This window comes from Drosophila subpulchrella, unplaced genomic scaffold, assembly GCF_014743375.2.
Source record: "Drosophila subpulchrella strain 33 F10 #4 breed RU33 unplaced genomic scaffold, RU_Dsub_v1.1 Primary Assembly Seq86, whole genome shotgun sequence".
Lineage (NCBI taxonomy): Eukaryota > Metazoa > Arthropoda > Insecta > Diptera > Drosophilidae > Drosophila > Drosophila subpulchrella.
This window is the reverse complement of record NW_023665720.1, coordinates 308,349-380,437: the sequence shown is the minus strand read 5'-3', so window position 1 is coordinate 380,437 and position 72,089 is coordinate 308,349. Positions and strand designations below refer to the sequence as shown.

At 47.9% G+C, this 72,089-nt stretch overlaps 3 protein-coding genes across 3 annotated transcripts; all 3 read left to right on the top strand.

Moving 5' to 3' along the window:
• Positions 1-43,612: 43,612 nt before the first annotated feature.
• LOC119562716 lies at positions 43,613-44,491 on the top strand. The gene has a single exon (XM_037875906.1). It carries the CDS (start codon positions 43,613-43,615, stop codon positions 44,489-44,491), a length of 879 nt encoding a protein of 292 aa, XP_037731834.1.
• Positions 44,492-48,222: 3,731 nt separating this feature from the next.
• Positions 48,223-49,101, top strand: LOC119562715. Its single transcript, XM_037875905.1, has one exon. It carries the CDS (start codon positions 48,223-48,225, stop codon positions 49,099-49,101), a length of 879 nt encoding a protein of 292 aa, XP_037731833.1.
• A 12,708-nt stretch (positions 49,102-61,809) lies between these two features.
• LOC119562714 lies at positions 61,810-62,688 on the top strand. The gene has a single exon (XM_037875904.1). It carries the CDS (start codon positions 61,810-61,812, stop codon positions 62,686-62,688), a length of 879 nt encoding a protein of 292 aa, XP_037731832.1.
• The last annotated feature ends 9,401 nt before the right edge of the window (positions 62,689-72,089 follow it).

Sequence of the window (72,089 nt, the reverse complement as noted above, 5' to 3'; positions counted from 1 at the left end):
AAAATTTAAGTTTCCAAGTCGAGGAAAAAAGTTTTAAAAGAAATTTAAAAGTTGATTTACACAAATTCGTCCTTTTCAATTAATACTGAATGGGTTAAGAAATGTATTGTATTATTCAAACGGCATTTAAATGACCTTTCCATTGATGCCTATAGTTTACAAAAAGTAAATTCAAGTTATGAGTAAACTTAACTTTTGTTTTGTCAAAATACATATGCCGACCAGTGTATTATCATATACTATTGGGAATATCATATTTCGTATTTTTAAACGTAATAACTATAACTGCAAGGGTATACAAACTTCGGCATGCCGAAGTTAACTTCCTTTCTTGTTTAACATATAAACTTCAACGCTTGGAAATAACATTTTTTAATTAGTTCTGAATTTCCGATTTAATTTTATACTATATCATATAGCTGCTATTAGAACGATCGGTGTTTTGTTTTGTTTGAATCGGTGAATTCAGTGTTTACTTAAGCGGCTGTACTCTTAAAAAGGACCGACCTCCAATCCCAATCTATGATCCATGTTTCTTAAGGTCCCTTTTACGAACAATTATAATTGGGAAAACACAGAATCTTTGATCATGGGTTGGAAATGAGGAAACTGAAGAGCGCCAAGTACTAGAGAGTATTGGGCGAGCTCTTAAATTCTGAGAGAGCGCGAAGTAAGACCAGTCCAGCCAGAATCTCCTTATTCAGATAATGATGTTGGAGGGAGTTTCCAAACGAGGCGCCGCACCAAAAACAGATGCTGTGCACGGTGCACTGGGAGCGTAGCGAGAAATAAAGAGAGAGTTGTTTAATCCGCTGCCTAATGGAAGGCAGCCAAAGGTGAAATTTGCCCTCGTGCAAATGCCAGTTGTTGTTGTTATTGCACCGCCTCTGCCCCTGTGCAGATGGCGGAGCTTGACCCAAAAATTAAAACCACGGAGTCAATGATATTTACTTCACGAAGTTCTGTGTGAGACTGTATTCTGCTTTTGGTTATACATTTGGTTGGGCTGTGCATAACAAGAAAGCTTATGACTTACCGTTTTCATTGTGGATCATAATGCTTTACAATAGAGGGTAATCTTTTAGCATACAATTTCAACTAAAATAAAGAGGCAAGCGTGAACATACTCCGCCCATTGGAAGGACGGTCGTTCTTTCAAGATACAGGTGAGATAGGCAGGGGCGCAACCTTACGAATTGGACGACGAATGACTCCTTTTGCCGTCTTAATATCGACGACTCGGACTCTTCCGTCCGCTCCAGAGCAAGAATTGGTAATTGGTATTTGGTAGGTGAAGCGATGTCTTCATGGATCATGACCAGCTGCCCCGGGACTATGTTCGCCTTTGGAGAAAGCCACTTGCTGCGGGCCTGCAAGGTGTGCAGGTAATCTCGTCGCCAAAGCTCCCAGAATTGTTGCTTGATGTGGGTGACCCGTTGCCAACGTGTCCAGTGCGATAGGTTGCATTCCTCTAAACTTGGCTCTGGAAGTGCCTTTAAAGACGTTCCGACCAAAAATGCGATGGAGTGAGGGCTTCTCTATCGTTTGGATCTTCTGAAAGAGGCGCGAGGGGTCGTGAGTTGATAACCGCTTCAGCATCAACTGCGACAGTTTGGAGTTCCTCGTACGTCAGATGTGAGTAACCAGTGTTTTTTACCAATAAAAGCTTCATGGACTTTAACGCCGCCTCCAACAAGCCGCCAAAATGTGGTGCGCGGGGTGGAATGAAGCTAAATTCTACGCCATTGTCCTTCAACGCTTGCTGGCTGAAGAGTTACATTTTAAATTCCTCTAATTGAGTGCGGGTTCCAACGAAGTTGGTTGCGTTGTCGCAGAATATCCGATTTGGCAAACTTCTCCGCCCGATGAAGCGCTTTAAACAGAGAACAAAGGTATTAGTTGACATATCAGATACTAGTTCTACATGTACTGCTTTGGTGGCAAAGCAAACGAAGACGGCCAAATATGTTTTGTATGGAGCCTTTCCGCGAATGCGATAGAACGTCAGAAATGGACCACACAATTCGACTCCAGATACAGCAAAGGGTTTTGTGAGTGACAACTGGTCAGCAGGAAGTGACCCCATGTTCTGGTCCAGCAAATAAAGCTTGTAATGATAGCAGTGGACACAGTTGCGCACCACTTTAGGTTTTTCCTTGCAGGGATCTTGTTAAACGCCCGCAAAACGTAAGCTGTGACTCGAAGAACTCGATGATACAAAGAGATTCGATTCAGAATTTGATCAAGGATGTTTTCTTTAGATTCGGTGCATTTGAATGATGAAATTTTTCTTATTTCCAAATCTGCATCTATGGTTTCGATTTTGTCCAACGACTGCGGCCAAAGATGTTCTTCCAACTTAAGAAAGGTTGGCCCTGTAAACCAACTTGTATTTTGAAGTTCGATGACCTTGCATCCACGAGATATTATGTCAGCCGGGTTTTCTTTTCCTGGCACATGACGCCAAGAAATGTTCGATGATTGAGTTTGAATTCCTGAGATCCGATTGGCTACAAAGCAATTTAATTGGGAAGAGTGCATAGTGAGCCAGTGTAATACGATTTTGGAGTCTGTCCAGAAAACAACCTTTTCTATGTTGCTGAACTTATGTTTTATTTTGTTCCACGTATCACAAAGAATTGATGCAGCACAGAGCTCTAATCGTGGAAGAGGAAGGACTTTAATTGGGGCAACCTTTGACTTTGCTATGAGTAAATGCGATTCTACTGATCCATTTTGAATTGAGCGCAGATATATACAACAGCCGTATGCACGCTGTGAAGCATCTGCGAATCCATGTATTTCGCAGTCATGTTTCGGGGAAAGTCCTACATGTCAGGGTATGGCGATTTGGCTTAAATTGTGCAAGTCAGGATAAATAGGTTGCCAACGATCTATTAATTGTTGAGGCAGTATTTCGTCCCAATCCAAATGACTCATCCACAGCTCCTGCTAAAATTTTGCATCTTATAACCACTGGTCCTAACAAGCCAAGTATGTCATACAAGCGTGAAATAGTTGAGAGAATGTTCCTTTTCGTCATAGCGTTAGTTTTTGGCAAATCGAACCGAAAGCAAAATTTATCCACCTGGGGCCTCCACGACATTCCTAAGGTTTTTGTTATATCTTTGCTGTCTAGCTTGAATCGATGTTCTTTAATATTATCATCCAACTTGCTTAAGTTCCATTTGGCTAACTCCAATCCGGCACAGGATAAATAGATTGCCAACGATCTATTAATTGTTGAGGCAGTATTTCGTCCCAATCCAAATGACTCATCCACAGCTCCTGCTAAAATTTTGCATCTTATAACCACTGGTCCTAACAAGCCAAGTATGTCATACAAGCGTGAAATAGTTGAGAGAATGTTCCTTTTCGTCATAGCGTTAGTTTTTGGCAAATCGAACCGAAAGCAAAATTCATCCACCTGGGGCCTCCACGACATTCCTAAGGTTTTTGTGATATCTTTGCTGTCTAGCTTGAATCGATGTTCTTTAATATTATCATCCAACTTGCTTAAGTTCCATTTGGCTAACTCCAATCCGGCACAAGATTCCAGTAACTTGATCAATCTTCATTTTTAAATCCCCAATGCAGTCAGCTTCTGTAAGGAGGTCATCGACATACATGTCTTTAGATATAATTTCAGATCCTATAGAAAATTCTTTCCTATATTTCTCTATGCAAACTTCTGATGATAACGAGAAACGTTGCACAAGCAAGCTCATATGTGACAGTATTCAACTGATATAATTTCAACGGGTCAGAAATATTGTGCCTATTGTGCGGTCTTGGGGATCTACAATGAATTGCCGATACATTTTTGTTATATCAGCTGTTAGATCATGCCTATACAACCTAAATGAAAGCAGGGTTAAGATAAGGACCTGCTGAACTGTCGGTCCAACCATTAAAATGGTACTTAATGATAATCCTGTCGACGACTTCGCAGATGCGTCAAATACTACACGCAACTTTGTTGTTGAGCTGTCTGGACGCAGTACAGCTTGATGCGGGATTACATAGTAAGGTTGATTTGAGTCAAAACTATCTACAGGTTGCATTTGCCCCAGATCAATATATTCTTGCATGAAATCAGAATACATATTTTTTGATCGGGTAAACGTTTTAAACGACGCTTTATGTGCCAAAATCGTTGCTTGGCAATATCCACTAAACTTCCCAATCGTTGGGTATATTTCGAAAAGGGAAGCCGAACTTGAACTCGCCCATTCTCGAGCAAAGCAGAGTTTTTGCAGAATTGGCGATCACATTCTTCCTCTTCAGTTGTGTACTGGTTATACTAGATTCGTCGGAAAGTGTGTAACAGGCAGAAGAAAGCGTTTCCGACCCCATAAAGTATATATATTCTTGATCAGGATCACTAGCCGAGTCGATCTATATATGCTTATATTTTTTATGATTTTTTGAAGGTGACAATGTCGGAAAAAATTTGTATGAAAAAGAGAAAAATATGGCTCAAATGCATGTTTTTAAGCATTTTCAAAAAATCATAAAAAATATAAGAAAAATGATTTTTGAAAAATTCTTTTTGCAGTTACTATTATTTTTGTTTGAAGAATCTTTTTGCATCACAAAATTTAAGTTTCCAAGTCGAGGAAAAAAAATTTTTAAAGGAAATTTAAAAGTTGATTTACACAAATTTGTCCTTTTCAATTAATACTGAATGGGTTAAGAAATGTATTGTATTATTCAAACGGCATTTAAATGACCTTTCCATTGATGCCTATAGTTTACAAGAAGTAAATTCAAGTTATGAGTATACTTAACTTTTGTTTTGTCAAAATACATATGCCGACCAGTGTATTATCATATAATATTGGGAATATCATATTTCGTATTTTTAAACGTAATAATTATAACTGCAAGGGTATACAAACTTCGGCATGCCGAAGTTAACTTCCTTTCTTGTTTAACATATAAACTTCAACGCTTGGAAATAACATTTTTTAATTAGTTCTGAATTTCCGATTTAATTTTATCAAAATCGGACGACTATATCATATAGCTGCTATTAGAACGATCGGAAAATTGGTGGGAAAATAATATGAAACAAATTATAGCTTCGGTTTTCTTGACATATTATCTTATAATATTAGGAATATCATTTATCAAACCCCAAAAATGTCAAGTCAAATGGGTTTCAAGTAGGTTAGTTGGGTTTAAGGTTTGACAAGTCAGGTTACTTATGCAGGGCCCTAGTATATACATTGGGGCGGATCTATTTTTATGGGCCGCAAGGTGCCAAATCGGGGAACGTCATCTTTAAAGAATTGTATAGGATCTAAAATGGCGTTTGACAAACGTTTTTTAAAAATTATAAAATAGCTCCGATGTTTAACTTGTTTTCTAAATGAGATTTATTCGTTGATTTTTACTGCTTTTTTTTTTAGCAAATGAGTACTTTGCTTTTTGAGTGCCATCCCCAAATGGAGTCATTACTTAAAAAAAAAATTCTTTGATTAATTTACTAAAATCGTTCATCGCCGACTCTATGCGGTTTTTCCTTTGTTTTCAGTAATTTTAGTTTTAATTGAAGGTCTAATTTGAAGTCGAACCGTTTTGATGAGCTTTACTAAGAATGCCCAAAAGTATGCCGCACACTGCTACCCAACTGGCAGCTTAATCTAATCAGCTTAAGGCGCCAAAATAAGATTTTAGTTTGCCTAACATCTAAAATCTACGTTTTTCATTCATTCCCGCTTCTTTTATTTCTGAAACCAAACAAACGAATGTACACTGTTCGGCATATGTATTTTGACAAAACAAAAGTTAAATATACTCATAATTTGAATTTACTTCTTGTAAACTTTTGGCATCAATGGAAAGGTAATTTAAATGCCGTTTGAATGATACAATACATTTCTTAACCCATTCAGTATTTATTGAAAAGGACGAATTTGTGTAAATCTACTTTTACATTTTTTTAAATTTTTTTCCTCGACTTGAAAACTTAAATTTTTTGTTGCAAAAAGTTTCTTTAAACAAAAATAATAGTAACTGCAAAAAGAATTTTTTAAAAATAATTTTGTTTATATTTTTTATGATTTTTTGAAAATTTTTAAAAACATGAATTTGAGACATATTTTTCTTTTTTTCATACAAATTTTTTCCGACATTTTCACCTTTAAAAAATTATAAAAAATATAAATAAATATAAAAATGTTCACAATTTCTGTCATTCGATTATCTATACCATATAAAAATTTCAATAAATTTTGCCTTTTGTTCGTTAAAAACTTCAATCTTTTAAGAGAAAAACGCAAAAACCAGAATGCTTCTAACTATCCTAGGGAAGAAATTACAGATTTTTGGCCAACAAATTAATTTTCTGGCCCAGTGTGCAACGGGGAAGGATTCCTTCAAAAACACATACGAATTTTGCTACGCTTCAACCTCCCAAAAGTTTCCATTTCGTTTTTATCCTTATATAATTGGGAATTAAATAATAATAATAATGGTCTGTTTTCTAGCTCATGTATGATGGGCAAATGCTGTCCTGCGATGTAATTGATCAATAGCGTGCTATATTATTTGAATTCAGTGTTTACTTAAGCGGCTGTACTCTTAAAAAGGACCGACCTCCAATCCCAATCTATGATCCATGTTTCTTAAGGTCCCTTTTACGAACAATTATAATTGGGAAAACACAGAATCTTTGATCATGGGTTGGAAATGAGGAAACTGAAGAGCGCCAAGTACTAGAGAGTATTGGGCGAGCTCTTAAATTCTGAAAGAGCGCGAAGTAAGACCAGTCCAGCCAGAATCTCCTTATTCAGATAATGATGTTGGAGGGAGTTTCCAAACGAGGCGCCGCACCAAAAACAGATGCTGTGCACGGTGCACTGGGAGCGTGGCGATAAATGAAGAGAGTGTTGTTTAATCCGCTGCCTAATGGAAGGCAGCCAAAGGTGAAATTTGCCCTCGTGCAAATGCCAGTTGTTGTTGTTATTGCACCGCCTCTGCCCCTGTGCAGATGGCGGAGCTTGACCCAAAAATTAAAACCACGGAGTCAATGATATTTACTTCACGAAGTTCTGTGTGAGACTGTATTCTGCTTTTGGTTATACATTTGGTTGGGCTGTGCATAACAAGAAAGCTTATGATTTACCGTTTTCATTGTGGATCATAATGCTTTACAATAGAGGGTAATCTTTTAGCATACAATTTCAACTTAAATAAAGAGGCAAGCGTGAACATACTCCGCCCGTTGAAAGGACGGTCGTTCTTTCAAGATACAGGTGAGATAGGCAGGGGCGCAACCTTACGAATTGGACGACGAATGACTCCTTTTGCCGTCTTAATATCGACGACTCGGACTCTTCCGTCCGCTCCAGAGCAAGTATTGGTAATTGGTATTTGGTAGGTGAAGCGATGTCTTCATGGATCATGACCAGCTGCCCGGGACTATGTTCGCCTTTGGAGAAAGCCACTTGCTGCGGGCCTGCAAGGTGTGCAGGTAATCTCGTCGCCAAAGCTCCCAGAATTGTTGCTTGATGTGGGTGACCCGTTGCCAACGTGTCCAGTGCGATAGGTTGCATTCCTCTAAACTTGGCTCTGGAAGTGCCTTTAAAGACGTTCCGACCAAAAATGCGATGGAGTGAGGGCTTCTCTATCGTTTGGATCTTCTGAAAGGGGCGCGAGGGGTCGTGAGTTGACAACCGCTTCAGCATCAACTGCGACAGTTTGGAGTTCCTCGTACGTCAGATGTGAGTAACCAGTGTTTTTTACCAATAAAAGCTTCATGGACTTTAACGCCGCCTCCCACAAGCCGCCAAAATGTGGTGCGCGGGGTGGAATGAAGCTAAATTCTACGCCATTGGATGAGGTGAACATTTGTCAGTCCTTCAACGCTTGCTGGCTAAAGAGTTGCATTTTGAATTCCTCTAATCGAGTGCGGGTTCCAACGAAGTTGGTTGCATTGTCGCAGAATATCCGATTTGGCAAACTTCTCCGCCCGATGAAGCGCTTTAAACAGAGAATAAAGGTATTAGTTGACATATCAGATACTAGTTCTACATGTACTGCTTTGGTGGCAAAGCAAACGAAGACGGCCAAATATGTTTTGTATGGAGCCTTTCCGCGAATGCGATAGAACGTCAGAAATGGACCACACAATTTGACTCCAGATACAGCAAAGGGTTTTGTGAGTGACAACTGGTCAGCAGGAAGTGACCCCATGTTCTGGTCCAGCAAATAAAGCTTGTAATGATAGCAGTGGACACAGTTGCGCACCACTTTAGGTTTTTCCTTGCAGGGATCTTGTTAAACGCCCGCAAAACGTAAGCTGTGACTCGAAGAACTCGATGATACAAAGAGATTCGATTCAGAATTTGATCAAGGATGTTTTCTTTAGATTCGGTGCATTTGAATGATGAAATTTTTCTTATTTCCAAATCTGCATCTATGGTTTCGATTTTGTCCAACGACTGCGGCCAAAGATGTTCTTCCAACTTAAGAAAGGTTGGCCCTGTAAACCAACTTGTATTTTGAAGTTCGATGACCTTGCATCCACGAGATATTATGTCAGCCGGGTTTTCTTTTCCTGGCACATGACGCCTAGAAATGTTCGATGATTGAGTTTGAATTCCTGAGATCCGATTGGCTACAAAGCAATTTAATTGGGAAGAGTGCATAGTGAGCCAGTGTAATACGATTTTGGAGTCTGTCCAGAAAACAACCTTGTGTATGTTGCTGAACTTATGTTTTATTTTGTTCCACGTATCACAAAGAATTGATGCAGCACAGAGCTCTAATCGTGGAAGAGGAAGGACTTTAATTGGGGCAACCTTTGACTTTGCTATGAGTAAATGCGATTCTACTGATTTATTTTGAATTGAGCGCAGATATATACAACAGCCGTATGCACGCTGTAAAGCATCTGCGAATCCATGTATTTCGCAGTCATGTTTCGGGGAAAGTCCTACATATCAGGGTATGGCGATTTGGCTTAATTGTGCAAGTCAGGATAAATAGATTGCCAACGATCTATTAATTGTTGAGGCAGTATTTCGTCCCAAACCAAATGACTCATCCACAGCTCCTGCACAAAAATTTTGCATCTTATAACCACTGGTCCTAACAAGCCAAGTATGTTATACAAGCGTGAAATAGTCGAGAGAATGTTCCTTTTCGTCATAGCGTTAGTTTTTGGCAAATCGAACCGAAAGCAAAATTCATCCACCTGGGGCCTCCACGATATTCCTAAGGTTTCTGTGATATCTTTGCTGTCTAGCTTGAATCGATGTTCTTTAATATTATCATCCAACTTGCACAGGACAAGATTCCAGTAACTTGATCAATCTTCAATTTTAAATCCTCAATGCAGTCAGCTTCTGTAAGGAGGTCATCGACATACATCTCTTTAGATGTAATTTCAGATCCTATAGAAAATTCTTTCCTATATTTCTCTGCTATGAAATGCAAACTTCTGATGATAACGAGAAACGTTGCACAAGCAAGCTCATATGTGACAGTATTCAACTGATATAATTTCAACGGGTCAGAAATATTGTGCCTCCACCAAGTCAACTGAAACTTGCGGTCTTGGGGATCTACAATGAATTGCCGATACATTTTTGTTATATCAGCTGTTAGATCATGCCTATACAACCTAAATGAAAGCAGGGTTAAGATAAGGACCTGCTGAACTGTCGGTCCAACCATTAAAATGGTATTTAATGATACTCCTGTCGACGACTTCGCAGATGCGTCAAATACTACACGCAACTTTGTTGTTGAGCTGTCTGGACGCAGTACAGCTTGATGCGGGATTACATAGTAAGGTTGATTTGAGTCAAAACTATCTACAGGTTGCATTTGCCCCAGATCAATATATTCTTGCATGAAATCAGAATAAATTTTTTTTTGATCGGGTAAACGTTTTAAACGACGCTTTATGTGCCAAAATCGTTGCTTGGCACTATCCACTAAACTTCCCAATCGTTGGGTAGATTTCGAAAAGGGAAGCCGAACTTGAACTCGCCCATTCTCGAGCAAAGCAGAGTTTTTGCAGAATTGGCGATCACATTCTTCCTCTTCAGTTGTGTACTGGTTTTGAGATGATTCTGGAAACGATTCGATTTCCCAAAACCTTTTTATACCCGTTACTCGTAGAGTAAAAGGGTATACTAGATTCGTCGGAAAGTGTGTAACAGGCAGAAGAAAGCGTTTCCGACCCCATAAAGTATATATATTCTTGATCAGGAACACTAGCCGAGTCGATCTAGCCATGTCCGTCTGTCCGGATGAACGCTGAGATCTTGAAAACTATGAGAGCTAGGCTGTTGAGACTTGGCGTGCAGATTCCTGAACTTCTTACGCAGCGCAAGTTTGTTTCAGTAGAGTGCCACTCTTACGTCCACAAACCGCTCCAAACTGTGGCTCCTACAGTTTTGATGCTAGAATAAAAATTTAAACTGAAATGTATTGTTCTCATCTATACCTATCGATTAATAAAAAAAAGTTTGCCACGCTCACTTTTACGCCCACAAACTACAAAAAATCGTAAATATGAACGTGGATACCTCGGAAACTATCAAAGATAGAGAATTGGGATCTCAGATTTAGATTCCGTAGCCTTGTGCGCAGCGCAAGTTTGTTGCGCGAATATGCCACGCCCACTCTAACGCCCACAAACAGCCCAAACCTGTGGCGCCCACAATTTTCATGCTAGATACAAAATTTTAACTGAACTGTATTGGTCTCGTCAATACCTATCGATTGACCCAAAAAAAAATTTGCCACGCCCACCCTAACGCCTATAACGCTTAACTCTGTCTACCGCCGGTAGGTGGCGCATTTCAATCTCGCTTTGCTGCTAGCTTATCTCCAGTTCCATGAGAACTGTAGTTTTGCTCTAACATCTCCTATACCAGAAACTTCAAAATGTTGACGCTTTCGCTGAAGTTGTAATTTGTTGGCCAAAGTATCTGTGATAAAGTAAATTTCCGAGCCAGAATCAAGCAAGGCCCTTGGCGGGTGGAACATTCCGTACTTATCCTGGATAAGAACTATAGCGGTTGGGATAAGAGCTCGATTTGATTTACGAGAAAGACATGCGACTACCTGTGTGGAGCAACGAGGTTGCTCGTTTGTCTGTTCTACATTTGACTGAGAAGTTTCTTGTGTTTCACTTCTGCGATGTAACGAAGAATGGTGCAACCCGCGACAAGTCCGACAGCGAAATTTTGAAGGACAGTCAGCTGCGATGTGGCCCTTATGAAGACAGTTAAAAATTAGCGCTTCCTGTTTGACCCAAGCATGTCGCTTCTCATGTGGAAGTGCAACGAACGAAGGGCACGATCCTAGATTGTGATCTGCAGAATCGCATTTTATACAACTGCCTCTAGGCGTTAGGAATGCCTTTTTGTGGGGTGATTTAGTTTTTCTGAACGCTTATCATACTGCTGGCCTGGCGCTGCATTCTAGAAACTGACAATGCCTACCTAATATGTTGTAGAAATTATCCCAAACTGCTCATAGTTCTGACCTCGATCATAAGCATGTTTTGAATCTGAATCAACCTTTTGCAAAACGAGCGGAATTAAAATGGCTTCGAATGCATTTTGTTTGGTGCCAAGAGAGAGTAGTGAACCACGCAATGCTGCCACTGTGTCTAAAATTTCTCGAAGGGATGAAGAATAAGATTTTTCTCATTTGAGAAATGGCAAAAAGGCTAGATACATGTTCGAGTAAGATCAACACTTTTTTATCGTATCGTTCCTTAAGGCGCTCCAATGCCTTTTTGTAATTTTCTTCTGATACTTGAAATTCAGCCACTACACTCAATGCAGGACCAGAAAGACATCCGAGTAGATACGTAAACTTATCAATATCAGAAGGTAAGACATCATCATGAACCATATGATTGGAGGCTGTAATAAAACGGTAGTACTGGCCATATTTTCCGTCAAATTTTGGTAGTTTTAGAGAAGGTAATCGATTATGGGCACCGGCCCCTAAGCAGGTGGAATTTATCAAGACGGAGTCCTCAGGGCCATTGCGTTTGCTAACATTTGCACGTTTTAAAAGCGTAGATTTTGTTGCTATAAAATCTGCCTCAAACTGATCGCAAGAGTCTTTTTCGAAGTCTATTTCTTCAATTTGCTGTTGAACTTTACACAATTGCCTAAAGTGCGATTCCAAAAGGGCCAAGTGACATTCTGCCGATGCAGCATCCATTGCTGTGTCTGCAACCGCTCTATCTTTCTTTCTTTTGCGCCTAAGTGCAGTTAGCTGTTCTTCTACAGATGGTTTGGTCATGTTTGCAAAGAGATGAACGATCAGACAATCTGTAAGGAAAATGCGTTTGAGAAGCTTTGACAGTTTTAGAATAACTGCGAAACCTTTTGATGTTAAACTGGGGTACAGCAAGCCTGCGTGTTCTGAGAAGCTTTTACGGCATAGGGTAAATAAAGCACACCTCTATATCTAGATATAACCAGACTTTTCCTTTTTATACCCGTTACTCGTAGACTAGATTCGTCGGAAAGTATGTAACAGGCAGAAGGAAGCGTTTCCGACCCCATAAAATATATATATTCTTGATCAGGATCACTAGCCGAGTCGATCTAGCCATGTCCGTCTGTCCGTCTGCCTGTCCGAATGAACGCTGAGATCTCGGAAACTAGATCTCAGAACTAGAGCTAGGCTATTGAGACTTGGCGTGCAGATTCCTGAGCATTTTACGCAGCGCAAGTTTGTTTCAGTAGAGTGCCACGCCCACTCTAACGCCCACAAACCGCCCAAAACTGTGGCTCCTACAGTTTTGATGCTAGAGTAAAAATTTAAACTGAAATGAGTTGTTCTCATCAATTTCTATCGATTGACATATCGATTGCCACGCCCACTTTAACGCCCACAAACCGCCCACAAACTTCAAAAAATCGTAAGTATGAATGCGGATATCTCGGAAACTATCAAAGATAGAGAATTGGGATCTCAGATTTAGATTCCGTAGCCTTGTACGCAGCGCAAGTTTGTTATTCAAATATGCCACGCCCACTCTAACGCCCAAAAACCGCCCAAACCTGTAGCGCCCACAATTTTCATGCTAGATAAAAAATTTTAACTGAAATGTATTGGCCTCGTCATTTCAATCTCGCTTTGCTGCTAGCTTATCTCCAGTTCCATGAGAACTGTAGTTTTGCTCTAACATATCCTATATCAGAAACTTCAAAATGTTGACGCTTTCGCTGAAGTTGTAATTTGTTGGCCAAAGTATCTGTGATAAAGTAAATTTCCGAGCCAGAATCAAGCAAGGCCCTTGGCGGGTGGAACATTCCGTACTTATCCTGGATAAGAACTATAGCGGTTGGGATAAGAGCTCGATTTGATTTACGAGAAAGACATGCGACTACCTGTGTGGAGCAACGAGGTTGCTCGTTTGTCTGTTCTACATTTGACTGAGAAGTTTCTTGTGTTTCACTTCTGCGATGTAACGAAGAATGGTGCAACCCGCGACAAGTCCGACAGCGAAATTTTGAAGGACAGTCAGCTGCGATGTGGCCCTTATGAAGACAGTTAAAAATTAGCGCTTCCTGTTTGACCCAAGCATGTCGCTTCTCATGTGGAAGTGCAACGAACGAAGGGCACGATCCTAGATTGTGATCTGCAGAATCGCATTTTATACAACTGCCTCTAGGCGTTAGGAATGCCTTTTTGTGGGGTGATTTAGTTTTTCTGAACGCTTATCATACTGCTGGCCTGGCGCTGCATTCTAGAAACTGACAATGCCTACCTAATATGTTGTAGAAATTATCCCAAACTGCTCATAGTTCTGACCTCGATCATAAGCATGTTTTGAATCTGAATCAACCTTTTGCAAAACGAGCGGAATTAAAATGGCTTCGAATGCATTTTGTTTGGTGCCAAGAGAGAGTAGTGAACCACGCAATGCTGCCACTGTGTCTAAAATTTCTCGAAGGGATGAAGAATAAGATTTTTCTCATTTGAGAAATGGCAAAAAGGCTAGATACATGTTCGAGTAAGATCAACACTTTTTTATCGTATCGTTCCTTAAGGCGCTCCAATGCCTTTTTGTAATTTTCTTCTGATACTTGAAATTCAGCCACTACACTCAATGCAGGACCAGAAAGACATCCGAGTAGATACGTAAACTTATCAATATCAGAAGGTAAGACATCATCATGAACCATATGATTGAAGGCTGTAATAAAACGGTAGTACTGGCCATATTTTCCGTCAAATTTTGGTAGTTTTAGAGAAGGTAATCGATTATGGGCACCGGCCCCTAAGCAGGTGGAATTTATCAAGACGGAGTCCTCAGGGCCATTGCGTTTGCTAACATTTGCACGTTTTAAAAGCGTAGATTTTGTTGCTATAAAATCTGCCTCAAACTGATCGCAAGAGTCTTTTTCGAAGTCTATTTCTTCAATTTGCTGTTGAACTTTACACAATTGCCTAAAGTGCGATTCCAAAAGGGCCAAGTGACATTCTGCCGATGCAGCATCCATTGCTGTGTCTGCAACCGCTCTATCTTTCTTTCTTTTGCGCCTAAGTGCAGTTAGCTGTTCTTCTACAGATGGTTTGGTCATGTTTGCAAAGAGATGAACGATCAGACAATCTGTAAGGAAAATGCGTTTGAGAAGCTTTGACAGTTTTAGAATAACTGCGAAACCTTTTGATGTTAAACTGGGGTACAGCAAGCCTGCGTGTTCTGAGAAGCTTTTACGGCATAGGGTAAATAAAGCACACCTCTATATCTAGATATAACCAGACTTTTCCTTTTTATACCCGTTACTCGTAGACTAGATTCGTCGGAAAGTATGTAACAGGCAGAAGGAAGCGTTTCCGACCCTATAAAATATATATATTCTTGATCAGGATCACTAGCCGAGTCGATCTAGCCATGTCCGTCTGTCCGTCTGCCTGTCCGAATGAACGCTGAGATCTCGGAAACTAGATCTCAGAACTAGAGCTAGGCTATTGAGACTTGGCGTGCAGATTCCTGAGCATTTTACGCAGCGCAAGTTTGTTTCAGTAGAGTGCCACGCCCACTCTAACGCCCACAAACCGCCCAAAACTGTGGCTCCTACAGTTTTGATGCTAGAGTAAAAATTTAAACTGAAATGAGTTGTTCTCATCAATTTCTATCGATTGACATATCGATTGCCACGCCCACTTTAACGCCCACAAACCGCCCACAAACTTCAAAAAATCGTAAGTATGAATGCGGATATCTCGGAAACTATCAAAGATAGAGAATTGGGATCTCAGATTTAGATTCCGTAGCCTTGTACGCAGCGCAAGTTTGTTATTCAAATATGCCACGCCCACTCTAACGCCCAAAAACCGCCCAAACCTGTAGCGCCCACAATTTTCATGCTAGATAAAAAATTTTAACTGAAATGTATTGGCCTCGTCATTTCAATCTCGCTTTGCTGCTAGCTTATCTCCAGTTCCATGAGAACTGTAGTTTTGCTCTAACATATCCTATATCAGAAACTTCAAAATGTTGACGCTTTCGCTGAAGTTGTAATTTGTTGGCCAAAGTATCTGTGATAAAGTAAATTTCCGAGCCAGAATCAAGCAAGGCCCTTGGCGGGTGGAACATTCCGTACTTATCCTGGATAAGAACTATAGCGGTTGGGACATGCGACTACCTGTGTGGAGCAACGAGGTTGCTCGTTTGTCTGTTCTACATTTGACTGAGAAGTTTCTTGTGTTTCACTTCTGCGATGTAACGAAGAATGGTGCAACCCGCGACAAGTCCGACAGCGAAATTTTGAAGGACAGTCAGCTGCGATGTGGCCCTTATGAAGACAGTTAAAAATTAGCGCTTCCTGTTTGACCCAAGCATGTCGCTTCTCATGTGGAAGTGCAACGAACGAAGGGCACGATCCTAAATTGTGATCTGCAGAATCGCATTTTATACAACTGCCTCTATCCGTTAGGAATGCCTTTTTGTGGGGTGATTTAGTTTTTCTGAACGCTTATCATACTGCTTGAACTCCTGGCCTGGCGCTGCATTCTAGAAACTGACAATGCCTACCTAATATGTTGTAGAAATTATCCCAAACTGCTCATAGTTCTGACCTCGATCATAAGCATGTTTTGAATCTGAATCAACCTTTTGCAAAACGAGCGGAATTAAAATGGCTTCGAATGCATTTTGTTTGGTGCCAAGAGAGAGTAGTGAACCACGCAATGCTGCCACTGTGTCTAAAATTTCTCGAAGGGATGAAGAATAAGATTTTTCTCATTTGAGAAATGGCAAAAAGGCTAGATACATGTTCGAGTAAGATCAACACTTTTTTATCGTATCGTTCCTTAAGGCGCTCCAATGCCTTTTTGTAATTTTCTTCTGATACTTGAAATTCAGCCACTACACTCAATGCAGGACCAGAAAGACATCCGAGTAGATACGTAAACTTATCAATATCAGAAGGTAAGACATCATCATGAACCATATGATTGAAGGCTGTAATAAAACGGTAGTACTGGCCATATTTTCCGTCAAATTTTGGTAGTTTTAGAGAAGGTAATCGATTATGGGCACCGGCCCCTAAGCAGGTGGAATTTATCAAGACGGAGTCCTCAGGGCCATTGCGTTTGCTAACATTTGCACGTTTTAAAAGCGTAGATTTTGTTGCTATAAAATCTGCCTCAAACTGATCGCAAGAGTCTTTTTCGAAGTCTATTTCTTCAATTTGCTGTTGAACTTTACACAATTGCCTAAAGTGCGATTCCAAAAGGGCCAAGTGACATTCTGCCGATGCAGCATCCATTGCTGTGTCTGCAACCGCTCTATCTTTCTTTCTTTTGCGCCTAAGTGCAGTTAGCTGTTCTTCTACAGATGGTTTGGTCATGTTTGCAAAGAGATGAACGATCAGACAATCTGTAAGGAAAATGCGTTTGAGAAGCTTTGACAGTTTTAGAGTAACTGCGAAACCTTTTGATGTTAAACTGGGGTACAGCAAGCCTGCGTGTTCTGAGAAGCTTTTACGGCATAGGGTAAATAAAGCACACCTCTATATCTAGATATAACCAGACTTTTCCTTTTTATACCCGTTACTCGTAGACTAGATTCGTCGGAAAGTATGTAACAGGCAGAAGGAAGCGTTTCCGACCCCATAAAATATATATATTCTTGATCAGGATCACTAGCCGAGTCGATCTAGCCATGTCCGTCTGTCCGTCTGCCTGTCCGAATGAACGCTGAGATCTCGGAAACTAGATCTCAGAACTAGAGCTAGGCTATTGAGACTTGGCGTGCAGATTCCTGAGCATTTTACGCAGCGCAAGTTTGTTTCAGTAGAGTGCCACGCCCACTCTAACGCCCACAAACCGCCCAAAACTGTGGCTCCTACAGTTTTGATGCTAGAGTAAAAATTTAAACTGAAATGAGTTGTTCTCATCAATTTCTATCGATTGACATATCGATTGCCACGCCCACTTTAACGCCCACAAACCGCCCACAAACTTCAAAAAATCGTAAGTATGAATGCGGATATCTCGGAAACTATCAAAGATAGAGAATTGGGATCTCAGATTTAGATTCCGTAGCCTTGTACGCAGCGCAAGTTTGTTATTCAAATATGCCACGCCCACTCTAACGCCCAAAAACCGCCCAAACCTGTAGCGCCCACAATTTTCATGCTAGATAAAAAATTTTAACTGAAATGTATTGGCCTCGTCATTTCAATCTCGCTTTGCTGCTAGCTTATCTCCAGTTCCATGAGAACTGTAGTTTTGCTCTAACATATCCTATATCAGAAACTTCAAAATGTTGACGCTTTCGCTGAAGTTGTAATTTGTTGGCCAAAGTATCTGTGATAAAGTAAATTTCCGAGCCAGAATCAAGCAAGGCCCTTGGCGGGTGGAACATTCCGTACTTATCCTGGATAAGAACTATAGCGGTTGGGATAAGAGCTCGATTTGATTTACGAGAAAGACATGCGACTACCTGTGTGGAGCAACGAGGTTGCTCGTTTGTCTGTTCTACATTTGACTGAGAAGTTTCTTGTGTTTCACTTCTGCGATGTAACGAAGAATGGTGCAACCCGCGACAAGTCCGACAGCGAAATTTTGAAGGACAGTCAGCTGCGATGTGGCCCTTATGAAGACAGTTAAAAATTAGCGCTTCCTGTTTGACCCAAGCATGTCGCTTCTCATGTGGAAGTGCAACGAACGAAGGGCACGATCCTAAATTGTGATCTGCAGAATCGCATTTTATACAACTGCCTCTAGCCGTTAGGAATGCCTTTTTGTGGGGTGATTTAGTTTTTCTGAACGCTTATCATACTGCTTGAACTCCTGGCCTGGCGCTGCATTCTAGAAACTGACAATGCCTACCTAATATGTTGTAGAAATTATCCCAAACTGCTCATAGTTCTGACCTCGATCATAAGCATGTTTTGAATCTGAATCAACCTTTTGCAAAACGAGCGGAATTAAAATGGCTTCGAATGCATTTTGTTTGGTGCCAAGAGAGAGTAGTGAACCACGCAATGCTGCCACTGTGTCTAAAATTTCTCGAAGGGATGAAGAATAAGATTTTTCTCATTTGAGAAATGGCAAAAAGGCTAGATACATGTTCGAGTAAGATCAACACTTTTTTATCGTATCGTTCCTTAAGGCGCTCCAATGCCTTTTTGTAATTTTCTTCTGATACTTGAAATTCAGCCACTACACTCAATGCAGGACCAGAAAGACATCCGAGTAGATACGTAAACTTATCAATATCAGAAGGTAAGACATCATCATGAACCATATGATTGAAGGCTGTAATAAAACGGTAGTACTGGCCATATTTTCCGTCAAATTTTGGTAGTTTTAGAGAAGGTAATCGATTATGGGAACCGGCCCCTAAGCAGGTGGAATTTATCAAGACGGAGTCCTCAGGGCCATTGCGTTTGCTAACATTTGCACGTTTTAAAAGCGTAGATTTTGTTGCTATAAAATCTGCCTCAAACTGATCGCAAGAGTCTTCTTCGAAGTCTATTTCTTCAATTTGCTGTTGAACTTTACACAATTGCCTAAAGTGCGATTCCAAAAGGGCCAAGTGACATTCTGCCGATGCAGCATCCATTGCTGTGTCTGCAACCGCTCTATCTTTCTTTCTTTTGCGCCTAAGTGCAGTTAGCTGTTCTTTTACAGATGGTTTGGTCATGTTTGCAAAGAGATGAACGATCAGACAATCTGTAAGGAAAATGCGTTTGAGAAGCTTTGACAGTTTTAGAGTAACTGCGAAACCTTTTGATGTTAAACTGGGGTACAGCAAGCCTGCGTGTTCTGAGAAGCTTTTACGGCATAGGGTAAATAAAGCACACCTCTATATCTAGATATAACCAGACTTTTCCTTTTTATACCCGTTACTCGTAGACTAGATTCGTCGGAAAGTATGTAACAGGCAGAAGGAAGCGTTTCCGACCCCATAAAATATATATATTCTTGATCAGGATCACTAGCCGAGTCGATCTAGCCATGTCCGTCTGTCCGTCTGCCTGTCCGAATGAACGCTGAGATCTCGGAAACTAGATCTCAGAACTAGAGCTAGGCTATTGAGACTTGGCGTGCAGATTCCTGAGCATTTTACGCAGCGCAAGTTTGTTTCAGCAGCGTGCCACGCCCAATCTAACGCCCACAAACCGCCCAAAACTGTGGCTAGGAGCGTTCTTCCTTGTTTTTGTACTTTTATCACTTACGCAGTCCAGTCCTTGGTGGGCCCATCTCTTTTTTGCGATTCTGTTACGTGGGCATATTAGTGCCCGAGTCCTGACAAGGACTTGGGCCGAGGGAGAGGCGTCCGATATTCTGGCACCATTTGCCGGCATAAGCTACGTCGTATTCGGGTCGTGGAATCTTGGTAAGCCTCTCTCCCCTCCAACAGAACGAGAATAAATATTAAAAGTGCCTGGAAAATAATATTAGTTCATAAAGTTCGTCAGTCCACACTGCCCCACAAGCTTAGCTGTCGCTTGATCGCAATACGATCGGGCTGTGTTTTGGCCATACTCCCTCCCCTTCACACGTTCGTGTGCCAATGGATCGTCGCGGGCCGCGCAATACGATCCCCTATTGTCAAGGTTGTCCGTCAAAAGTTATGTCATTGTTCTTGACCAACTCCACTTCTCGCGTCAGCACACCCCCTTAATAGAGCTCTAGCACTTCATGTTTTGATATCCTTTTACATTACAAATTTATTGGATAATATTTATATCAGCGAGTGCCGTGGATGAATAACATAATGTTGGCTAAATCATATGGAAATTAAGCTAACTGACAATATTTGGTTAGCGGAGAGTATCGAATTTACCACCTGTGAAAGTGCATACATCAGCAAAATGCTGACTATTCACGACTACAAAACGTCGCTCAGAGAGCTCTTGCAATTGTACATACAACAACAAGGCTGATACTCGCCGCTGGAAAAGTTTATAGTAGTCTATAAAACTGTAGGATACTGCACGGATATTTATATATGTATGTTTATAAGAAAGGAACCGTGTTCCGACAAACTTACCCCCTCTTTAAGTCCTGGGCGATGAGATCTCGACGCTCCGGATCCTGGGCTTTGGAAAATATTATATTGGATATATATATATATATAAATGTACGTGCACCCAAATACGGCTGTTCTTAAGTATACCAATTCACTTAAGCACAAAATATATATTTCTATTATGCCAGAGGCATGCGACTTCTTCAACGGCTGTTCATCAGGATTCGCACTTTGTCTATCGATTCGGTTGGTTTAAATGTATTTCAGTGCATGTTTGAATGCTTCCAATGTTTTTTTGTTGATTTTCACTTGTTCTCCAATTGTATTATTAGAGGATATTGGTCTTTGGTTATGCATGAGTTCACTTTGGTTGGCTCGATTAACACATTTATGTTGCATCACAACTTTCTCCGACGTACGCTACGCCTCTGAACGGATGGCTCCTACAGCTGAACAATTTTCAGGAGCATGGGGATCACGGGTACTGCGGCTACAAAACATCACAGTATGACAGATGTCGTCCTTATTGTTGATCCTCTCCACGTTCTTTGATGACAATGGCGGCGCTGGTCCAACACATAAGGATCTTTCGAGCAGCGATTTGTGTCCTCCTCAAGGACTGTTGGATATGGTGGCTGGTCCTGGTTGCAAAAGTCTCCGTGGACGACTACCCCAGGAAAGTCGTCTTCCCTCGGAGCTGCCGGCTTCCGTCAGCAAGACACACAAATGGATTCTCCTCTAAGCTCTATTTGTCTAAGGTCTTTTATACCAGACTAGAGCTTTTACTTGGCTGCCGGTATGGATCGGATAAACTAGGTGTTTCCACCTAGGATTACTGTTTCTTGATATCTGCTATCTTGGGAGTCAACGGCCGGCTGTTGCCCTTTGCCAGCTACCGGAGTATGGTTACCAGTAGGTTGATCGTGGCCGTTGTTCTGGCCACGCGACACCCGAGAATTGCCGAATTGCATTTTCCTCTGCCTTTACCAGTATGAGTCTGGTTAGTCACATGCACCCCTCCTGCTGTCTAAAGATTCGTCGTTGTTTCTCTATGTGAATCTTTCTATGTGGAGGGCGTACGTAACAATTCTGAAAGGTATAAAGCAAATTGATTATTATATGTATATTACAAGTATACAATTTATTAATTTTGATTACAATTTACATACAAATAGTTATTGTTTTTTTAAATTAATTTGTTTTTCTATTGTATGTTTAATGTACATAATGTACAAACCAAACGATTTTGCAAAAAATAATTTTTAACATTTTTATTTTTTCTGAAACATTTTATTCGCATACTATAAGTGATTTTGGCCTAAAAAAACTGTTTTTTTTTATTGGATTCTTTTAAAATTTGCAAAAAAACGCAAAATTTCTAAAAGGTCCTCTGTTTTAGAATCTATATCTGCAGCTGTAGTTATCCGATGGACTTAATTTTGTTGTATTTAGTCCTCTGAAACCTCTTCCCTTAAAAATCCATTTTTTAAGACATTTATTTTTTTAATTTTTTTTAATTAAAAACAAATTGAATTTTTAAAAATAATTTGGTCCTTTCCCTTACAAAAAAAAGGTTTTTTAAGTAGTATATAAGCATGTATCAAATGAAGAATAAATCAGTTATCAACGCAACTCATAGCTCCGCGGCTCTACTTCCTACCTCTGGGAATAGGGCTCGTAATACACTATCTCAGCTAGCAGCTTACCTACATTAGCTCAACCTCAGCACAGTTCCCGCAGCGCCTGTGGTCCGGCTTCGCAGTAACCATCGTTACCACCGCCGCGACGCGATCGTCCTGCAAGTGTATACTTCGGTTAGGCACAAACATTGGTGTCCCCGACGTGATCCTTTACCAACAAAGGATCACACTCCAGCAACCCCCTTCCCACCAAAGGCTGAACCTCTGACTGGTGAGGAGACCCGTTAAGTTCACTACATCCACCCGCCCTGGAAACCATAGCTCATCCAGCTTCACAGGATACTCAGCTTAATCCAGCTTCACAGGATTCACAGCTTCATCCAGCTTTACAGAATACTCAGCTTAATCCAGCTTCACAGGATACTCAGCTTCATCCAGCTTCAGAGGATACTCAGCTTTATCCAGCTTCACAGGATACGCTTCTTCATCCAGCGTCACAGGATCGTCAGCTTAATCCAGCTTCACAGGATACTCAGCTTCATCCAGCTTCACAGGATCGTCGGCTTCATCCATCTTCAGAGGATACTCAGCTTCATCCAGCTTCACAGGATACGCTTCTTCATCCAGCGTCACAGGATCGTCAGCTTAATCCGGCTTCACAGGATTCACAGCTTCAACCAGCTTCACGGGACCCACAGCTTTATCCGGCTTCACAGGATTCTTTGTTTCCAAGACACACAATATCGAATGACGTCACCGAGACGGCTATTATTCCAGTAAGCTAAATCAATCAAACAATCTCTGGCAGCAGTTTTGCGACCTAGATGAAGAAGTTCAACAAGCGGCATTACCCACTGGAAGTGAGTACTCGAAAAATATCAGAAAATCTTTCTGGACAACATGCCGAGTGGAAGCGGACTTTCGAAGGCCCTCAGGCGAACTTCGGTTAACATCAAGATCACAACAGGAGATCAAGTCAAAGAAGACTCCGCAATTGACACGGTGATCCAACAGTTGCAGAGCAAACGCATCGAATTGGAATCATCATTAACATTAGCCTCGAACGCCCCAACCGTCACCCCAGCCCTACAAAGGCACGTGGATCTCCATTGGGCGTTAAGCTGAGCTAGCCCAAATTCACACTTTGTACGAGGAATACGAAATGAATCTGCTTCGAGAAAACGACGAGCCAACGAGCCTAAACTTGGCACTTCCGCCAATAAGCATTCTGGAGTTCAACGGCGAGTAGCTAGACTGGCCAAGGTTCCATGATCTCTTTGTGGAATTGGTACATAATAAACCATATTCGGCCAGGCAAAAACTACATATTCTACAGAGTTCGCTTCGTGGTGAAGCGAGGAACATCTTGACAGACACAGCCTTCTCACAGGGTGGCTATGACGACACCTGGTTGCGATTGAAGGCCAGGTACCAGAACGGAAAACTACTAGTATTTGCCGCTATACCAACAATTTTTGACCATCAGCCTATAGACGGCTCCTCGAGCCAACTAAGGGCCTTGCATGACACTATCAAAAATTCAATGAGTACTTTTAAAAACCTCGATGTCAGCACAAAATCCTGGGATCTTATCCTGTGTTTTATTATCAGAAGAAAATTAGACCAGCAGTCTCTAGCTTCTCTATAAAATTCTGCGGATGCACCAACGGAAATTCCAACGTTAAGGCGTGTACTGACGTTTATTGAGCGGCGCGCTTGCATGCTGGAGACAATAAGCGCTTAACCTACAGCAACACTCCGCCATTAGTCAGTTCACAACGAAGAGAGCTGTTAGATTTGACACCTAGGACCACATAGTCTTAGAGTAAGTAGCCGTTTCCAAGAAATGGACCTCAAAACACGGCGCCAAGCCATTATTCAAGTAGGAGCATGCACAAATTGTTTGTCTACAGCTCATAAGGTGGAAAACTGTGGATCATCGGCCACTTGTCGAGTCTGCCAGCAACGGCATCATTCACTGTTACACCAAGGACCGACTAGCAATCCAGTGGCCGCCGCAGCAATAACACCAGTTTACAAAAAAAATTGATAAAATACGCCTTTCAGGAATCCTTTGTTTTTCGGTAAGATACATCTTCCTGATTAAGAAAAGGGCACTTTAAATTTTTTCTATGGTACCAATTTTTTTTAAGTGTAAAAAACGTTTTTCGCACTTTTTATTTTCTAACTCGAGTTGTAATAAACCGAATACGGTCATCAAAGACTCATTTTACAGGTTATAAAATGCCTTTTAACTTTTTTATACACATCATTGAGTTCCATTCATTAGTTAAGAAGCTACAATTCGTCAAAGTTTACAAAGTTGGAAAAAATGCAAAAACGCTGGCATAAATGGCTTCTTTAAAAAAAACGCCTAAAAACCGAATTTAATTTTATGTTGCGCTGACCGGGGACGGAAACTTTCATGTTGTTCCGGTCACAAAAGGAGATATCCATGAAACCAAGCATCAGACCAAATCTGAAGAACATTTCCGAGCAAATACCTGGAGGAAGCTAGGAAAAGCTACTACCCGTACCAACTAAAAAGCATCAACGGCCTGAAAGTGGTACTAAAAGGAATCGAGCCCGACGTAACCGCCAAGGAAGTTATCGATGCTCTCAAGGAAAAAGGGTTTTCTGCAAAGAACGTCAGTAACATTATAAACAGGAAAAAAGAGCCGCAACCACTCTTCAGGTCGAGCTGGAGCCAGACAGCAGAGTCTTGAAGAAAAATGAAGTGCATCCCATTTATAACCTGCAATACTTATTGCACCGAATAATTAACGTGGAAGAGCCACATAAAAGGAACGGCCCAGTGCAATGCACAAAGTGTCAGGAGTATGGACACACCAGGGCATACTGTTCACTTCGAACAGTCTGTGTAGCTTGTGGAGACTTCCACAATTCGGCTAACTGCCCTGCCAACAAAGAAGACCCAAAAAAAAAAAATGCGTTAACTGCCAAGGTAACCACACGGCAAACTACAGGGGCTGTCCGATCTACAAGGAGATGAAGGACCGCATGCGAAAAGTGATAGCAACGCGTCATCAGAATACCCAAAATGCGTACACTTACTCGCGTACGACGCCGGAAGTATTTTTCGGCACGGCTGCAAGATCCTCATTTGGTCAACTAAATACCCAGAAGGGATTCTCATACGCCGATGCCCTTCGATCGGGGACGGAAAACCCACTCCAGTCTAATCTAGGAAACGCTCAGCAGATCCAAGTACAGTCGCAAAGCACTCTGGAAACTATGATGGTCACCATGCAACAATGTATGATGGAATTCATGTCATTCATGAAAACGACCATGCAAACACTGGTTCAAAACCAGAACATGGTGTTACAGCTACTTGGACGTTGATGCACTATGGTCAGTACAAACATGTGGCCCTTACGACACCAAGCAATGCTTGTTACGCGCGGAGCCCTAAACCGATTTGGGCTAGTAAACGAAATCGCGGACATGGAAAAAGACGACATAACAATAGACAGTTTAAAATACATGCTCACATAGAATGGCTAGTAACATAGAAATTTACACATTATTGGAAGATAGAAAATACATAAGTTTATCATAATTAGTTGCATTAGGGCTATCAAACAGTAAGACGTGACACAGTGCATTATAGTCGTCACAAAGAACCCGAAAAGGATCATGCAGGGCATAATTGGATCTACAAATTGGCAGGGACAACGGACGAAAACGACGAACTGTTCTACAGGGTACATTCCAGTTGAGGGAACTAAGAAGGAAGGGAGAGTCAACATCACCATTAACTAATTTATGCAAAAACATAACTCCATGACACTTTCTACAATGGTTCAGGGTTGGTAAGTCCAGCAGGCGTAACCTCGCATGATAAGAGGGCAATCGACTTCCTGTGTCCCAGTTTAAACCTCTCAAAGCAAATAAAAGAAATTGTTTTTGAACAGACTCTAACATATTTTGGTAACAGCTAATTTGAGGTGACCATATACACGAGCAATATTCCATTGACGGACGAACAAGAGAAACATACAAAAGATTTGTTATGTATGGATCATCAAACTCCCTTGACCAACGCTTCATAAACGCCAGGAGACTTCTGGCTTTGTTAGTTATAGTAGATATATGGTCTTCAAAACGAAGTTTATGATCAAATAGAACGCCAAGATCCTGAACAGAAAAAATACGTTCAAGGACGTTATTTCCGATAGAATAAGAATACAGAGATGGATTACAACGATAAAAGGTCATAAAGTTACATTTAGAATAGTTCAAATTCAACATGTTAATCATGCACCACGTATACAAACAATCAAGATCTAATTGAAGGTCATTGCATGAATTAGGTAAACACATGGACAAACATAGCTTGACATCATCTGCATACATTAAAACAGTTGACGATTTTATGACATAAGGTAGATCGTTAGTCATTAAGCCAAAAAGTAAAGGTCCCAGGTGGCTACCCTGTGGCACTCCAGAAGTGACATTAATTATTTTGGAAATTTTATTATTAAAACAGACCATTTGAGTTCTATTATAAAGGTAGGAAAATATCCACTCTAGTAGGTTGGGTGGAAAACCTAAAAGGGACAATTTATAAATAAGAATCCTATGGTTCACTGAATTAAAAGCTTTAGAGAAATCGGTATAAATCACATCAGTTTGATGATGTGTCAGAAAGCCTCTAGTAATTAAAGACGTAAATTCAAGTAGGTTTGTAGAAGTAGAGCGACATCTAGTGAAGCCATGCTGACAAGGTGAAATAATAGACCTGCAATGATGCTGCAACTGACAGGTAATAATTTTTTCAAAAAGTTTAGGAATAGAACTGAGTTTAGCAATACCACGATAGTTTGAGATATCGGACTTGTTCCCTTTTTTAAACAATGGGATAATAAAGGATTCCTTCCATATGGATGGAAATCTACATTGACTTAGGGACAGATTAAATATCAATGTTAAGGGAAGAGCAAGATAAGATGAACAATTCCTAAGTATACAACTTGGTATTCTATCAGGACCCGGTGAAAATGAGAGCTTGAGAGTATTAAGACTCTGAAGAACATCAGTTACATCAATCACTGGTTTGAAGATAGAGTTCAAATGAGGTAGTGGGTATGGATAATCTTTATTAATAACACTATTGCATTTCGTATATGTCGATTGAAAAAAGTCTGCGAATAAGTTGGAAATATCATTATCATCAGATGCTACATTATTATTGAGAAAAAGAGAGGGAGGGAAGCAGTTAGATTTCCGTTAAGAATTGACGAAAGAAAAGAAAAGCTTAGGATTACTTTTGAAATCACGCTTACAATGAGACAGGTAATTTTTGTAACAATCAGAATTGTACTGGACAAATTCCACCTTAGCTGAACTATATTTGGTGAAGTCTGTCTGTAAGCCGGATATTTTGAACCGTTTAAATAGTCTGGTTTTTTTGTTCTTTAGATAAGATAGTTGACGGGTAAACCATGGAGAGCTGTAAGAATTCTTTATGGAGGAAAGAGGGACATGTTCATCAAGTAGACGGTAAAGGACCTCATAAAAGTACCTAACTGCATCATCAACAGGAAGGTCAACTAGAAAGGACAAGCTTACTGTCGATAAAGATTACACTAGTCTGCCGTAATCAGTCCTCTTAAAACACAAACTAGGCTATACATTTATTGCAGTCCTAGGATTATTAAAAAATCCATTAATACAGAGCTGAAGGGTAGGATGATAACAATCTTCAGGTAAAGATAGTGGCGAAATACGACTGACTTCAGCATCGCTACTATCAAAAACAAAGATTAAGTCAAGAAGACGACCAATATGATTAGGAATCCTGTTAACTTGCTGCAAAGATAGTTCAACAAGACCATCAATAAAATCATTTTGCATCCTCGGAATCATTGTCAATGAGTCCTTACTCTCCAACCAAGAGATATTGGGAAGATTAAAGTCACCAAGCACAATAAGTTGGTCAGTTTCAGCAAGCAACAAGGAGATAGAATGTATGGCGGACAGGTGCAATAGATACACGGTATATACGAGCAGGTTAAAAAAATGTTACTTTTTGGGAAAGATAATTTTACGGAAATAAATTCAATACATGATGATTCAGTAATATCAACAAACTCAGAAGTTAAATTGGATTTGACTCCAATAAGAACGCCCTCACCTCGACGGGTCTGACGATCCTTCCGATAAACAAAAAAGTTATTAGACAAAATCTCACTATCGTGTACGGATGGGTTAAGCCAGGTCTCAGTGAGTACAATAACATTGGCCTCAAAAATTGAACTATTTATATAATGCGTAGAGAGTTTACTAAGAAGCCCTCGAACATTCTGATAGTGAATTCGAAAATTTAGTTTTTTGAATTTATATCAGAGCTGGGCGCCGACAAAGAAGTCGTGGAAAGGGAGCTATTTTTTTTATATACTCGTGGACAATTATATCAGCAGGCCAAAAATTGGGGCAAAGAAGTTTAGAGAACAGCCCATCCGGAACAAGTATTTTAAATGAAGAGTAATCAATTATCTGTTTAAAATTAAATTTGGTGATGTCAATACCATTTTGATTGGGAAGGGAGAGGTTTGTGACAATATGATGCATCACGTCCTTTACAGTTATTGCTGCATTTAACCTAGACACAAAAATGGATTTTCTAGGTACCATGACAGTGAGTGGTACAGGAGAAGAGAGAGCAGGGCTATGGGTGTTTTTCCTAGGGATCATGCTAGTAAGTGGGACAGGAGGAGGTGCAAGGGTATTAGCTAGAGGCAGTACAAGGTGCGGCAGAGCCCCGGAAGTGGCAACAGCCGGTGAACGGTTAGTGGGCCTTAATGACTCAGGCGAAACTACAGTCCAGAAATCTGGCAGCGATTGCCCCTGCAGTGGGGCTGGGAAGAGAGAGGTTGGTCGAGAGATCTGGAACATGTAAAGAGACATTAGGCAGTGTAGGACTACGATTTATATTGATTAAAGATTGACTTAGAAGAATCCGACCTTTAAAGTTGGAGTCGCAGACATTAAATCGACTTAATAAGTCCGTAAATCCAGCACGTAATGCCTGGAACTCTAGCTCCGTTTGCCTCATAAATGCTCTTATATCAATTTTGATATGTAGGCATGTAGGGCACGTCCAGTCCAGGTTAGCATTAGATCTAGTGCGATCAGCAATTTGGGCAGCACTGTGCCCAAAGTCTGCACATTTAGCGTGCGCAATGTTTTCACATAACCAGCAACAAACAATTGGCTGCCGAGAAGTGATTTTACCAACAAATTGACAACCAACAACACAACAGGCAGACATCGTTTACACGTTGAAGTCAGTTAAATGTAGAATGTAGAAAAAGTAGGAAGCTTTAGATGAGTGCCAACAAACAGCTGTGTGGCTTTGCAGAACGCTGAGGAAAAATGAGAAAAGAGAGCGATAAGACCAATTCAGCAAAGACCCGTTAACTCGAAAATGAGAGCCGGTGACCGAAGTTGGGAGAATGTAGCAGAGCGAACGGTGCGAGAGAGCGCCAAAACAACAATGTAAATAAGAAACAACAACAATGCACAAAGCACCCGCGTCGTTAACTATTATCCAATATAATAATAAAGATAATGGTTTTAACACAAATAACTAATTTGCATGCAAACGGCGGCCTCAACCGAGTTGAAAATGTAAATTTGGGAATATATCAGATCGGTAATTTAGACACTAGGCGAATAAATGTGGGAGCAAATATAATACACGTCCGTGTACAACAGAGACCGAAAGCTGCAGCTAAGCAGTTCAAATAATCAGATGGCAAATCTACGAATAACAATGTGGAACGCCAATGGCGTTTCACGGCACAGCCTTGAAGTAACACAGTTCCTGAATGAAAATCATATCGACATTATGCTACTGGTAGAGACGCACCTCACAAACAAATACAACTTCCAAATAAGAGGCTACACTTTCTACCGCACAGACCATCCAGATGGTAAAGCCCACGGCGGAACCGGCATCCTAATCAGGGAACGCATCAAGCACCACTTTCACCAAAGGTTTTCAACTAATTACTTGCAAGCCACGTCTATCAAAGTGCAGTCAGGCAACGGAAACCTCACCATAGCCGCTGTCTACTGCCCACCTCGCTTTACAATTTCTGAAGGACAATTCATGGACTTCTACAACTTGCTTGGAGATCGCTTTATAGCTGCAGGGGACTATAATGCCAAACACACGCACTGGGGATCACGCCTTGTGACTCCCAAAGGAAGACAATTATACAATGCAATCATAAAACCGAACAACAAATTAGACTATGTTTCCCCTGGCAGCCCCACATACTGGCCAACAGACCCCAGGAAAGTTCCAGACCTAATAGACTTTGCGGTGACAAAAAACATTCCCCGCAATATAATAGCGCCAAAGCGCTTTCGGACCTGTCGTCAGACCATTCGCCAGTGCTAATAACTCTTCTTCAAAGCACAAAAACCACAGATCACCCCCTCAGGCTGACGTTGCACAGAACCAACTGGTTAAAATATAAAAAGTATGTAAGCTCACACATCAAATTAACCCCTCACTTTAACATCGAAGCGGACATCGACTGCTCTACCGATGCTCTTGAAGAAGTATTCGTGGAGGCAGCCACTCAACACCACAAGGCAGGGACGTGCAGACCAACCAATTCAAAACTAATCTGCAAATTGAACGGTTAGTCCTAGAAAAGAGGCGCCTGCGACGTGCCTGGCAAACCAACAGATCGCCGTCATCAAAACAACGTCTTAAGGAAGCCACTCGCACACTAAATCGAGCTCTAAAGCAAGTAACAGAAAATGCACAGCTGCAGTACATCAAAAAACTTTCGCCAACCAGTGCAAAACATCCTCTGTGGAGGGCTCACCCAAACTTCCAGCCGAACCCTGCCACTGGTTCATTTTTCCTACCACAAATCGAATCTGAATCTATTTCCCTACCACCGTTGTTTCAGCCAAAGGAGATCGCGAAAGTCATTGGGGAACTGAAACCGCAAAAGGCCCGTGGCGGTGACCAAATAACCCCAAAAATGTTAATTGAACTTTCAAACTCTGCCATTGAGGTTATTTGTAAGCTCTTCAATGGGATTATAACTCTTGGCTACTATCCGAAAAAATGGAAAAAATCTTTTATCATTATGATACCGAAGCCCGGAAAAGACCACACAATTCCGTCATCCTACAGACCAATTAGTTTATTATCGTGTCTGTCTAAGCTGTTCGAAAAATGCCTTCTAACTCGCATAACACCATATCTAGGAGCACACAATGTTATCCCTGCTCATCAATTTGGATTTCGTCATAACCATGGATCAATCGAAAAAGTTAACAGAATAACATCAGAAATACGCACAGCCTTTGAGCATCGGCAATACTGCAGCGCAATATTCCTCGATGTATCTCAAGCCTTCGATCGAGTATGGCTAGATGGCCTCATGCACAAAATCAAAACACACTTGCCTGATTACACTCACAAGCTTCTTGAGTCGTATCTATACAACAGGACCTTCGCAGTAAGGTGCAATACAACAACATCCGACGACTACATTATCAAAGCCGGAGTCCCGCAAGGAAGCGCGCTAGGGCCTACCCTGTTCCTCCTATACACAGCGGATATTCCCACGAACGGCCAGCTAACAACATCTACGTTCGCTGACGACACCGCAATTTTAAGTCGCTCGAGGTGCCCAGGCCGAGCTACAACACAGCTAGCAAACCACCTCCTCGTAGTAGAGAGGTGGCTATCTGATTGCGGATTAAAATAAATGAACAAAAATGTAAACACATAACGTTTACTCTCAACAGGCAAACATGCTCTCCACTATTATTGAATAATACGCAGATTCCCCAAGTCAACGATATAACGTATCTCGGCGTCCACCTTGACAGACGACTAACCTGAAGAAGACACATCGAACGCAAGAAAGTACATCTAAAACTAAAGGCCAGCAGCTTCCACTGGATTCTTAACGCTCGTTCGCCCCTGCGTCTGGACTACAAGGTCCTACAAGGCTCTACAAATCCACTCTCAAGCCCATCTGGACATATGGCTCCCAGCTATAACGGAACGCCAGCAGAAGCAACATAGACATTATACAGCGCGTTCAATCGAAATCTTCTATCTTGCTATTTCCTTGCTAAAAATATATGAAAATAATTTCCTCGTAACTGCAATCGCATACTTTTTAGCTTGCCCAGCACTAATAGCAAAGAAACTGACGTTATGCATTACAACTTGCGCCAAATTCTTACATACCCCAACACTGAAAATTTAAAATAATGTTTAACGGCCGCTGCTCCCAAATACTGAACATGGGTATATACGTTTAAAAATCTGTAAAAAATCGATTTACCAACGGATTGTCGTGATCGATGGCGCATATTCTCCGTTAAGGTTCAGCCTTCAAGAAAACAACATAAAACTAATTTCGGTTTTTGGGCGTGTATTTTTAAAGAAGCCATTTATGCCAGCGTTTTTGCATTTTTTCCAACTTTTTCAACTTTGACGAATTGTAGCTTCTAAACTAATGAATGGAACTCAATGATGTGTATAAAAAAGTTAAAGGGCATTCTTTTACCTGTAAAATGAGTCTTTGATGACCGAATTCGGTTTATTACAACTCGAGTTAGAAAATAAAAAAGTGCGAAAAACGTTTTTTACACTTAAAAAAAAATTGGTACCATAGAAAAAATTTAAAGTGCCCTTTTCTTAATCAGGGAGATGTATCTTACCGGAAAACAGAGGTGTATTTCATCAATTTTTTTTGTAAACTGGTTTAATTGCAGGCTACGACAACCCTAGAGGATATACTCAGCTCGCGACCGCTAAGGTTTCATTACAAGGGCCAACCGGTCAACTACAAACATGTCGCGCGGTAATAGATACTGGATCACAGTTGAATCCTGCCTCAAGGAGGATAGCAGATCTGCTATATCTTAACGAAATGACGTCACCGATTGAAATGTCTGGAATCGGAGGAAAAATAAATAAAATAATAACAGCAATTAGATCAACACCAAAGCACTCATCAGTTACATCAGGTCTTGAAACAATAATAGAGGAGACAGCCGTTAGCAGATCCTGACTTTCGGCAACCTGGACCCATTGACCCAACCTTCGGGGTTGATGTATATTCTCGTGAAATAACCAGTGGGCTCCTTGAACTAGGACCTAATAAACCTTTGAGACAAGGCACAAGGCTTGGTTATGTAATCACAGGTTTTCTCAAAAAGAAACCTCATCTGATACGGAAATCAGCCCTATTTTGGTAGAAGACGCAGATGATCTTGCAGCACCGAACGCTGCTAATGAGCCAACGAAAGATAAAAATCCGGTGAATTATAATCAATTTAATATAGAAGATAGCAACCGGCAGAATAAGATTTCTCTCGATAAAGAAGGGATTCATTTAACGAACTTAGCATTGATGGATCATGAAATAAAAGGGTACGAAGATACATGTAGCCAATCAAGAGCTAGCGACACTGACTCGTCCAATCGAGAATCAACCGCTACATATAATGTCAATTTTATCGCAAGGTGGATTGTTAAGCGGCATCAAGAAGATATGAAGGACCTTAATCACAAACATGTGTGAGGAGTTGAATAACTCCCCACAAATAGAAGCAGCAGCAGATGGCCGGCCGCTTGCCAGATACGCGGCGAATTCGCGTAGTAACGGCGCGGCGAGAAGAGCGAGAGAGTTTGGAGACCAACGAAGGAGAGCGTGAGAGTTTGGAGACCAATGAAGGAGAGCGAGAGAGTTTGGAGACCAAGGATGGAGATCGAGAGAGAGTGGAGACTTCGCGGTCAAGGCAAGAGTGCCGTGTGCAAAAGCGGGTAACGGGACTCCACCGGACTTTGGACTCTCCCGTGAACTTTGGACCGGGAGAGGAAGTGCCACATCTCGCCGGTGGAGCGGCACACAGGCGTGCCACAAGCATCACGGGAATCAGCGGGATGGCAGGAGTGGGCGGAGCATCGATTGGAAGCGGTACGGGAACGACAAGTGGGTCATCCAGGAGGCACGGACTTTGGACCCAGAGTGGAGAGATCCAGCGGGCCGTGCGCAAAAGGGAAATAACGGTTCCCGGAGGCCCTATATAAGGCCGCAGAGCGCTGGCAGCTGGATCAGTCGATCACAAGGAGTCAAACCGTCAAGATCACTCAGATACCAAAGTGAACAATCAAACAACCAGATAATCTACAAGGGACCAACAGCAAGTCGAGTCGCCAGAGAAGCAGCACCGTGGGAGCCTACGGGGAGCAAGATTGCTACGTCGAGACGTTCGGGATTGGGATACCAGGAATCTCCGAATTGAGACGCAGGTAGCTGAGATCCAGAGGGCATCACACGGCTAGGTCAAGGCGGTCGATTAACCCTGCCCACAAAGTCCTGGCGTTACGCCTGGAAAGAGTATAACAAGCCAGAAGGGAGAGCGGTCGATCGGTAAGGTCTCGAGTGGAATTGTCCAGGAGAGCCCTACGGATTCGACTTGCGAGGTCCCGGAGCGGCGTGCCCGAACCCCGAGTACCAAAAGCCACACGGAAACGTCCCGGACAAAAAGCAAAAGGGTGAGGCTAGGGTGGAACGTTCGTTTACACTAGGCGTGGAAGCGAAGTAAGGCGCGAGGCAGCTTCCTGGCGTTCCGCCTTGACTGTCCGCGCGGGCTGAGCAGAAACCCAGTGGGACCATCCGGGACAGAGCAAGGGACAGTCGGCGGTGTGTCGAAAGGAGCGATCCTGGAGAGCGCAGCTTCTGTTCACCCTAGTCTGAGAACGGTGACGCTTCCCTAAGCCCGTACGGCCGATACCCCTCGCGATTCCGGGTCGTTACCAGCAGTCACCAAGTCACGCGTGAGAAGTGAACAGCGAGCGAGCGTCTTCAGGGAGCTGCGAGGATCTTCAGGGAGCGGCGAGGATCAACAGGGAGCTGCGAGTATCTTCAGGGAGCTACAGGACTGGAGCACCGAGTCGTCAAGGCGAGAGGTCGTCGAGTCAATCAGGTCCGTCGGAAGCACCGAAGGTCACAAGCATCGAGTCAAGGCCAACCAAGCGACTAAGACACTTGTAATAATATACCCGCAATAAAACCCAATACGAACCCGTGAATTCTGTGCTTTCTCACTGAGCTACTGGGCGGTCACGTTAATATAAATTTGGTGGGACGAACACACAATATACTGAGCTAGCCGCACGAATCTCGTAGAGAGCAGACCATAAAAATAAGTTCGTTACATCTGGCGCCCAACGTGATTATCCCAGCAGTGAAAGCAATTTAAACAGAATGGGGAAGAAGTGGATCTACCGGCTTAAAAAGGAGGATTTCGCCAATGTCGCACAGAGTCTTAATGTCACCCTGGACGGCAGATTAGAGGACATGAGAAAAGCATTATCCGAGTATTACTCAGAAACGGATAATGACCCACAACGCGTTGACATCTGGGCCGATTTGGAAGCCACATATCACGACAAAGTCGGCCCCAGCATCACGTTAACAACCGCCGAAGGGGACAACTTAGTGGCAAGCCTGAGCGTTGACAACCTACAAAGGGAGGCAAACAGGAGAGAATCAAGCCAAGACAGGAAAACAACAGCGCTGATCTCGAGACCCAATCAATCAGACTATGCAAGGATCGCTAAACAGGTCCGCGAATGGTCGTTCAGGTTCGACGGGGCGGAAAAACCGTTCGAGTTCCTGGAGCAGGTGGAATGGTCCGCCAACACATACGGCTTGGAGTTAGACATGATTCCCCGAGCGATGCCTGAATTGCTGAAGGGAATTGCTTTGAAGTGGTTCATCGCCAACAACAAACAATGGAAAACCTGGGCGGAGTTCATAGATAGTTTCCACACATACTTTCTACGGAGAGACTTCTTCACTAGGCTGGCGGATCAGGTCAGGCAACGGAAGCAGGGCTTCAGCGAGTCGTTCAAAGACTACATGATCGACATGCAGACGATGGTGAGGCCACTTAATTACTCCGCTATAGAGACCCTAAGAATCATCAAGGAGAACTGCACCCCCAGTCTAAGGATCTTCCTAAGGGCATACAAAGTGTCGGACCTGGACACGCTGATGATATTAGAAGACGAGTATGAAGAACTCGAAAAGGAGCGGGAAGCGTTCGCGCAGGAAAACAAAAATTTTCGAGAACAAGTCGGCATCGCCAGCGCAGGTAACATGCAGAAGATGCGAAGAGACAGGAATCCAGGAGACGCGGGGAAACGACCAATGGTCGCCACCTAACCGAGTACCACGGCAGCAGGCAACAGGAGCACCACGCGGAGGCCAATGGACACCACCACAACAGCCACAGATGCAACCAGCAAACAATGTTTGGAGGCCACCAAGTACAACACAAAGGCCTCGTGAAACGACACACATCACAGACCCCCAGGAGGCCTGCCGAAAATGCGGCGGTCATGGACACTGGGCGCGGGGATGTCGGCACCAACGCCTGTTGTTCTGCTGGGTGTGCGGGAGAGTAGGCGTCAGGAGCGTTGAATGCTGCCAGCAGGCGGGAAATGCCCAGCGATCTCAGCCGCAGAGAGGCGAGCGGGGGTCGCAAGATGCTACCTCTCCAAACTAACGGGAAAGCTGATCGAGGAGGAGCAGCAGTTGTCCGCAGCAGTGACGATTGGTGGGGGCACATACAACGCCACAATCGACACCGGGGCAACAGCAAGCTTTATAAGCAAAGAGCTGGCGGACGACCTGGCTGCCCTCGGAAAGATTACGAGGATACGACGGCAAGTTAGGTTGGCAGACGGAAGATGTGGCGGAATCGATGAGCAGCTGGAGGTGGAAATCGCGTTCGGGAACAAGCGACTGAGCATGAGCCTGCTGATACTGCCAGGGGTAGTGGATTCATTGGTGTTGGGATGGAACTGGATGGCCTCACCATCGTCTGCATGTCGATCATGTAGTCTTTGAACGACTCGCTGAAGCCCTGCTTCCGTTGCCTGACCTGATCCGCCAGCCTGGTGAAGAAGTCTCTCGGTAGAAAGTATGTGTGGAAACTATCTATGAACTCCGCCCAGGTTTTCCATTGTTTGTTGTTGGCGATGAACCACTTCAAAGCAATTCCATGCTGTCGAGCCACTTCAGTGCCATGTGGTCGGTTACTACTTTAAAGTGGTAACCTTCCAGATACGGCTTGAGCTTTCGGATTGCCCAGACGATTGCCAAGCACTCCTTCTCGGTCGTTGAGTAATTCTTCTCAGCGCCGTTGAGCGTTCGGCTTGAGTAAGAGATTACCTTTTCGCCTCGTTCAGTTTCCTGGGTCAAGATTGCCCCGATGCCGTAGTCGCTTGCGTCAGTTTGCAATATGAATGGTTTGTCGAAGTCCGGGCATGCCAGTACGGGGTCTGCGACGAGTCTTGCCTTCACCTCTTCGAACGCCGTCTGATGTTCCTGTGTCCACACCCATTTATTGCCCTTGCGTAGCAGATCGTTGAGAGGTTTGACTATTTTTGCGAAGTCAGGTACAAACCGGCGGTACCATGATGCTACGCCCAGGTACTGTCGGAGCTCTCTTACTGTCGATGGTGGTTCTAGTTCGGCGATGGCTGCTACCTTTTCCGGATCCGTGCCTATTCCTTCGCTAGTCTCTCGATGACCGAGATATAACAGCTCTTTCTTGAAAAATTGGCACTTCTCCGGGTTTAATCTCAGATTTGCCTCCTTTAGTCGTCGGAACACTTCCTTTAGGTTGGCCTTGTGTTCTTCCAGCGAGCGCCCGATCACTATGATGTCGTCCTGGTAAGCAAATGCGGGCGGCGACATTTCTGGGCCGATCACCCGGTCCAGCACCCGTTGAAAGGTCGCAGACGCCGAATGAAGTCCGAATGGCATTACTTTCCATTGGAATAAACCTTTCCCCGGCACTGTAAATGCCGTATACTGCCTGCTGTCCGCTTTCAGTGGGATTTGCCAGTACCCATCCTTTAGGTCCAAGCTGCTGATGTACCGTGCTTCCCTCAGTTGGTCGAGAATATAATTTATTCGGGGCATCGGGTAGGCATCCTTTACAGATTTGGCGTTTATTTGCCTAAAGTCGACGCACAGTCTCCATTTGCCCGTCTTTTTTCTAACCATCACGATGGAAGAACTGTATGGGCTTGTTGAGTGTTCTATGTATCCCATTTGGAGAAGCTCGTCCACCTTCGCATTGATCTCCCCTTGAACTTTCGGATTCTTGGGATAGTATCGCTGCTTTATTGGTTTGTCGTCTTTCATCGTGATCTGATGCTCTGCCATGTTTGATGCTCCCTTCATGCTGCTGAAAGTCGATAGCTCTGCCTCGGAAATTCCTCGTGTCGTCATCTTCGCTTGCCCGTTGTACGACTGCCACCGACAACTTTTCCTCGAGCCATCCCTTGTGACGATTCCTGGCCGGTATTATCACTTCGTGTCCAGCGCACTTAATTTCGGTACCGACTTGTGTTAGAAAGTTCCATCCCAACACCAATGAATCCACTACCCCTGGTAGTATCAGCAGGCTCATGCTCAGTCGCTTGTTCCCGAACGCGATTTCCACCTCCAGCTGCTCATCGATTCCGCCACATCTTCCGTCTGCCAACCTAACTTGCCGTCGTATCCTCGTAATCTTTCCGAGGGCAGCCAGGTCGTCCGCTATAGAGACCCTAAGAATCATCAAGGAGAACTGCACCCCCAGTCTAAGGATCTTCCTAAGGGCATACAAAGTGTCGGACCTGGACACGCTGATGATATTAGCAGACGAGTATGAAGAACTCGAAAAGGAGCGGGAAGCGTTCGCGCAGGAAAACAAATTCTCGAGAACAAGTCGGCATCGCCAGCGCAGGTAACATGCAGAAGATGCGAAGAGACAGGAATCCAGGAGACGCGGGGAAACGACCAATGGTCGCCACCTAACCGAGTACCACGGCAGCAGGCAACAGGAGCACCACGCGGAGGCCAATGGACACCACCACAACAGCAACAGATGCAACCAGCAAACAATGTTTGGAGGCCACCAAGTACAACACAAAGGCCTCGTGAAACGACACACATCACAGACCCCCAGGAGGCCTGCCGAAAATGCGGCGGTCATGGACACTGGGCACGGGGATGTCGGCACCAACGCCTGTTGTTCTGCTGGGTGTGCGGGAGAGTAGGCGTCAGGAGCGTTGAATGCTGCCAGCAGGCGGGAAATGCCCAGCGATCTCAGCCGCAGAGAGGCGAGCGGGGGTCGCAAGATGCTACCTCTCCAAACTAACGGGAAAGCTGATCGAGGAGGAGCAGCAGTTGTCCGCAGAGGTGACGATTGTTGGGGGCACATACAAGGCCACAATCGACACCGGGGCAACAGCAAGCTTTATAAGCAAAGAGCTGGCGGACAACCTGGCTGCCCTCGGAAAGATTACGAGGATATGACGACAAGTTAGGTTGGCAGACGGAAGATGTGGCGCAATCGATGAGCAGCTGGAGGTGGAAATCGCGTTCGGGAACAAGCGACTGAGCATGAGCCTGCTGATACTACCAGGGGTAGTGGATTCATTGGTGTTGGGATGGAACTTTCTAACACAAGTCGGTACCGAAATTAAGTGCGCTGGACACGAAGTGATAATACCGGCCAGGAATCGTAACAAGGGATGGCTCGAGGAGAAGTTGTCGGTGGCAGTCGTACAACGGGCAAGCGAAGATGACGACACGACGAAATTCCTGGAGGCAGAGCTATCGAGTTTCAGCAGCATGAAGGGAGCGTCAAACATGGCAGAGCATCAGATCACGATGAAAGGCGACAAACCAATAAAGCAGCGATACTATCCCAAGAATCCGAAAGTTCAAGGGGAGATCAATGCGAAGGTGGACGAGCTTCTCCAAATGGGATACATAGAACACTCGACAAGCCCATGCAGTTCTCTCATCATGATGGTTAAAAAAAAAGACGGCCAAATGGAGACTGTGCGTCGACTTTACGCAAATAAACGCAAAATCTATAAAGGATGCCTACCCGATGCCCCGAATAAATTATATTCTCGACCAACTGAGGGAAGCACGGTACATCAGCATCTTGTACCTAAAGGATGGGTACTGGCAAATCCCACTGAAAGCAGACAGCAGGCAGTATACGGCGTTTACAGTGCCAGGGAGAGTAATGCCATTCGGACTTCACTCGGCGTCTGCGACTTTTCAACGGGTGCTGGACCGGGTGATCGGCCCCGAAATGTCGCCGCACGCATTTGCTTACCAGGATGACATCATAGTTATCGGGCGCTCGCTGGAAGAACACAAGGCCAACCTAAAGGAAGTGTTCCGACGACTAAAGGAGGCAAATCTGAGGTTAAACCCGGAGAAGTGCCAATTTTTCAAGAAAGAGCTGTTATATCTCGGTCATCGAGTGACTAGCGAAGGAATAGGCACGGATCCGGAAAAGGTAGCAGCCATCGCCGAACTAGAACCACCATCGACAGTAAGAGAGCTCCGACAGTACCTGGGCGTAGCATCATGGTACCGCCGGTTTTTACCTGACTTCGCAAAAATAGTCAAACCTCTCAACGATCTGCTACGCAAGGGCAATAAGTGGGTGTGGACACAGGAACATCAGACGGCGTTCGAAGAGGTGAAGGCAAGACTCGTCGCAGACCCCGTACTGGCATGCCCGGATTTCGACAAACCATTCATCTTGCAAACTGACGCGAGCGACTACGACATCGGGACAATCTTGACCCAGGAAACTGAACGAGGCGAAAAGGCAATCTCTTACTCAAGCCGAACGCTCAACGGCGCTGAGAAGAATTACGCAACGACCGAGAAGGAGTGCTTGGCGATCGTCTGGGCAATCCGAAAGCTCAAGCCGTATCTGGAAGGTTACCACTTTAAAGTAGTAACCGACCACATGGCACTGAAGTGGCTCAACAGCATAGAAAGCCCTTCAGGGAGGATCGCCAGATGGGCCCTGGAGTTGCAGCAGTACGACATCGAAATAGCGTACAGGAAAGGACAACTCAACGTGGTGGCAGACGCTTTGTCAAGGCAGCCACTGCCGGAAACGCTTCGAGGGATCAAGGAGACGTCGGCGGCGGAAGCTTCTGCAGCATGCAGCTGGATTCTGGAAATGCGTGAAAAGATAAGGACCCAGCCGCAAAAGTATCCGGACTACGTGATGGAGGGTAACACCCTGTACAGAAATATACCTCATAGAGCGGGCAGCGAGGATGTCGCAACATGGAAGATGTGCGTTCCGAAAGCTCTACGGGAAACGGTGGTGAAAGAGACCCACGACTCACCGGCGGCTGGCCATGTAGGAAGCCGAAAGACAATAGCACGTCTGGCAGCCCGGTACTACTAGCATGAATGCACAGAGACGCCCGAGCCCACGTGCGAGGATGCGAGACATGCATGAGATTCAAGCCGAATCAGATGCAAATGGCTGGGAAAATGCTGACGCAGGTGCCAGAGGAACCATGGGCTACGGTATGTGCGGACTTCGTCGGACCCCTGCCGCGTTCGAAGCACGGCAATTAAATGCTGCTGGTATTGATAGACCGGTTCTCCAAGTGGACTGAGTTGGTGCCGCTGCGAAGCGCGACGCCCGAATCCCTAAAAAAGGCTTTTAGAGAACGCATTATGGCGAGGTATGGGGTCCCGAAAATAGTTATACCGGACAACGCAGTAAAGTTTGCAAGCAAAATTTTCAAGAGTTTCCTGGCCGAAATGGGAGCCAAGCAACAGTTCACAGCTCCATACACCCCACAGGAGAACCCGACGGAGAGAGCCAATAGGACGGTGAAAACAATTATAGCGCAGTTCGCAGGGCAGAACCAAAGAGACTGGGACGAAAAATGGCCAGAAATCATGCTGGCAGTAAACACGAGCGTTTCAGAATCCACAGGTTACACACCGTCGTTTATTACCCAAGGCAGAGAACCAAGACTACCGAGCGCCCTATACGACAGAGAAACCGTAGGGACCGGACGACCGACAGAGACACCGGAAGAGAAAGCAAACAAACTCAGGGAAATCTTCGAGATTGTAAGGCGGAACCTGGAGAAAGCATCCCAGGACCAGGCTAGGCATTATAACCTAAGGAGGAGGCAATGGACGCCAAAGGTGCGTGACGTCGTGTGGGCCAAGGAACACCACTTATCAAAAGCGGCCGAGGGGTTCGCAGCAAAATTGGCCCCAAGATACGACGGACCTTACCAAGTCATAGGTTTTGCGTCACCAGTAATCTGCAAAATACGACACATAAACACAAAGAAAGAGCAAAGAAGAACAGCAACAAACGGAAAACACAAGCAAGCGGCTACAGCAAGCAGACACAACAGACGCTAAACAACATTGAAAGTCCAAGGATTCCTCCAAGGATGCCCAAAGGATACTACGAAAGGAGTCCAAGGATACCTCCAAGGATGCCCAAAGGATACTACGAAAGGAGTCCAAGGATACCTCCAAGGATGCCCAAAGGATACTACGAAAGCAGTCCAAGGATACCTCCAAGGATGCCAAAAGGATGCTACGAAAGGAGTCTAAGGATACCTCCAAGGATGCCCAAAGGATACTACGAAAGAGTCCAAGGATACCTCCAAGGATGCCCAAAGGATACTACGGAAGGAGTCCAAGGATACCTAAAAGGATGCCCAAAGGATACTACGAAAGGATTCCAAGGATACCTCCAAGGATGCCCAAAGGATACTACGAAAGGAGTCTAAGGATACCTCCAAGGATGCCCAAAGGATACTACGAAAGAGTCCAAGGATACCTCCAAGGATGCCCAAAGGATACTACGAAAGGAGTCCAAGGATACCTCCAAGGATGCCCAAAGGATACTACGAAAGGATTCCAAGGATACCTCCAAGGATGCCCAAAGGATACTACGAAAGGATTCCAAGGATACCTCCAAGGATGCCCAAAGGATACTACGAAAGGATTCCAAGGATACCTCCAAGGATGCCCAAATGATACTACGAAAGGAGTCCAAGGATACCTCCAAGGATGCCCAAAGGATACTACTAAAGGAGTCAAAGGATACGTCCAAGGATTCCCAAAGGATACTACGGAAAGAGTCCAAGGATACCTGCAAGGATTCCCAAAGGATACTACGAACAAATTCCAAGGATACCTCCAAGGATTCAAAAGGGATACTACAAGCCGACTCCAAGGATACTACAGGGCAACTACAAAGGCGCAATGAAACACATAAAGGACATCAGGAGAACATTAAGAACACGAAGGGAGCGAACCAGAGCGTCTAAGGTCTCGATTGGGACTGATCGGAGGAAAGAAAAAACACGCATCAAAAGTCTGCCGAAGGAAGGGGGTAGACGGCACAGAGCAGAGATCTGTACCGTAGATCTGGGTAGTAAGAAGGAGAGGCCGAAGGAAATAGCGGGATTGAGCAAAGAGGAAGGCTCGGAACCGAGGTGTCGTCGAAGGGAGCCCAGGCTTCAGATGAACAATCAAAATCGACGAGCATCATGAGCACACGCATAACAAGGAGCGAAGCGCGCAAAATGATGGCTGCCCACCAGCCGTCCGGAGGATCCAGCCCGGGGCAAAGATGGTCGACAGCTCGGCCTACCCGAACCTCGCACCGGATCAACGGGCGGGGCGTCCCTGAGCCGGTCATCAGCTCCGACAGCGATGTCGAGCTGGTAGAAGACCCGCGGGTGGAGCAGCGACGATGCCATGCCGAATCTGTGGCAGCGGCTACGCTGGAATTTCGACGGAAGTGCGAGGCGCGAAGGCGGAGCGAGGAGCGGCTTATGAAGGAGATGGAGGAGTCGCCGGAGTGGCAGGCCCAACTGCGGGCGGCCGAGGAGGAGGAGCAGCAGCTGTGGCGACAGCAGACGGTTGTCTGGACCTGGCCGGAGGGACCCGTAGAGGAGACGGCAGCGACGGAGGAGCCCCGAATCTGGGAAGAAAGTGGTCCCCGGGTGAGCCCGCTGGATCCCAGGACCCGTGGCAGACCGGAGCAGTGGGCGCCACCGACGCCGAGCACCGGACCAACAACGCCAAGGACAGGGCCATCGACGCCAATGCCTACCGGGAGCGCGACAGTTACCGCGGAGCCTCTGGAGCGAGGACCCTGGGTGTGGCCTGAGCCCGTCGAAAACGGCCGTCCTCCGCTCAAGCGGCAGCACTCGGCGCCCGAAGTGTCCGAGGTGGTGGCACGGCCGAAATTGTCGCGGACGGTGTCGGCGCCGGAGGGCCAGCGATGGCAAGAGATCGCGGAGCATGAGTGGCCCGAAGGGATCGCGGAGACACCGGTGGTAAAGAAGGCTCGCATCCTGGGCGGCAGGCGCAGCGTGCGCGTATGGAGAGAGGGGCGCGCGTTCCGCGTCCGGTTGGGTCTGGCGGGCACGAGAGTGTTCGAGGAGCGGCCGAAATAACATTTGAATAAAATGAACAAAACGGAGTTTGGAAACCGGCATAGAACGGGAAACGCGACTGAAACAGGGGCCAGGAGTAAGGGGCATACATGGCAGCTCCAGCATCCTGAAATTCACGTTGGGTTAATACAGGAAGCAGCCAAACGATACCAAAATACTCACCTGCAGCGAAGCAAATGCGAAGTCCTATCCGCACCCGCCCTCAAGTGTTGCCAGCATGGAGCCAGGCTCAGCCGGCTGAGGACGATTGAAGGGCGAGAGAGAGAAACGAGAGGCGAGAGGCGAGAGAGGTCGTATGGAGAGAGAAAGGATGAAATAGAAAGGAGTGATGAAATGCGAAAACTTACCTAGAAAGTTGCAAAATCACCATGAGCCAGGGAAGGGGACGCCTCGATAGGCGATCGATTGGCACTAGATGAAAGTGCGATCGATGGGTAAACGAAAATGGTAATATCGGCCAAAGGTGGAAATATCGCAACGAGCAGGTGGCAACGCCTCACCATCGGTATCGATATGCGAATAAACATCGATCACGCACGAATGGTGTGACCAGGCGTAGGAACCAATAAAAGGAGTAGAACGCAGCAATGAGCAGCGAGCTGGGGATCGATAGCCCACGAGTATCGATGTCCCAGGAGGGTTATGGAAAATATCGGCGCGGGAGATTCAAGTTGCTACGAGGAGGACGACCAGCGCTGTAGAAACTCAACGGAGTTAAGAGCGTCATGGGAGCGTCGAGGGAGCCACGAGGGAGCGCCGCGGGAATCACAAGGACTCGAAGGCTAGGATAAGCAAGGAAACGCCGGAGAGTAGGAACAAGCTTAAAATGTTTCCCGAAGTAAGGGGGGAATGTGAGGAGTTAAATAACTCCCCACAGATACAAGCAGCAGCAGATGGCCGGCCGCTTACCAGATACGCGGCGAATTCGCGTAGTAACGGAGTGGCGAGGAGAGTTTGAAGATTTGGTTGGAGAGCGAGAGAGTTTGGAGACCAAGGGTGGAGAGCGAGAGAGTTTGGAGACCAAGGATGGAGATCGAGAGAGAATGGAGACTTCGCGGGCAAGGCAAGAGTGCCGTGTGCAAAAGTGGATAACGGGACTCCACCGGACTTTGGACTCTCCCGTGAACTTTGGACCGGGAGAAGAAGTCCCACATCTCGGCAGTGGAGCGGCACACAGGCGTGCCACAAGCATCACGGGAATCAGCGGGACGGCAGCAGTGGGCGGAGCAGCGATTGAAAGCGGTACGTGAAGGGCAAGTGGGTCAACCAGGAGGCATGGACTTTGGACCTGGAGTGGAGAGATCCAGCGGGCCGTGCGCAAAAGGGAAATAACGGTTCCCGGAGGCCCTATATAAGGCCGCAGAGCGCTGGTAGCTGGATCAGTCGATCACAAGGAGTCAAACCGTCAAGATCACTCAGATACCAAAGTGAACAATCAAACAACCAGATAATCTCAAGGGAGCAACAGCAAGTCGAGTCGCCAGAGAAGCAGCGCCGTGGGAGCCTACGAGGAGCAAGATTGCTACGTCGAGACGTTCGGGATTGGGATACCAGGAATCTCCGAATTGAGACGCAGGTAGCTGAGATCCAGAGGGCATCACACGGCTAGGTGAAGGCGGTCGATTAACCCTATCCACAAAGTCCTGGCATTACGCCTGGAGAGAGTATAACAAGCCAGAAGGGAGAGCGGTCGATCGGTACGGTCTCGAGTGGAATTGTCCAGGAGAGCCCTACAGATTCGACTTGCGAGGTCCCGGAGCGGCGTGCCTGAGCCTTAAATATAACAAGCCAGAAAGGAGAGCGGTCGATCGGTACGGTCTCGAGTGGAATTATCCAGGAGAGCCCTACGGATTCGACTTGCGTGGTCCCGGAGCGGCGTGCCCGAACCCCGAGTACCAAAAGGCACGCGGAAACGTCAGGGACAAAAAGCAAAAGGGTGAGGCTAGGGTGGAACGTTCGTTTACACTAGGCGTGGAAGCGAAGTAAAGCGTGAGACACCGTCGGCTGGCCATGTAGGAAGCCGAAAGACAATAGCACGTCTGGCAGCCCGGTACTACTGGCATGAATGCACAGAGACGCCCGAGCCCACGTGCGAGGATGCGAGACATGCATGAGATTCAAGCCGAATCAGATGCAAATGGCTGGGAAAATGCTGACGCAGGTGCCAGAGAAACCATGGGCTACGGTATGTGCGGACTTCGTCGGACCCCTGCCGCGTTCGAAGCACGGCAATTAAATGCTGCTGGTATTGATAGACCGGTTCTCCAAGTGGACTGAGTTGGTGCCGCTGCGAAGCGCGACGCCCGAATCCCTAAAAAAGGCTTTTAGAGAACGCATTATGGCGAGGTATGGGGTCCCGAAAATAGTTATACCGGACAACGCAGTAAAGTTTGCAAGCAAAATTTTCAAGAGTTTCCTGGCCGAAATGGGAGCCAAGCAACAGTTCACAGCTCCATACACCCCACAGGAGAACCCGACGGAGAGAGCCAATAGGACGGTGAAAACAATTATAGCGCAGTTCGCAGGGCAGAACCAAAGAGACTGGGACGAAAAATGGCCAGAAATCATGCTGGCAGTAAACACGAGCGTTTCAGAATCCACAGGTTACACACCGTCGTTTATTACCCAAGGCAGAGAACCAAGACTACCGAGCGCCCTATACGACAGAGAAACCGTAGGGACCGGACGACCGACAGAGACACCGGAGGAGAAAGCAAACAAACTCAGGGAAATCTTCGAGATTGTAAGGCGGAACCTGGAGAAAGCATCCCAGGACCAGGCTAGGCATTATAACCTAAGGAGGAGGCAATGGACGCCAAAGGTGCGTGACGTCGTGTGGGCCAAGGAACACCACTTATCAAAAGCGGCCGAGGGGTTCGCAGCAAAATTGGCCCCAAGATACGACGGACCTTACCAAGTCATAGGTTTTGCGTCACCAGTAATCTGCAAAATACGACACATAAACACAAAGAAAGAGCAAAGAAGAACAGCAACAAACGGAAAACACAAGCAAGCGGCTACAGCAAGCAGACACAACAGACGCTAAACAACATTGAAAGTCCAAGGATACCTCCAAGGATGCCCAAAGGATACTACGAAAGGATTCCAAGGATACCTCCAAGGATGCCCAAAGGATACTACGAAAGGATTCCAAGGATACCTCCAAGGATGCCCAAATGATACTACGAAAGGAGTCCAAGGATACCTCCAAGGATGCCCAAAGGATACTACTAAAGGAGTCAAAGGATACGTCCAAGGATTCCCAAAGGATACTACGGAAAGAGTCCAAGGATATCTGCAAGGATTCCCAAAGGATACTACGAACAAATTCCAAGGATACCTCCAAGGATTCAAAAGGGATACTACAAGCCGACTCCAAGGATACTACAGGGCAACTACAAAGGCGCAATGAAACACATAAAGGACATCAGGAGAACATTAAGAACACGAAGGGAGCGAACCAGAGCGTCTAAGGTCTCGATTGGGACTGATCGGAGGAAAGAAAAAACACGCATCAAAAGTCTGCCGAAGGAAGGGGGTAGACGGCACAGAGCAGAGATCTGTACCGTAGATCTGGGTAGTAAGAAGGAGAGGCCGAAGGAAATAGCGGGATTGAGCAAAGAGGAAGGCTCGGAACCGAGGTGTCGTCGAAGGGAGCCCAGGCTTCAGATGAACAATCAAAATCGACGAGCATCATGAGCACACGCATAACAAGGAGCGAAGCGCGCAAAATGATGGCTGCCCACCAGCCGTCCGGAGGATCCAGCCCGGGGCAAAGATGGTCGACAGCTCGGCCTACCCGAACCTCGCACCGGATCAACGGGCGGGGCGTCCCTGAGCCGGTCATCAGCTCCGACAGCGATGTCGAGCTGGTAGAAGACCCGCGGGTGGAGCAGCGACGATGCCATGCCGAATCTGTGGCAGCGGCTACGCTGGAATTTCGACGGAAGTGCGAGGCGCGAAGGCGGAGCGAGGAGCGGCTTATGAAGGAGATGGAGGAGTCGCCGGAGTGGCAGGCCCAACTGCGGGCGGCCGAGGAGGAGGAGCAGCAGCTGTGGCGACAGCAGACGGTTGTCTGGACCTGGCCGGAGGGACCCGTAGAGGAGACGGCAGCGACGGAGGAGCCCCGAATCTGGGAAGAAAGTGGTCCCCGGGTGAGCCCGCTGGATCCCAGGACCCGTGGCAGACCGGAGCAGTGGGCGCCACCGACGCCGAGCACCGGACCAACAACGCCAAGGACAGGGCCATCGACGCCAATGCCTACCGGGAGCGCGACAGTTACCGCGGAGCCTCTGGAGCGAGGACCCTGGGTGTGGCCTGAGCCCGTCGAAAACGGCCGTCCTCCGCTCAAGCGGCAGCACTCGGCGCCCGAAGTGTCCGAGGTGGTGGCACGGCCGAAATTGTCGCGGACGGTGTCGGCGCCGGAGGGCCAGCGATGGCAAGAGATCGCGGAGCATGAGTGGCCCGAAGGGATCGCGGAGACACCGGTGGTAAAGAAGGCTCGCATCCTGGGCGGCAGGCGCAGCGTGCGCGTATGGAGAGAGGGGCGCGCGTTCCGCGTCCGGTTGGGTCTGGCGGGCACGAGAGTGTTCGAGGAGCGGCCGAAATAACATTTGAATAAAATGAACAAAACGGAGTTTGGAAACCGGCATAGAACGGGAAACGCGACTGAAACAGGGGCCAGGAGTAAGGGGCATACATGGCAGCTCCAGCATCCTGAAATTCACGTTGGGTTAATACAGGAAGCAGCCAAACGATACCAAAATACTCACCTGCAGCGAAGCAAATGCGAAGTCCTATCCGCACCCGCCCTCAAGTGTTGCCAGCATGGAGCCAGGCTCAGCCGGCTGAGGACGATTGAAGGGCGAGAGAGAGAAACGAGAGGCGAGAGGCGAGAGAGGTCGTATGGAGAGAGAAAGGATGAAATAGAAAGGAGTGATGAAATGCGAAAACTTACCTAGAAAGTTGCAAAATCACCATGAGCCAGGGAAGGGGACGCCTCGATAGGCGATCGATTGGCACTAGATGAAAGTGCGATCGATGGGTAAACGAAAATGGTAATATCGGCCAAAGGTGGAAATATCGCAACGAGCAGGTGGCAACGCCTCACCATCGGTATCGATATGCGAATAAACATCGATCACGCACGAATGGTGTGACCAGGCGTAGGAACCAATAAAAGGAGTAGAACGCAGCAATGAGCAGCGAGCTGGGGATCGATAGCCCACGAGTATCGATGTCCCAGGAGGGTTATGGAAAATATCGGCGCGGGAGATTCAAGTTGCTACGAGGAGGACGACCAGCGCTGTAGAAACTCAACGGAGTTAAGAGCGTCATGGGAGCGTCGAGGGAGCCACGAGGGAGCGCCGCGGGAATCACAAGGACTCGAAGGCTAGGATAAGCAAGGAAACGCCGGAGAGTAGGAACAAGCTTAAAATGTTTCCCGAAGTAAGGGGGGAATGTGAGGAGTTAAATAACTCCCCACAGATACAAGCAGCAGCAGATGGCCGGCCGCTTACCAGATACGCGGCGAATTCGCGTAGTAACGGAGTGGCGAGGAGAGTTTGAAGATTTGGTTGGAGAGCGAGAGAGTTTGGAGACCAAGGGTGGAGAGCGAGAGAGTTTGGAGACCAAGGATGGAGATCGAGAGAGAATGGAGACTTCGCGGGCAAGGCAAGAGTGCCGTGTGCAAAAGTGGATAACGGGACTCCACCGGACTTTGGACTCTCCCGTGAACTTTGGACCGGGAGAAGAAGTCCCACATCTCGGCAGTGGAGCGGCACACAGGCGTGCCACAAGCATCACGGGAATCAGCGGGACGGCAGCAGTGGGCGGAGCAGCGATTGAAAGCGGTACGTGAAGGGCAAGTGGGTCAACCAGGAGGCATGGACTTTGGACCTGGAGTGGAGAGATCCAGCGGGCCGTGCGCAAAAGGGAAATAACGGTTCCCGGAGGCCCTATATAAGGCCGCAGAGCGCTGGTAGCTGGATCAGTCGATCACAAGGAGTCAAACCGTCAAGATCACTCAGATACCAAAGTGAACAATCAAACAACCAGATAATCTACAAGGGAGCAACAGCAAGTCGAGTCGCCAGAGAAGCAGCGCCGTGGGAGCCTACGAGGAGCAAGATTGCTACGTCGAGACGTTCGGGATTGGGATACCAGGAATCTCCGAATTGAGACGCAGGTAGCTGAGATCCAGAGGGCATCACACGGCTAGGTGAAGGCGGTCGATTAACCCTATCCACAAAGTCCTGGCATTACGCCTGGAGAGAGTATAACAAGCCAGAAGGGAGAGCGGTCGATCGGTACGGTCTCGAGTGGAATTGTCCAGGAGAGCCCTACAGATTCGACTTGCGAGGTCCCGGAGCGGCGTGCCTGAGCCTTAAATATAACAAGCCAGAAAGGAGAGCGGTCGATCGGTACGGTCTCGAGTGGAATTATCCAGGAGAGCCCTACGGATTCGACTTGCGTGGTCCCGGAGCGGCGTGCCCGAACCCCGAGTACCAAAAGCCACGCGGAAACGTCAGGGACAAAAAGCAAAAGGGTGAGGCTAGGGTGGAACGTTCGTTTACACTAGGCGTGGAAGCGAAGTAAAGCGTGAGACACCGTCGGCTGGCCATGTAGGAAGCCGAAAGACAATAGCACGTCTGGCAGCCCGGTACTACTGGCATGAATGCACAGAGACGCCCGAGCCCACGTGCGAGGATGCGAGACATGCATGAGATTCAAGCCGAATCAGATGCAAATGGCTGGGAAAATGCTGACGCAGGTGCCAGAGAAACCATGGGCTACGGTATGTGCGGACTTCGTCGGACCCCTGCCGCGTTCGAAGCACGGCAATTAAATGCTGCTGGTATTGATAGACCGGTTCTCCAAGTGGACTGAGTTGGTGCCGCTGCGAAGCGCGACGCCCGAATCCCTAAAAAAGGCTTTTAGAGAACGCATAATGGCGAGGTATGGGGTCCCGAAAATAGTTATACCGGACAACGCAGTACAGTTTGCAAGCAAAATTTTCAAGAGTTTCCTGGCCGAAATGGGAGCCAAGCAACAGTTCACAGCTCCATACACCCCACAGGAGAACCCGACGGAGAGAGCCAATAGGACGGTGAAAACAATTATAGCGCAGTTCGCAGGGCAGAACCAAAGAGACTGGGACGAAAAATGGCCAGAAATCATGCTGGCAGTAAACACGAGCGTTTCAGAATCCACAGGTTACACACCGTCGTTTATTACCCAAGGCAGAGAACCAAGACTACCGAGCGCCCTATACGACAGAGAAACCGTAGGGACCGGACGACCGACAGAGACACCGGAAGAGAAAGCAAACAAACTCAGGGAAATCTTCGAGATTGTAAGGCGGAACCTGGAGAAAGCATCCCAGGACCAGGCTAGGCATTATTACCTAAGGAGGAGGCAATGGACGCCAAAGGTGCGTGACGTCGTGTGGGCCAAGGAACACCACTTATCAAAAGCGGCCGAGGGGTTCGCAGCAAAATTGGCCCCAAGATACGACGGACCTTACCAAGTCATAGGTTTTGCGTCACCAGTAATCTGCAAAATACGACACATAAACACAAAGAAAGAGCAAAGAAGAACAGCAACAAACGGAAAACACAAGCAAGCGGCTACAGCAAGCAGACACAACAGACGCTAAACAACATTGAAAGTCCAAGGATACCTCCAAGGATGCCCAAAGGATACTACGAAAGGAGTCCAAGGATACCTCCAAGGATGCCCAAAGGATACTACGAAAGGAGTCCAAGGATACCTCCAAGGATGCCCAAAGGATGCTACGAAAGGAGTCTAAGGATACCTCCAAGGATGCCCAAAGGATACTACGAAAGAGTCCAAGGATACCTCCAAGGATGCCCAAAAGATACTACGAAAGGAGTCTAAGGATAGCTCCAAGGATGCCCAAAGAATACTACGAAAGAGTCCAAGGATACCTCCAAGGATGCCCAATGGATACTACGAAAGCAGTCCAAGGATACCTCCAAGGATGCCAAAAGGATGCTACGAAAGGAGTCTAAGGATACCTCCAAGGATGCCCAAAGGATACTACGAAAGAGTCCAAGGATACCTCCAAGGATGCCCAAAGGATACTACGAAAGGAGTCCAAGGATACCTCCAAGGATGCCCAAAGGATACTACGAAAGGATTCCAAGGATACCTCCAAGGATGCCCAAAGGATACTACGAAAGGAGTCTAAGGATACCTCCAAGGATGCCCAAAGGATACTACGAAAGAGTCCAAGGATACCTTCAAGGATACCTTCAAGGATGCCCAAAGGATACTACGAAAGGAGTCCAAGGATACCTCCAAGGATGCCCAAAGGATACTACGAAAGGATTCCAAGGATACCTCCAAGGATGCCCAAAGGATACTACGAAAGGATTCCAAGGATACCTCCAAGGATGCCCAAAGGATACTATGAAAGGATTCCAAGGATACCTCCAAGGATGCCCAAATGATACTACGAAAGGAGTCCAAGGATACCTCCAAGAATGCCCAAAGGATACTACTAAAGGAGTCAAAGGATACGTCCAAGGATTCCCAAAGGATACTACGGAAAGAGTCCAAGGATACCTGCAAGGATTCCCAAAGGATACTACGAACAAATTCCAAGGATACCTCCAAGGATTCAAAAGGGATACTACAAGCCGACTCCAAGGATACTACAGGGCAACTACAAAGGCGCAATGAAACACATAAAGGACATCAGGAGAACGTTAAGAACACGAAGGGAGCGAACCAGAGCGTCTAAGGTCTCGATTGGGACTGATCGGAGGAAAGAAAAAACACGCATCAAAAGTCTGCCGAAGGAAGGGGGTAGACGGCACAGAGCAGAGATCTGTACCGTAGATCTGGGTAGTAAGAAGGAGAGGCCGAAGGAAATAGCGGGTGGCTGCCCGAAATCCCGCCCACACCGCGGTACGAGGGGTCACCACAGTGGACGCCAGCACGACCGCCCACGCCGAGGTTCGAGCAGCCACCACCGCAGCATCAGCCACCACAGCGGCAGCAGCTCGAACGCGAGCAGCCACCACCGCAGCAGCAGCCACCACCGCAGCAGCAGCCACCACCGCAGCAGCAGCCATCACCGCAGCAGCAGCCATTACCGCAGCAGCAGCCACCACCGCAGCAGCAACACATCCGGACGGACATACCGGCGGCCCACGTGAGCCACAGCACCCGGACGTTCGTGGCCGACGGAGTAAGGTGGCGACAGCAGACGGTTGTCTGGACCTGGCCGGAGGGACCCGTAGAGGAGACGGCAGCGACGGAGGAGCCCCGAATCTGAGAAGAAAGTGGTCCCCGGGTGAGCCCGCTGGATCCCAGGACCCGTGGCAGACCGGAGCAGTGGGCGCCACCGACGCCGAGCACCGGACCAACAACGCCAAGGACAGGGCCATCGACGCCAATGCCTACCGGGAGCGCGACAGTAACCGCGGAGCTTCTGGAGCGAGGACCCTGGGTGTGGCCTGAGCCCGTCGAAAACGGCCGTCCTCCGCTCAAGCGGCAGCACTCGGCGCCCGAAGTGTCCGAGGTGGTGGCACGGCCGAAATTGTCGCGGACGGTGTCGGCGCCGGAGGGCCAGCGATGGCAAGAGATCGCGGAGCATGAGTGGCCCGAAGGGATCGCGGAGACACCGGTGGTAAAGAAGGCTCGCATCCTGGGCGGCAGGCGCAGCGTGCGCGTATGGAGAGAGGGGCGCGCGTTCCGCGTCCGGTTGGGTCTGGCGGGCACGAGAGTGTTCGAGGAGCGGCCGAAATAACATTTGAATAAAATGAACAAAACGGAGTTTGGAAACCGGCATAGAACGGGAAACGCGACTGAAACAGGGGCCAGGAGTAAGGGGCATACATGGCAGCTCCAGCATCCTGAAATTCACGTTGGGTTAATACAGGAAGCAGCCAAACGATACCAAAATACTCACCTGCAGCGAAGCAAATGCGAAGTCCTATCCGCACCCGCCCTCAAGTGTTGCCAGCATGGAGCCAGGCTCAGCCGGCTGAGGACGATTGAAGGGCGCGAGAGAGAAACGAGAGGCGAGAGGCGAGAGAGGTCGTATGGAGAGAGAAAGGATGAAATAGAAAGGAGTGATGAAATGCGAAAACTTACCTAGAAAGTTGCAAAATCACCATGAGCCAGGGAAGGGGACGCCTCGATAGGCGATCGATTGGCACTAGATGAAAGTGCGATCGATGGGTAAACGAAAATGGTAATATCGGCCAAAGGTGGAAATATCGCAACGAGCAGGTGGCAACGCCTCACCATCGGTATCGATATGCGAATAAACATCGATCACGCACGAATGGAGTAGAACGCAGCAATGAGCAGCGAGCTGGGGATCGATAGCCCACGAGTATCGATGTCCCAGGAGGGTTATGGAAAATATCGGCGCGGGAGATTCAAGTTGCTACGAGGAGGACGACCAGCGCTGTAGAAACTCAACGGAGTTAAGAGCGTCGTGGGAGCGTCGAGGGAGCCACGAGGGAGCGCCGCGGGAATCACAAGGACTCGAAGGCTAGGATAAGCAAGGAAACGCCGGAGAGTAGGAACAAGCTTAAAATGTTTCCCGAAGTAAGGGGGGAATGTGAGGAGTTAAATAACTCCCCACAGATACAAGCAGCAGCAGATGGCCGGCCGCTTACCAGATACGCGGCGAATTCGCGTAGTAACGGAGTGGCGAGGAGAGTTTGAAGATTTGGTTGGAGAGCGAGAGAGTTTGGAGACCAAGGGTGGAGAGCGAGAGAGTTTGGAGACCAAGGATGGAGATCGAGAGAGAATGGAGACTTCGCGGGCAAGGCAAGAGTGCCGTGTGCAAAAGTGGATAACGGGACTCCACCGGACTTTGGACTCTCCCGTGAACTTTGGACTGGGAGAAGAAGTCCCACATCTCGGCAGTGGAGCGGCACACAGGCGTGCCACAAGCATCACGGGAATCAGCGGGACGGCAGCAGTGGGCGGAGCAGCGATTGAAAGCGGTACGTGAAGGGCAAGTGGGTCAACCAGGAGGCATGGACTTTGGACCTGGAGTGGAGAGATCCAGCGGGCCGTGCGCAAAAGGGAAATAACGGTTCCCGGAGGCCCTATATAAGGCCGCAGAGCGCTGGTAGCTGGATCAGTCGATCACAAGGAGTCAAACCGTCAAGATCACTCAGATACCAAAGTGAACAATCAAACAACCAGATAATCTACAAGGGAGCAACAGCAAGTCGAGTCGCCAGAGAAGCAGCGCCGTGGGAGCCTACGAGGAGCAAGATTGCTACGTCGAGACGTTCGGGATTGGGATACCAGGAATCTCCGAATTGAGACGCAGGTAGCTGAGATCCAGAGGGCATCACACGGCTAGGTCAAGGCGGTCGATTAACCCTATCCACAAAGTCCTGGCATTACGCCTGGAGAGAGTATAACAAGCCAGAAGGGAGAGCGGTCGATCGGTACGGTCTCGAGTGGAATTGTCCAGGAGAGCCCTACAGATTCGACTTGCGAGGTCCCGGAGCGGCGTGCCTGAGCCCCAAATATAACAAGCCAGAAAGGAGAGCGGTCGATCGGTACGGTCTCGAGTGGAATTATCCAGGAGAGCCCTACGGATTCGACTTGCGAGGTCCCGGAGCGGCGTGCCCGAACCCCGAGTACCAAAAGCCACGCGGAAACGTCAGGGACAAAAAGCAAAAGGGTGAGGCTAGGGTGGAACGTTCGTTTACACTAGGCGTGGAAGCGAAGTAAAGCGTGAGACAGCTTCCTGGCGTTCCGCCTTGACTGTCTGCGCGGGCTGAGCAGAACCCCAGTGGGACCATCCGGGACGGAGCAAGGGACAGGCGGCGGTGTGTCGAAAGGAGCGATCCTGGAGAGCGCAGCTTCTGTTCACCCTACGTACGGCTGATACCCCTCGCGAGTCCGAGTCGTTACCAGCAGTCACCAAGTCATGCGTGAGAAGCGAACAGCGAGCGAGCGTCTTCAGGGAGCTGCGAGGATCTTCAGGGAGCTGCGAGGATCTTCAGGGAGCGAGTATCTTCAGGGAGCTACAGGACTGGAGCACCGAGTCATCAAGGCGAGAGGTCGTCGAGTCAATCAGGACCGTCGGAAGTACCGAAGGTCACAAGCAACGAGTCAAGGCCAACCAAGCTACTAAGACACTTGTAATAATATACCCGCAATAAACCCACTACGAACCCGTGAATTCTGTGCTTTCTCACTGAGCTACTGGGCGGTCACGTTAATATAAATTTGGCGAAAAATTTGGCGAAAAAACCGTTCGAGTTCCTGGAGCAGGTGTAATGGTCCGCCAACACATACGGCTTGGAGTTAGACATGATTCCCCAAGCGATGCCTGAATTGCTGAAGGGAAGGGCTTTGAAGTGGTTCATCGCCAACAACAAACAATGAAAAACCTGGGTGGAGTTCATAGATAGTTTCCACACATACTTTCTACCGAGAGACTTCTTCACCAGGCTGGCGGATCAGGTCAGGCAACGGAAGCAGGGCTTCAGCTAGTCGTTCAAAGACTATATGATCGACATGCAGACGATGGTGAGGCCACTCAATTACTCCGCTAAAGAGACCCTAAGGATCATCAAGGAAAACTGCACCCCCAGTCTAAGAATCTTCCTTAGGGCAAAAAAGTGTCGGACCTGGAAACGCTGATGATATTAGCAGACGAGTATGAAGAACTCGAAAAGGAGCGGGAAGCGTTCGCGCAGGAAAACAAATTCTCTAAGAACAAGTCGGCATCGCCAGCGCAGGTAGCATGCACAAGATGCGAAGAGACAGGAATCCAGGAGACACATGGGAAACGACCAATGGTCGCCACCTAACCGAGTACCACGGCAGCAGGCAACAGGAGCACCACGCGGAGGCCAATGGACACCACCACAACAGCAACAGATGCAGCCAGCAAACAATGTTTGGAGGCCACCAAGTACAACACAAAGGCCTCGTGAAACGACACACATCACAGACCCCCAGGAGGCCTGCCGAAAGTGCGGCGGTCATGGACACTGGGCGCGGGGATGTCGGCACCAACGCCTGTTGTTCTGCTGGTTGTGCGGGAGAGTAGGCGTCAGGGGCGTCGAATGCTGCCAGCAGGCGGGAAATGCCCAGCGATCTCAGCCACAGAGAGGCGAGCGGGGGTCTCAAGATGCTACCTCTCCAAACTAACGGGAAAGCTGATCGAGGAGGAGCAGCAGTTGTCCGCAGCGGTGACGATTGGTGGGGGCACATACAAGGCCACAATCGACACCGGGGCAACAGCAAGCTTTATAAGCAAAGAGCTGGCGGACGACCTGGCTGCCTTCGGAAATATTACGAGGATATGACGGCAAGTTAGGTTGGCAGACGGAAGATGTGGCGGAATCGATGAGCAGCTGGAGGTGGAAATCGCGTTCGGGAACAAGCGACTGAGCATGAGCCTGCTGATACTACCAGGGGTAGTGGATTCATTGGTGTTGGGATGGAACTTTCTAACACAAGTCGGTACCGAAATTAAGTGCGCTGGACACGAAGTGATAATACCGGCCAGGAATCGTAACAAGGGATGGCTCGAGGAGAAGTTGTCGGTGGCAGTCGTACAACGGGCAAGCGAAGATGACGACACGACGAAATTCCTGGAGGCAGAGCTATCGAGTTTCAGCAGCATGAAGGGAGCGTCAAACATGGCAGAGCATCAGATCACGATGAAAGGCGACAAACCAATAAAGCAGCGATACTATCCCAAGAATCCGAAAGTTCAAGGGGAGATCAATGCGAAGGTGGACGAGCTTCTCCAAATGGGATACATAGAACACTCAACAAGCCCATGCAGTTCTCTCATCATGATGGTTAAAAAAAAAGACGGCCAAATGGAGACTGTGCGTCGACTTTACGCAAATAAACGCAAAATCTATAAAGGATGCCTACCCGATGCCCCGAATAAATTATATTCTCGACCAACTGAGGGAAGCACGGTACATCAGCATCTTGTACCTAAAGGATGGGTACTGGCAAATCCCACTGAAAGCAGACAGCAGGCAGTATACGGCGTTTACAGTGCCAGGGAGAGTAATGCCATTCGGACTTCACTCGGCGTCTGCGACTTTTCAACGGGTGCTGGACCGGGTGATCGGCCCCGAAATGTCGCCGCACGCATTTGCTTACCAGGATGACATCATAGTAATCGGGCGCTCGCTGGAAGAACACAAGGCCAACCTAAAGGAAGTGTTCCGACGACTAAAGGAGGCAAATCTGAGGTTAAACCCGGAGAAGTGCCAATTTTTCAAGAAAGAGCTGTTATATCTCGGTCATCGAGTGACTAGCGAAGGAATAGGCACGGATCCGGAAAAGGTAGCAGCCATCGCCGAACTAGAACCACCATCGACAGTAAGAGAGCTCCGACAGTACCTGGGCGTAGCATCATGGTACCGCCGGTTTTTACCTGACTTCGCAAAAATAGTCAAACCTCTCAACGATCTGCTACGCAAGGGCAATAAGTGGGTGTGGACACAGGAACATCAGACGGCGTTCGAAGAGGTGAAGGCAAGACTCGTCGCAGACCCCGTACTGGCATGCCCGGATTTCGACAAACCATTCATCTTGCAAACTGACGCGAGCGACTACGACATCGGGACAATCTTGACCCAGGAAACTGAACGAGGCGAAAAGGCAATCTCTTACTCAAGCCGAACGCTCAACGGCGCTGAGAAGAATTACGCAACGACCGAGAAGGAGTGCTTGGCGATCGTCTGGGCAATCCGAAAGCTCAAGCCGTATCTGGAAGGTTACCACTTTAAAGTAGTAACCGACCACATGGCACTGAAGTGGCTCAACAGCATAGAAAGCCCTTCAGGGAGGATCGCCAGATGGGCCCTGGAGTTGCAGCAGTACGACATCGAAATAGCGTACAGGAAAGGACAACTCAACGTGGTGGCAGACGCTTTGTCAAGGCAGCCACTGCCGGAAACGCTTCGAGGGATCAAGGAGACGTCGGCGGCGGAAGCTTCTGCAGCATGCAGCTGGATTCTGGAAATGCGTGAAAAGATAAGGACCCAGCCGCAAAAGTATCCGGACTACGTGATGGAGGGTAACACCCTGTACAGAAATATACCTCATAGAGCGGGCAGCGAGGATGTCGCAACATGGAAGATGTGCGTTCCGAAAGCTCTACGGGAAACGGTGGTGAAAGAGACCCACGACTCACCGGCGGCTGGCCATGTAGGAAGCCGAAAGACAATAGCACGTCTGGCAGCCCGGTACTACTAGCATGAATGCACAGAGACGCCCGAGCCCACGTGCGAGGATGCGAGACATGCATGAGATTCAAGCCGAATCAGATGCAAATGGCTGGGAAAATGCTGACGCAGGTGCCAGAGGAACCATGGGCTACGGTATGTGCGGATTTCGTCGGACCCCTGCCGCGTTCGAAGCACGGCAATTAAATGCTGCTGGTATTGATAGACCGGTTCTCCAAGTGGACTGAGTTGGTGCCGCTGCGAAGCGCGACGCCCGAATCCCTAAAAAAGGCTTTTAGAGAACGCATTATGGCGAGGTATGGGGTCCCGAAAATAGTTATACCGGACAACGCAGTACAGTTTGCAAGCAAAATTTTCAAGAGTTTCCTGGCCGAAATGGGAGCCAAGCAACAGTTCACAGCTCCATACACCCCACAGGAGAACCCGACGGAGAGAGCCAATAGGACGGTGAAAACAATTATAGCGCAGTTCGCAGGGCAGAACCAAAGAGACTGGGACGAAAAATGGCCAGAAATCATGCTGGCAGTAAACACGAGCGTTTCAGAATCCACAGGTTACACACCGTCGTTTATTACCCAAGGCAGAGAACCAAGACTACCGAGCGCCCTATACGACAGAGAAACCGTAGGGACCGGACGACCGACAGAGACACCGGAAGAGAAAGCAAACAAACTCAGGGAAATCTTCGAGATTGTAAGGCGGAACCTGGAGAAAGCATCCCAGGACCAGGCTAGGCATTATTACCTAAGGAGGAGGCAATGGACGCCAAAGGTGCGTGACGTCGTGTGGGCCAAGGAACACCACTTATCAAAAGCGGCCGAGGGGCTCGCAGCAAAATTGGCCCCAAGATACGACGGACCTTACCAAGTCATAGGTTTTGCGTCACCAGTAATCTGCAAAATACGACACATAAACACAAAGAAAGAGCAAAGAAGAACAGCAACAAACGGAAAACACAAGCAAGCGGCTACAGCAAGCAGACACAACAGACGCTAAACAACATTGAAAGTCCAAGGATTCCTCCAAGGATGCCCAAAGGATACTACGAAAGGAGTCCAAGGATACCTCCAAGGATGCCCAAAGGATACTACGAAAGGAGTCCAAGGATACCTCCAAGGATGCCCAAAGGATACTACGAAAGCAGTCCAAGGATACCTCCAAGGATGCCAAAAGGATGCTACGAAAGGAGTCTAAGGATACCTCCAAGGATGCCCAAAGGATACTACGAAAGGAGTCCAAGGATACCTCCAAGGATGCCCAAAGGATACTACGAAAGGAGTCCAAGGATACCTAAAAGGATGCCCAAAGGATACTACGAAAGGATTCCAAGGATACCTCCAAGGATGACCAAAGGATACTACGAAAGGAGTCTAAGGATACCTCCAAGGATGCCCAAAGGATACTACGAAAGAGTCCAAGGATACCTCCAAGGATGCCCAAAGGATACTACGAAAGGAGTCCAAGGATACCTCCAAGGATGCCCAAAGGATACTATGAAAGGATTCCAAGGATACCTCCAAGGATGCCCAAATGATACTACGAAAGGAGTCCAAGGATACCTCCAAGAATGCCCAAAGGATACTACTAAAGGAGTCAAAGGATACGTCCAAGGATTCCCAAAGGATACTACGGAAAGAGTCCAAGGATACCTGCAAGGATTCCCAAAGGATACTACGAACAAATTCCAAGGATACCTCCAAGGATTCAAAAGGGATACTACAAGCCGACTCCAAGGATAATACAGGGCAACTACAAAGGCGCAATGAAACACATAAAGGACATCAGGAGAACATTAAGAACACGAAGGGAGCGAACCAGAGCGTCTAAGGTCTCGATTGGGACTGATCGGAGGAAAGAAAAAACACGCATCAAAAGTCTGCCGAAGGAAGGGGGTAGACGGCACAGAGCAGAGATCTGTACCGTAGATCTGGGTAGTAAGAAGGAGAGGCCGAAGGAAATAGCGGGATTGAGCAAAGAGGAAGGCTCGGAACCGAGGTGTCGTCGAAGGGAGCCCAGGCTTCAGATGAACAATCAAAATCGACGAGCATCATGAGCACACGCATAACAAGGAGCGAAGCGCGCAAAATGATGGCTGCCCACCAGCCGTCCGGAGGATCCAGCCCGGGGCAAAGATGGTCGACAGCTCGGCCTACCCGAACCTCGCACCGGATCAACGGGCGGGGCGTCCCTGAGCCGGTCATCAGCTCCGACAGCGATGTCGAGCTGGTAGAAGACCCGCGGGTGGAGCAGCGACGATGCCATGCCGAATCTGTGGCAGCGGCTACGCTGGAATTTCGACGGAAGTGCGAGGCGCGAAGGCGGAGCGAGGAGCGGCTTATGAAGGAGATGGAGGAGTCGCCGGAGTGGCAGGCCCAACTGCGGGCGGCCGAGGAGGAGGAGCAGCAGCTGTGGCGACAGCAGACGGTTGTCTGGACCTGGCCGGAGGGACCCGTAGAGGAGACGGCAGCGACGGAGGAGCCCCGAATCTGGGAAGAAAGTGGTCCCCGGGTGAGCCCGCTGGATCCCAGGACCCGTGGCAGACCGGAGCAGTGGGCGCCACCGACGCCGAGCACCGGACCAACAACGCCAAGGACAGGGCCATCGACGCCAATGCCTACCGGGAGCGCGACAGTTACCGCGGAGCCTCTGGAGCGAGGACCCTGGGTGTGGCCTGAGCCCGTCGAAAACGGCCGTCCTCCGCTCAAGCGGCAGCACTCGGCGCCCGAAGTGTCCGAGGTGGTGGCACGGCCGAAATTGTCGCGGACGGTGTCGGCGCCGGAGGGCCAGCGATGGCAAGAGATCGCGGAGCATGAGTGGCCCGAAGGGATCGCGGAGACACCGGTGGTAAAGAAGGCTCGCATCCTGGGCGGCAGGCGCAGCGTGCGCGTATGGAGAGAGGGGCGCGCGTTCCGCGTCCGGTTGGGTCTGGCGGGCACGAGAGTGTTCGAGGAGCGGCCGAAATAACATTTGAATAAAATGAACAAAACGGAGTTTGGAAACCGGCATAGAACGGGAAACGCGACTGAAACAGGGGCCAGGAGTAAGGGGCATACATGGCAGCTCCAGCATCCTGAAATTCACGTTGGGTTAATACAGGAAGCAGCCAAACGATACCAAAATACTCACCTGCAGCGAAGCAAATGCGAAGTCCTATCCGCACCCGCCCTCAAGTGTTGCCAGCATGGAGCCAGGCTCAGCCGGCTGAGGACGATTGAAGGGCGAGAGAGAGAAACGAGAGGCGAGAGGCGAGAGAGGTCGTATGGAGAGAGAAAGGATGAAATAGAAAGGAGTGATGAAATGCGAAAACTTACCTAGAAAGTTGCAAAATCACCATGAGCCAGGGAAGGGGACGCCTCGATAGGCGATCGATTGGCACTAGATGAAAGTGCGATCGATGGGTAAACGAAAATGGTAATATCGGCCAAAGGTGGAAATATCGCAACGAGCAGGTGGCAACGCCTCACCATCGGTATCGATATGCGAATAAACATCGATCACGCACGAATGGTGTGACCAGGCGTAGGAACCAATAAAAGGAGTAGAACGCAGCAATGAGCAGCGAGCTGGGGATCGATAGCCCACGAGTATCGATGTCCCAGGAGGGTTATGGAAAATATCGGCGCGGGAGATTCAAGTTGCTACGAGGAGGACGACCAGCGCTGTAGAAACTCAACGGAGTTAAGAGCGTCGTGGGAGCGTCGAGGGAGCCACGAGGGAGCGCCGCGGGAATCACAAGGACTCGAAGGCTAGGATAAGCAAGGAAACGCCGGAGAGTAGGAACAAGCTTAAAATGTTTCCCGAAGTAAGGGGGGAATGTGAGGAGTTAAATAACTCCCCACAGATACAAGCAGCAGCAGATGGCCGGCCGCTTACCAGATACGCGGCGAATTCGCGTAGTAACGGAGTGGCGAGGAGAGTTTGAAGATTTGGTTGGAGAGCGAGAGAGTTTGGAGACCAAGGGTGGAGAGCGAGAGAGTTTGGAGACCAAGGATGGAGATCGAGAGAGAATGGAGACTTCGCGGGCAAGGCAAGAGTGCCGTGTGCAAAAGTGGATAACGGGACTCCACCGGACTTTGGACTCTCCCGTGAACTTTGGACCGGGAGAAGAAGTCCCACATCTCGGCAGTGGAGCGGCACACAGGCGTGCCACAAGCATCACGGGAATCAGCGGGACGGCAGCAGTGGGCGGAGCAGCGATTGAAAGCGGTACGTGAAGGGCAAGTGGGTCAACCAGGAGGCATGGACTTTGGACCTGGAGTGGAGAGATCCAGCGGGCCGTGCGCAAAAGGGAAATAACGGTTCCCGGAGGCCCTATATAAGGCCGCAGAGCGCTGGTAGCTGGATCAGTCGATCACAAGGAGTCAAACCGTCAAGATCACTCAGATACCAAAGTGAACAATCAAACAACCAGATAATCTACAAGGGAGCAACAGCAAGTCGAGTCGCCAGAGAAGCAGCGCCGTGGGAGCCTACGAGGAGCAAGATTGCTACGTCGAGACGTTCGGGATTGGGATACCAGGAATCTCCGAATTGAGACGCAGGTAGCTGAGATCCAGAGGGCATCACACGGCTAGGTCAAGGCGGTCGATTAACCCTATCCACAAAGTCCTGGCATTACGCCTGGAGAGAGTATAACAAGCCAGAAGGGAGAGCGGTCGATCGGTACGGTCTCGAGTGGAATTGTCCAGGAGAGCCCTACAGATTCGACTTGCGAGGTCCCGGAGCGGCGTGCCTGAGCCCCAAATATAACAAGCCAGAAAGGAGAGCGGTCGATCGGTACGGTCTCGAGTGGAATTATCCAGGAGAGCCCTACGGATTCGACTTGCGAGGTCCCGGAGCGGCGTGCCCGAACCCCGAGTACCAAAAGCCACGCGGAAACGTCAGGGACAAAAAGCAAAAGGGTGAGGCTAGGGTGGAACGTTCGTTTACACTAGGCGTGGAAGCGAAGTAAAGCGTGAGACACCGTCGGCTGGCCATGTAGGAAGCCGAAAGACAATAGCACGTCTGGCAGCCCGGTACTACTGGCATGAATGCACAGAGACGCCCGAGCCCACGTGCGAGGATGCGAGACATGCATGAGATTCAAGCCGAATCAGATGCAAATGGCTGGGAAAATGCTGACGCAGGTGCCAGAGAAACCATGGGCTACGGTATGTGCGGACTTCGTCGGACCCCTGCCGCGTTCGAAGCACGGCAATTAAATGCTGCTGGTATTGATAGACCGGTTCTCCAAGTGGACTGAGTTGGTGCCGCTGCGAAGCGCGACGCCCGAATCCCTAAAAAAGGCTTTTAGAGAACGCATAATGGCGAGGTATGGGGTCCCGAAAATAGTTATACCGGACAACGCAGTACAGTTTGCAAGCAAAATTTTTAAGAGTTTCCTGGCCGAAATGGGAGCCAAGCAACAGTTCACAGCTCCATACACCCCACAGGAGAACCCGACGGAGAGAGCCAATAGGACGGTGAAAACAATTATAGCGCAGTTCGCAGGGCAGAACCAAAGAGACTGGGACGAAAAATGGCCAGAAATCATGCTGGCAGTAAACACGAGCGTTTCAGAATCCACAGGTTACACACCGTCGTTTATTACCCAAGGCAGAGAACCAAGACTACCGAGCGCCCTATACGACAGAGAAACCGTAGGGACCGGACGACCGACAGAGACACCGGAAGAGAAAGCAAACAAACTCAGGGAAATCTTCGAGATTGTAAGGCGGAACCTGGAGAAAGCATCCCAGGACCAGGCTAGGCATTATTACCTAAGGAGGAGGCAATGGACGCCAAAGGTGCGTGACGTCGTGTGGGCCAAGGAACACCACTTATCAAAAGCGGCCGAGGGGCTCGCAGCAAAATTGGCCCCAAGATACGACGGACCTTACCAAGTCATAGGTTTTGCGTCACCAGTAATCTGCAAAATACGACACATAAACACAAAGAAAGAGCAAAGAAGAACAGCAACAAACGGAAAACACAAGCAAGCGGCTACAGCAAGCAGACACAACAGACGCTAAACAACATTGAAAGTCCAAGGATACCTCCAAGGATGCCCAAAGGATACTACGAAAGGAGTCCAAGGATACCTCCAAGGATGCCCAAGGATACTACGAAAGGAGTCCAAGGATACCTCCAAGGATGCCCAAAGGATGCTACGAAAGGAGTCTAAGGATACCTCCAAGGATGCCCAAAGGATACTACGAAAGAGTCCAAGGATACCTCCAAGGATGCCCAAAGGATACTACGAAAGGAGTCTAAGGATAGCTCCAAGGATGCCCAAAGAATACTACGAAAGAGTCCAAGGATACCTCCAAGGATGCCCAAAGGATACTACGAAAGCAGTCCAAGGATACCTCCAAGGATGCCAAAAGGATGCTACGAAAGGAGTCTAAGGATACCTCCAAGGATGCCCAAAGGATACTACGAAAGAGTCCAAGGATACCTCCAAGGATGCCCAAAGGATACTACGAAAGGAGTCCAAGGATACCTCCAAGGATGCCCAAAGGATACTACGAAAGGATTCCAAGGATACCTCCAAGGATGCCCAAAGGATACTACGAAAGGAGTCTAAGGATACCTCCAAGGATGCCCAAAGGATACTACGAAAGAGTCCAAGGATACCTTCAAGGATACCTTCAAGGATGCCCAAAGGATACTACGAAAGGAGTCCAAGGATACCTCCAAGGATGCCCAAAGGATACTACGAAAGGATTCCAAGGATACCTCCAAGGATGCCCAAAGGATACTACGAAAGGATTCCAAGGATACCTCCAAGGATGCCCAAAGGATACTATGAAAGGATTCCAAGGATACCTCCAAGGATGCCCAAATGATACTACGAAAGGAGTCCAAGGATACCTCCAAGAATGCCCAAAGGATACTACTAAAGGAGTCAAAGGATACGTCCAAGGATTCCCAAAGGATACTACGGAAAGAGTCCAAGGATACCTGCAAGGATTCCCAAAGGATACTACGAACAAATTCCAAGGATACCTCCAAGGATTCAAAAGGGATACTACAAGCCGACTCCAAGGATACTACAGGGCAACTACAAAGGCGCAATGAAACACATAAAGGACATCAGGAGAACGTTAAGAACACGAAGGGAGCGAACCAGAGCGTCTAAGGTCTCGATTGGGACTGATCGGAGGAAAGAAAAAACACGCATCAAAAGTCTGCCGAAGGAAGGGGGTAGACGGCACAGAGCAGAGATCTGTACCGTAGATCTGGGTAGTAAGAAGGAGAGGCCGAAGGAAATAGCGGGTGGCTGCCCGAAATCCCGCCCACACCGCGGTACGAGGGGTCACCACAGTGGACGCCAGCACGACCGCCCACGCCGAGGTTCGAGCAGCCACCACCGCAGCATCAGCCACCACAGCGGCAGCAGCTCGAACGCGAGCAGCCACCACCGCAGCAGCAGCCACCACCGCAGCAGCAGCCATCACCGCAGCAGCAGCCATTACCGCAGCAGCAGCCACCACCGCAGCAGCAACACATCCGGACGGACATACCGGCGGCCCACGTGAGCCACAGCACCCGGACGTTCGTGGCCGACGGAGTAAGGTGGCGACAGCAGACGGTTGTCTGGACCTGGCCGGAGGGACCCGTAGAGGAGACGGCAGCGACGGAGGAGCCCCGAATCTGAGAAGAAAGTGGTCCCCGGGTGAGCCCGCTGGATCCCAGGACCCGTGGCAGACCGGAGCAGTGGGCGCCACCGACGCCGAGCACCGGACCAACAACGCCAAGGACAGGGCCATCGACGCCAATGCCTACCGGGAGCGCGACAGTAACCGCGGAGCTTCTGGAGCGAGGACCCTGGGTGTGGCCTGAGCCCGTCGAAAACGGCCGTCCTCCGCTCAAGCGGCAGCACTCGGCGCCCGAAGTGTCCGAGGTGGTGGCACGACCGAAATTGTCGCGGACGGTGTCGGCGCCGGAGGGCCAGCGATGGCAAGAGATCGCGGAGCATGAGTGGCCCGAAGGGATCGCGGAGACACCGGTGGTAAAGAAGGCTCGCATCCTGGGCGGCAGGCGCAGCGTGCGCGTATGGAGAGAGGGGCGCGCGTTCCGCGTCCGGTTGGGTCTGGCGGGCACGAGAGTGTTCGAGGAGCGGCCGAAATAACATTTGAATAAAATGAACAAAACGGAGTTTGGAAACCGGCATAGAACGGGAAACGCGACTGAAACAGGGGCCAGGAGTAAGGGGCATACATGGCAGCTCCAGCATCCTGAAATTCACGTTGGGTTAATACAGGAAGCAGCCAAACGATACCAAAATACTCACCTGCAGCGAAGCAAATGCGAAGTCCTATCCGCACCCGCCCTCAAGTGTTGCCAGCATGGAGCCAGGCTCAGCCGGCTGAGGACGATTGAAGGGCGCGAGAGAGAAACGAGAGGCGAGAGGCGAGAGAGGTCGTATGGAGAGAGTAAGGATGAAATAGAAAGGAGTGATGAAATGCGAAAACTTACCTAGAAAGTTGCAAAATCACCATGAGCCAGGGAAGGGGACGCCTCGATAGGCGATCGATTGGCACTAGATGAAAGTGCGATCGATGGGTAAACGAAAATGGTAATATCGGCCAAAGGTGGAAATATCGCAACGAGCAGGTGGCAACGCCTCACCATCGGTATCGATATGCGAATAAACATCGATCACGCACGAAAGGAGTAGAACGCAGCAATGAGCAGCGAGCTGGGGATCGATAGCCCACGAGTATCGATGTCCCAGGAGGGTTATGGAAAATATCGGCGCGGGAGATTCAAGTTGCTACGAGGAGGACGACCAGCGCTGTAGAAACTCAACGGAGTTAAGAGCGTCGTGGGAGCGTCGAGGGAGCCACGAGGGAGCGCCGCGGGAATCACAAGGACTCGAAGGCTAGGATAAGCAAGGAAACGCCGGAGAGTAGGAACAAGCTTAAAATGTTTCCCGAAGTAAGGGGGGAATGTGAGGAGTTAAATAACTCCCCACAGATACAAGCAGCAGCAGATGGCCGGCCGCTTACCAGATACGCGGCGAATTCGCGTAGTAACGGAGTGGCGAGGAGAGTTTGAAGATTTGGTTGGAGAGCGAGAGAGTTTGGAGACCAAGGGTGGAGAGCGAGAGAGTTTGGAGACCAAGGATGGAGATCGAGAGAGAATGGAGACTTCGCGGGCAAGGCAAGAGTGCCGTGTGCAAAAGTGGATAACGGGACTCCACCGGACTTTGGCCTCTCCCGTGAACTTTGGACCGGGAGAAGAAGTCCCACATCTCGGCAGTGGAGCGGCACACAGGCGTGCCACAAGCATCACGGGAATCAGCGGGACGGCAGCAGTGGGCGGAGCAGCGATTGAAAGCGGTACGTGAAGGGCAAGTGGGTCAACCAGGAGGCATGGACTTTGGACCTGGAGTGGAGAGATCCAGCGGGCCGTGCGCAAAAGGGAAATAACGGTTCCCGGAGGCCCTATATAAGGCCGCAGAGCGCTGGTAGCTGGATCAGTCGATCACAAGGAGTCAAACCGTCAAGATCACTCAGATACCAAAGTGAACAATCAAACAACCAGATAATCTACAAGGGAGCAACAGCAAGTCGAGTCGCCAGAGAAGCAGCGCCGTGGGAGCCTACGAGGAGCAAGATTGCTACGTCGAGACGTTCGGGATTGGGATACCAGGAATCTCCGAATTGAGACGCAGGTAGCTGAGATCCAGAGGGCATCACACGGCTAGGTCAAGGCGGTCGATTAACCCTATCCACAAAGTCCTGGCATTACGCCTGGAGAGAGTATAACAAGCCAGAAGGGAGAGCGGTCGATCGGTACGGTCTCGAGTGGAATTGTCCAGGAGAGCCCTACAGATTCGACTTGCGAGGTCCCGGAGCGGCGTGCCTGAGCCCCAAATATAACAAGCCAGAAAGGAGAGCGGTCGATCGGTACGGTCTCGAGTGGAATTATCCAGGAGAGCCCTACGGATTCGACTTGCGAGGTCCCGGAGCGGCGTGCCCGAACCCCGAGTACCAAAAGCCACGCGGAAACGTCAGGGACAAAAAGCAAAAGGGTGAGGCTAGGGTGGAACGTTCGTTTACACTAGGCGTGGAAGCGAAGTAAAGCGTGAGACAGCTTCCTGGCGTTCCGCCTTGACTGTCTGCGCGGGCTGAGCAGAACCCCAGTGGGACCATCCGGGACGGAGCAAGGGACAGGCGGCGGTGTGTCGAAAGGAGCGATCCTGGAGAGCGCAGCTTCTGTTCACCCTACGTACGGCTGATACCCCTCGCGAGTCCGAGTCGTTACCAGCAGTCACCAAGTCATGCGTGAGAAGCGAACAGCGAGCGAGCGTCTTCAGGGAGCTGCGAGGATCTTCAGGGAGCGAGTATCTTCAGGGAGCTACAGGACTGGAGCACCGAGTCATCAAGGCGAGAGGTCGTCGAGTCAATCAGGACCGTCGGAAGTACCGAAGGTCACAAGCAACGAGTCAAGGCCAACCAAGCTACTAAGACACTTGTAATAATATACCCGCAATAAACCCACTACGAACCCGTGAATTCTGTGCTTTCTCACTGAGCTACTGGGCGGTCACGTTAATATAAATTTGGCGAAAAATTTGGCGAAAAAACCGTTCGAGTTCCTGGAGCAGGTGTAATGGTCCGCCAACACATACGGCTTGGAGTTAGACATGATTCCCCAAGCGATGCCTGAATTGCTGAAGGGAAGGGCTTTGAAGTGGTTCATCGCCAACAACAAACAATGAAAAACCTGGGTGGAGTTCATAGATAGTTTCCACACATACTTTCTACCGAGAGACTTCTTCACCAGGCTGGCGGATCAGGTCAGGCAACGGAAGCAGGGCTTCAGCTAGTCGTTCAAAGACTATATGATCGACATGCAGACGATGGTGAGGCCACTCAATTACTCCGCTAAAGAGACCCTAAGGATCATCAAGGAAAACTGCACCCCCAGTCTAAGGATCTTCCTTAGGGCAAAAAAGTGTCGGACCTGGAAACGCTGATGATATTAGCAGACGAGTATGAAGAACTCGAAAAGGAGCGGGAAGCGTTCGCGCAGGAAAACAAATTCTCTAAGAACAAGTCGGCATCGCCAGCGCAGGTAGCATGCACAAGATGCGAAGAGACAGGAATCCAGGAGACACATGGGAAACGACCAATGGTCGCCACCTAACCGAGTACCACGGCAGCAGGCAACAGGAGCACCACGCGGAGGCCAATGGACACCACCACAACAGCAACAGATGCAGCCAGCAAACAATGTTTGGAGGCCACCAAGTACAACACAAAGGCCTCGTGAAACGACACACATCACAGACCCCCAGGAGGCCTGCCGAAAGTGCGGCGGTCATGGACACTGGGCGCGGGGATGTCGGCACCAACGCCTGTTGTTCTGCTGGTTGTGCGGGAGAGTAGGCGTCAGGGGCGTCGAATGCTGCCAGCAGGCGGGAAATGCCCAGCGATCTCAGCCACAGAGAGGCGAGCGGGGGTCTCAAGATGCTACCTCTCCAAACTAACGGGAAAGCTGATCGAGGAGGAGCAGCAGTTGTCCGCAGCGGTGACGATTGGTGGGGGCACATACAAGGCCACAATCGACACCGGGGCAACAGCAAGCTTTATAAGCAAAGAGCTGGCGGACGACCTGGCTGCCTTCGGAAATATTACGAGGATATGACGGCAAGTTAGGTTGGCAGACGGAAGATGTGGCGGAATCGATGAGCAGCTGGAGGTGGAAATCGCGTTCGGGAACAAGCGACTGAGCATGAGCCTGCTGATACTACCAGGGGTAGTGGATTCATTGGTGTTGGGATGGAACTTTCTAACACAAGTCGGTACCAAAATTAAGTGCGCTGGACACGAAGTGATAATACCGGCCAGGAATCGTCACAAGGGATGGCTCGAGGAGAAGTTGTCGGTGGCAGTCGTACAACGGGCAAGCGAAGATGACGACACGACGAAATTCCTGGAGGCAGAGCTATCGAGTTTCAGCAGCATGAAGGGAGCGTCAAACATGGCAGAGCATCAGATCACGATGAAAGGCGACAAACCAATAAAGCAGCGATACTATCCCAAGAAAAGTCTGGTACAAATCGGCGGTACCACGACGCTACTCCTAGGTATTGCCGGAGCTCTTTGACAGTCGATGGCGGTTCTAGTTCGGCGATGGCGGCTACTTTTTCTGGATCTGTTCCTAATCCCTCGCTAGTCACTCGATGTCCCAGGTACAGCAGCTCCTTTTTAAAGAATTGGCATTTTTCTGGATTCAGCCTCAGGTTTGCCTCCTTTAGACGCCGGAACACTTCCCTTAGGTTTCTTTTATGTTCTTCCAGCGTGCGACCGATCACTATTATGTCATCCTGGTAAGCGAATGCGTGAGGTGACATCTCGGGGCCAATTACT

Coding starts and splice junctions, on each gene's coding strand:
- LOC119562715 (XM_037875905.1), top strand. CDS start 48,223: ATGATGGCTGCCCACCAGCCGTCCGGAGGATCCAGCCCGGGGCAAAGA.
- LOC119562714 (XM_037875904.1), top strand. CDS start 61,810: ATGATGGCTGCCCACCAGCCGTCCGGAGGATCCAGCCCGGGGCAAAGA.
- LOC119562716 (XM_037875906.1), top strand. CDS start 43,613: ATGATGGCTGCCCACCAGCCGTCCGGAGGATCCAGCCCGGGGCAAAGA.